The following is a 64565-nucleotide window of genomic DNA, read 5'->3' as shown; positions in this document are numbered from 1 at the left end:
GACTTTAACTTCTCACCTCAGTCCAAACAATGGGTGCCTATTGTCTGTTCATCTGCTGGGCTTTAAATGTAATATTGACAAGTTTTTTTACTAAGAGAGAAATGGAGTGACAGAGTGTACAAAAAATGTCTCCCTCTGACAAATGTAGAAAGGATTGTGGTGTTTAAATATTCAGTCGTACATAAAAACAAATGTGTGGATTCAGTTGAGTGACAGTGTAATTAACATGCAATGAAGCACAACTGCACACTGTACTTTATAAATGCTCACTGAAGATTCAGCATAATGACAGGTTCTTCTTTCTTCACAGAGAGTATCATATTAATCAATGCACAATTTGACATATTAGAGAAATTAGTGAGACTTCTACCTGAATCGGTAGTGGTATGTCACGGTGAGGAATTATGAATATTCTGCCTTTCCCAATTTGTTCCTGTAATTGAGCAGCAGTTTCAGTTTGCGAGCTCTGCAAACGTCTCCCTTTCTCGGCTTTGGCAAAACTAAATCCTGTTAAGTGTAAAGGAACGTCTGGGTAGCTTTCAGTAATAAACTTCTCTAACTGAGGAATTGTCCAGTTGCTATTAATGGATGATTTGCTTCCATATCTGTCTTGAGTCCCAGGCTGCTCATGTTTTGGAGGACCTGAAATCAGAGAGATAATTATTGTACAAGTACGTAATGAAATTCAATAAATGATCTGCATACTGGATGAATACATAATTAGTGCAATAATTTAAAACTGCTATGAAAACTGCATTGTGATGTCCTATTATGCACTGCTTACACAACAACTCATTTTACTTAACTGGAAGAATCTTAATCAAACTTTTATATCTCATCAGGAAGATGATGCTCTATATTGCCTGAAATTGGAAAATCTTAGTTTGTTAACAAGAATGTCCATTCCTTTAAGTGTTTTTTCAGTGAGCCTCCATATTCAATTAACACACATCAGACATTTTCTGCATGGCCAGATCTACACACACACAAACAGACACACACACATACATACAGACAGACATACATACATTTTTACTTGTCTATATAAGGTATATTTGCTCAACATTAGTTTTACAGGGATATGCAAATATGCAAGAAGTTAAAAGTAAGAGTTTTTTGGAGGGCGTAGGAACAAATCCACATTTGAAAGCAAGTAGGTTGTCTGAAGAAATTCCTTACATGACGAGTACAAACCTAAGCCATTTCTTGTAAGACGTGAAAGTTCTGAGGGAGGTGGAACGTACTCTTCATTATGTTTCTGAAAAAGGAAAAAAATTAAGTTTCATATATCGCATTTTGATCTTCCTTTGAAATTGAAATAAATGTTATCTGTGAAATATCTTTTTAGGAAAATAAATAATACTCTCGTACCTATCTGGAAATATATATTCTCTAACTGCAATTATTACTATTTAAATAGGACTTGCATCCACACATTGTATACATTGATTTATAGTTTAATTTAGAGTTTTTTTGTGCATATGTATTCTAGATTATACTTCAATTCAAGTCCTGTAGCATTGTAATAACAATAATGATGTACAGTATATGATTTCTGAACAGCCTCTTGATAGTCGCAGCAGTGATATGTGAAAGAAATAAGAAGAAAGTCAGACATTACTTCAGTGATTATATTCTACAACAAGCATTATCTCAAGATATTACTGAATGTACAGGAAATGTATTATTGCTTCTAATTTATGGTGAATGCATGTGTCATTAGAGAAAATATTTATTTTAAACTTTAAAAAAAAACATAACAATGAAAAAACAGAAGAAAAAAATATATGTTACTCCTGGTTTTACAGCCTTCACTCATAAACGTTTCTTTAAATGTAAAAAATACATGACTTATAATGTTGTTGACTAACTTTCGTTATAAGTTATTATGAGTTTAAATCAATAAAACAGTCATCTTTTATCAAGGAAAAGTAAACGGGTGAACATTTTAATGGCCTTCGCCAGCGGTGTCCATTTATGCACAAGTAAAGATCTTTGCCAGGTGAACACGTTTTCTTTTCTCTCTCCTAACAGTTGATGAATGTTCGTTAGGCTTAATAATCAAAACCAGTGAAAACATTTTATCAAGGAATACAACCAGCGCTGTATACGTGGGAGTAACCTGCATATATTTAAAAATACTAAAATAATACAAACCCCCTGATAAAGGTGCTCTCCGTGCACTTCTTCTAAATAAAGCTCTCGTTTGTCTCACACAAGAAGCTGCAAAGTCATCTGCTTCTGCTACTTCATCTTCAGCTTCTCGAACACACGACATGGCCGGGTTACAACACCCTGTAACTGTTCTCTTTCCGCTGACATCTGGTTAAATAATCACTGGTACAATTTTCTTTTGAATGCAGAACATAAAACACATAATACATAATAACTGGTTTCACATCATAACATAACAAGGTAAAAGATTTAAAACAGTTAATATTTGTCTTAACTGAGCATATGCCTCATATGTCAAATAAGCAATGGAAGAAATCAGAGTATTGTACGAGTAAATTACAAAAACTATCACAAGAAAGGGGATTTAATGGTACTTTTTGTTCCTATTGATTAATAGTGTAACCTTCCAAAAAATGTCTTACCGTTCGAGTTGCGGCGTCATGAAGTAATGTTTCAGGCTGCTTCATATGTACATTTATGTTTCGATTAAAACGTAAATACAGTACGTGCCACTTTATTTTAAGAAAACAGAGACAATTTTTGGTATTAAACGCGCACCAAATCGTAAAAGCTCACCTTGTATTTTATGACGATCCTGTAATTGCAAACTTGCGGTTTTGTACTATCAATAATATAAACGTGGGTTTCCTTTTCTGAACAGAATACTGCAGTAATCACGATCAACGACAATTTGTGTAAACTTTCTATTTACATTTTGTAATGCCAGTACTTTACATAAACTCTGAATAAGACAATACAAACTGAGGCCTAGATGTTTTAAGCTTTATTACAAATATTCAAAAACAGAACGCTAGCTAAATAAACATGAACCGTAAAGGACCCTCTGTCAACTTTAATGGGCAGAGGTATTATTAAAAAAAGAAAGTAATTTTATTACATTTTAAGATATCTCAAAATATCTTCTAGTCTGTTCGCAGATATCTGAAATACATTTCATGATATCTCAAAATCACTTCCTGTGCAATTCGAGATATCTTAAATTAGGCAGGAAGTTCCATTGAAAGTATAAGAAATTTTACAGGAAGTGATTTTGAGATATCTCTAAGGTTATTTAAGATATCTTGAAATGCGCAGGAAGTTATTTTAAGATATCTAATGTATTTGACATATCTTGAAGTACACGGGTGGTGCATGGTGGTGCCTTGCAGTTAGGAGACCCGGGTTCACTTCCCGGGTCCTCCCTGCGTGGAGCTTACATGTTCTCCCTATGTCTCCGTGGGGGTACCCCGGTTTCCTCCCACAGTCCAAAGACATGCAGGTTAGGTGGATTGGCGATTCTAAATTGGTCCTAGTGTGTGTTTCTGTGTGTCCTGCGGTAGGTTGGCACCCTGCCCGGGATTGGTTCCTGCCTTGTTGGCTGGGATTGGCTCCAGCAGATCCCCGTGACCCTGTGTTTGGATTCAGCGGGTTAGAAGATGGATGAAATACACAGGAAGTTATTTTAAGATATCTGAAAATGTATTTCAATTCTCTGTTTTTCATGTTGTTTTGTACTTTGGATGCCCGCAAATGTATTTTAAGATATCTTGAAATCTATTTGAGATATCTAAAAAGCATTTCCAGATATTTTAAAATTCATTTTGAGATATCTCTAAATGTTAATTTGGCTTGCCATAGAGGGTGACAATAATTGAGTCCAGTCCATGTCTGGAAGTCTGTGTGGATTGACATTGGATTGGATTGTTCCAAAGCAAACAAATGAAATAAATGTGTGAAGACCAAAGCATTTGGAACTGCAGCACTTTTCTGAGTGATATGTGCAGGGGTGCCAGTATTTTTTGATCATGTCTGTTCAAAGGCTGGCCCAGGCTATGGCATTGCCTCCTCCATGCTTCATAGATGATCGTTCGCTAACCCGTTCCCATAACTCTGGTAAAGGTCGTCTTTTTCGTTATCCATTCCTAAACCCCCCGTGGCTCCATTTTTGACAGTTCCAGCCTGGCCTTTCTGTTCTTGTTGCTCATGAGAGCTTTGTGTCTGGTGGCGTAGCTTCTGGGTTTCTTCTCTTTAGTTCTTCTTCGAATGGTGAATGCTGGTACTGTCACCCTCGCACCGTGTACACTTGTCTTTTTTTATTTCTTTGGCTGTTTTTCTTTTTTTGGATTTCTCTTGACAGCTCAAACGATGCTCCCCATCATCATCTGGGACTGCCTTCTCGGTGCAAATTCTGTGCACCTCCACTGATTTCTTTCTTTTTCAAAAAATATCCATACTGTTGATTTTAGAATGATATTTGCTTTAGTCTCCTTTTCAAAATGGCTCGCTTTCCTCTCATAGTCAATTCTCTGGTTTTCATGTTGTTTTGTACTTTGGACCCCCAAATGTAAACTCCGTGATTTCAACCAGCCCTTCCACCCCTGGAGTTCTTCTATGTGTTTAGAATTAAAAGGACTCCCCGAGTCATGAGAATCACTGAGGGACGAGACCCAACAAATGGCGTTACTATTGTTTATATATGAATATTGTTTGGTGACACTTTAGTTTAGGTACTCATGTACTCTTATGTAATTAGACCTTAAAGAGGCTTCTCTCTGTGATGATAATACAGGGTGAGTCAAAATTCTGTTAACACTAATGAATTATTTTAACTCGCCACACACACCTTCCAGGTCGATGGACCATTGCCATGGCCTCCACACTCCCCTGATTTGACACCCTGTGATTTCTGGTTATGAGGTATTGTGAAGGAGTGCGTGTGTACAGCATAGCAGGAAAGTTTGTGATACCAATGACCTGTAGGACAGAATACAGACTGTGGTATCCTCTATTCCTCACGAAATGTGTCTGGGATTTAAATGGTGGTGTTGCTCGTTGTGTGTTGAACATGATGGTGAACAGGCTGAGACATTCCTGTAAATCATCTTGTACATAGTGAAGTATGTTTTGTGAATAAATTGTTTCCGCCATTCAAATGTTAACAGAATTTTGACTCACCCTGTACATTTACAAAGCATCAGTAAAGTATTCATCTGTGCAATATGGCCTATTAAAATAACTTCACATGGACCTGCACGAAGTGGCTTAAGTGAGACCGATGTCTTGAGATACGGTGTACTTCATAATTAATATTATAATGAAAAGTAATTTTACCAGGAAACCAAACACGACACTGCGCAGAGGAGAATAACCACTTTACTGGAAAGCTAAAAGAACCCTTTGTTCAGGTCTTATTGCATTACTTCAGCACCTAACATGAATCCTTACCTGTTGTTTATATATATACTGTATATTGTCACACACGTGTGCATAGGAGGCAGCTGAAGGGCTTAGAGAGGACTGATTATACATCTGCCCGGGGGGGCGAGGTACGCTGACTCTCTTTCTAAGTTCCCTACAGGTCTTTCCCGGGAAATCCCACCAGGTTCCACCACCTCGAATCTGGACATGTCATTTCCGGTCCCGGCCCCAAGGACGACATCACATTCGGTCCCGGCCCCGAGGACGATGTCATTTCCGCCCAGCATCCTATAAAGCCTCCCACCTTTTCTCTGAGAGGCAGGTCTGTTTAGGACTCTGTCGAGTAAACTTGACTCACTTGAATCATTTGCTTTTGCAGCCAGGAAACCGCATTAAACGGGTGAATGCTCCAAACCTTGCCATGCCTCGTGTCTCTTCTTGTTACAATATATATACCCACGTGAAACACATGATCATAAAGGGTGCTGTTGAACAGCCATCATTTACTGCTTGGGCATCTCATCCCATGGTGTTGCTTTGCTGTTTAAGTCCATGGCCGAATTCTACACTTTAGGTCAATTTTATTTATTCATTTTTTGTTTTGTCAGTTTAATTCACTGTTGGTTTGTTGGGGTCTCAGACTTCAGTGTCATAATGTGAAAATCTGAGCTCCTTCTCCTTTGACTTGAATGTTCAGAAGCAGGTTAACCTCCATCTCAAAAAGCCCATCCACATTATCATTAGAAAAGGCTATTATAAACATTATATTACTTACATTGTGCCTGAAGAAGGGGGTCTGAGTTGCCTTTGGAAGCTTGCATATTGTAATCTTTCTTTTTAGCCAATTAAAGGGGTCATTTTGCTTGACTTCTCTTTGCACTCATAAAACCACAGGATTTAACAATGTTATGCTCTTCACAGATGTATTTCTTTAAATTGCAGTGGAACAATTAAAAAGATAAAATGACACAACCTCATTTTGCTTCACCTAAAAAATTGTAAATTGGACTTTGCAAAATGATCAACGCCTTTTTTAGAAATCGTAAGAAATATTTGGCTGTCAAGCAGGTGATTTGTCTTTTCTAGTCCCCTCAGGTGACTGCCAGAGCTGAAATGGCTGACTCTAATAGTGGAACAAATGACTGCAAATTACAACAATGAGAAGTGTGAGATATCAATTACAAATTCAAAAGTAAATGGGACAAAGGTAAGGGAGCAGCAGGTATGGCTGCATTCCTTCAAGGTGATTTGATAAAGTTGAGATATTAAGTATGACACTTCCATACTAATAAAAAACACAAAAAAAACAAAAAAACTTTAGTGAAATTCAAATTAAAGCCAGTTCATGTAAAATGTTACACTGCTCTGATTTTACCCCAGAAATCCTAAACTGGACTGGACAAATTAAGGGGCTTCTTTTAAAAGTTGTAATTAGCAGGTGATTTGTCTTTTATAGTCCCCTCAGGTGACCACTAGAGCTGAAAGGACTGATTCAAATGGAGGAACAAAGACCTGCAAAAGTAGAGCAATAAGAAGTGTGAGGGATCAGCATGAAATTACAAGCGCTTCAAGAAAGGCCCGTCTGTAAGCAGAACATCAGAAGAAAGCAACCATCCCATGATGTCGAGGAGCCACAGGCTTGATGAAGTTAACACAAGCAAGGGATGTGCAACCAGACATTTAATTTGCTAGAAGACTATCTGCTCTTATACTACTCTCCTGAAAAAATGGGGTACCGTTTAACATGTTGAGATGTCAGTGCCAGCTGGACTCTTCGTGTCATATCAATCAATCAATCAACATTTATTTATATAGCACATATTCATACAAAAAAAAATGTAGCTCAAAGTGCTTTACAAAATGAATAGAAAAATAGAAGACACAATAAAAAATAAACATAAGTCAACATTAATTAACATAGAATAAGAGTAAGGTCCGATGGCCAGGGTGGACAGAAAAACAAAAAAAAACTCCAAAGGCTGGAGAAAAGATAAAATCTGTAGGGGTTCCAGACCAAGAGACCACCCAGTCCCCTCTGAGCAATCTACCTAACATGAGTCAAACAGTCCTCTTTGTATTTAGGGTTTTCATGGAAGGGCCTGATGATGATGGTCACGTAGACTTCTGGCTTTCAGTCCATCAATGTTGGTGCACCATGATGCTTTGAGTAGGTGGTGGTGGCGCAGGCCGCCACCACAAAGAAACCGGAAAAAGAAACAGAAGAGAGAGTAGGGGTCAGTACGGATTTTGGAGCCACTGTGAAAAGTTATTATGAAGAATTGAACATACAGAGTATCAGTATTAAGTTAAAGTGAAGTTATAAAAAGGCCATGTTAAAGTAATGTGTTTTCATAGTCACACTTTGCACTCAAACCCCAAGTATCGTCAGAGTATGGCAGAAATGAGTGAATCGGCCCTGCTGTTCCAACGCCCTTGGAGGGGAACTGCATTTATAATCTGACATTGTCACCTCCTGCACAACCCCACCCCATATGACAGTAATGAGTTCAGACCATTCAGCCCGGCAAACCCTCAGTTCCAAGTAGTGCTCACTAAACAACAAAGCCCATCATCAAATTCAGTGAGTTAAACTTACTAGCAGATGAAGGCACCTCTTCCTCTTATCTCCCCTGATGGGAACCAAAATAAGCCGGATGGGACTCTGTGGGTGAATTCTCGAGCTCGAGGTCCTCTTCCTTAAACATGGTCTTCTCATCCTCGTCACAGGCCTCTTGTTTCTCGCCCATGTTTCACTCCTGCTGAACGCACACCAACAGCACATCACTGGAGTCCTCGTTGACTGACACGGTCGTCACCTCCTCATACTCCTCTTCTTTATTGGACACCCATCTCTCTTCCATGGCCACATCAGTGTCCTCCTCTCCATTGCAGTGCCCAGTTTGGACGAGCTGTCGCTGCAGTTTACTTCTGATGATGATGATGATGATGATGATGATGACCTGTGAAAGGACAAAGCAAAGCTGCTTAAACACATGGCTCCTCTCCATGGGAGTTTGATGGCCACATCTGGCATGGCATGGCTTTTCTATTTCAACTTTCACTCAAGCACATTGGTGACCGATAGTTTAAACTCGAGCACAAGGGCTTCCGCATGCTAAGCTTTTTCAAAGTTAGGCAGAGCAGCTCATTTCTCAATTGCTTCATACAAATAAGGAGAATCCACGCAGACCCTGGTGCCGCGACGACAGGACTGCCAGCTCAGTGCTGCCCATTAGCCTTGTGTTGAAATGTCTGCAATCAACTTATGAAACTCTGGAATAATTCAACTTGGGGGAAATGGCATTGCTGAAGTGGACACAGAGAGAGTGTGAGTGTGTGTGTGTGTGCAGGCATGTTTACCCTACAATGAGCGATTGGTCCAGCCATGTGCCAGATGCTGTCTGGGGTAGGCTCCAGCTTCCACACAGCCCTGCTTCAGATAAGTTGGTGAAGAAGATGGAAGTATCGTTGTTGTTATTGTTGTGCTTTTGGCAGAGATATTTTATATGAATAGATCAAAGAACGGAAGATACTGAGGACAGACAATTATTATTATTATTATGATTGGACAGCACAGTGGCTGTAATGCTGTATCTCAGTGAAGCATACGTGATGGATGCCTATAATGTCTGCTGTTCTCTCTTGATTGTGTGCTGTGCATGTGGAATATTCTCTGGGTCAGGTACTTCTACTCACTAATGATGGAGCTGGAGAGGAGAGATTAATATGGGCAAGGAGGAACTTCACTGGACGCTGTACACAAGGCAGTGATGAGGCGATAAACCTACAACAGATGCACATGAAAGGTACTATACTGCTGAAGCTTTCCAGGTAAGGAAGACTGACATTTTAAGGTGAGGTTAATTAGACTCAGTAGCCACAGTGCCATAGGGGTAGCGATTGGCATATGCAAATAAAATACAATTACACTGGAGTCTGTACAATGTGACTGTAAGGACCCTACAGACATATGATTGATTGACAGATAGATAGATAGATAGATAGATAGATAGATAGATAGATAGATAGATAGATAGATAGATAGATAGATAGATAGATAGATGTGAAAGGCACTCTATAATAGATAGTGTCACGCACGTGCGATTAGGGGGCTGCATAAGGACCTAAACTGTAGCGTGAAGGCGATGCCAGAAGGAATGGCGGGTACTAACCTCTCTCTTTTATTTCTGCAGAAAGAAAGATGCACCACCGCCATGAATCTGCCACATCTAGCTGATCACGCATCACCACTTCGCTTCATTCTGTCGACCTCTGATGACATCATCAATCCCAGCATCCATCTCGGTTGCTTCCCAGCATTCCTCTCTGTTTACTTCCGGTCCCTCACCATAAATGCTCCCCCACTCCACCATTTGGCAGTCTCTGTTAGATGAAACGATTGTGTACAAATCTACTTGGACTCTCTTTTACAGTATAAGGGGCCGGAAAACCCCAAACCTTGCTGAGTTGTCTGTCTTTTTTCTACAATAGATACATAGATATTAATTTTAGTATAGTAGGCAGGGTCACAAAATTACTTGAATGCATACTGCAGATAGATATATAGATAGACATGAAAGGCACTATATAATAGATTGATATATGAAAGGCTTTAAGGTCTCAATGCCAGCATTTCTTAAACTACATGTTTGTAATGTTTCGCCCCACGGATGTGTGGTAAAATTGCAAATATTGTTGTGAGTGATACAACGTCCTCTATTCACATCCCTTTTTCTGACAGCCCATAGTGTGCTGCTTGACGGCGCCAGTGCTGTACGAAGGGTTAACAGCTGCAGGTGGTTCAACAGCAATCTCTGTTGTTTCAGAATTAGTTATGCTACCAGTATAAGATTGGTCTAAACCTAAATAATCAACTAAGACCCCAATGTTAACATTTGCAGTGCACCATCTACTGGAATGTATTTTGTATTTTGCATTGCATTTATCATTCCAACAGATGGCTCATCACAAACATTTGTGGTAATAAAATGCATTCAATTTTTCATTCCAGCAGTTGGCATATCACAAACAATTATGGTAATGAAATGCAATGTATTTGTCACCACAAGCCACAAACATTTCTAGAAGTAAAATTCATTCCATTTATCATTCCAACAGATGGCACAGCACAAATATTAGTGATAAGAAAATGAATTGCATTTGTCATTCAAACATATGGTACAATAAAAGCATTTTTTAGTCCTAAAAAACATTGCTTTTGTCATTTCAAGACATGGTGCATTAAAACCATTTTTACAGTGGGTATAGAAAAGAATTCACCCCCTTTGAAATAGTCCAATTTTATTTACTTTACAGATTTAAACAAGAACTGAACAGAACAGCAATACAACTTCCCCAGCCCGGTGTTTAGGGTTGCTAGGCACACCTAGAAAACAACAAAATGTCACTCTGTGTCTTGTCGTTACCCGTTCTTCACACACTGCTGACTCTTTAGACTTTCTTTCTCTCTCCTCATCCGCACACTCCCTTCCTTCCTGTCTCCTCCTTCCCCCTCCGCAGGCACCTTCTGTCTTTCTATGTAGCTGTAAAAACTCAGAGCCTGCTGTAAACAGAGTAAAGAGATAACATTCATTACAGTACGTCACAATAGCGTCTTCAATTTCCATTTTTACTTCGCGACCCCCTTGTAGATATCTCGCCCCACAGGTTGAGCCACACTGCTGTAAGGCTAAAATAAATTGGCAACTGTGCCAGTAAGCAGCAGCGCGCAGCTTCACTGATGAGGGCCAAACTGCAGACAGCCTCGACACGGAGCTTCATGCTTGAAAGAAGAAAAAATGTTTTTAACAACTGATTAAATAAGCTAACTAATATGTTCTGCTGTAACTTTATTTATTATCATTAGGACATACAAAGACGCATCGGCATATAAACCTAAATGCTAATCTCACATATATCTGCATGTGCTCATATAAAAGCCTGCAAATGCACACAGCGGTGCTGTTCATTCTTGGCGCTCGGCTGCTCATTCGTCTGTGCAGTGAAACGTCCGTAACCTTCAATAATCAGCTCTTAACCCCAATATACAGTAGCTCAGACTAGGTAGATATCAGAATGCGTTTTATTTTAACGTTATTGTCCAAAGTATTACTGAGCCCTAATAAATCTAAATGCCATTAAGTGCTTATATGTTTGATGTGCCAGCCTAAGAGCCTGCCCAGTACTCACACTGGCAAAGGCCCTGCCTGCAGTTTGCTTGTCTTCTGTCAGTGAGCGACTCAGCACCGGCGTTCACAAAACAAGATCTGCCAGTGAAAAGGCTGGCAGGCCAGGACCCTTCTGCTGACATAAATGGTGTCCTTTTAAAGTTACCTCAGGACTACACTTTTCATAGCTAATAGCACTAAAACTAACAATAAAGCATATTTATCACTAATCAAAATTCTCAACATTATCCACCTTAATAAAAGGTAAAGTGTCTCTGTCTCTGTGTATCTGCATGTTAATTCGGTTCATATGTCTCACTCATTCCAACAGATGGCGCAACACAAACATTTGTAGTAATACAATTAATTTCATTTGTCACTCCAGCAAATGGTACATCATAAATACTAACACTGCTTTTAGGAATCCAACACCAAATGGTGTGTAACAGAGACATCGTGTTAAATTCGTCATTCTAACAGATGGCACATCTCAAACATTAACATGGCTTTTACAAATCCCATACTAAATTGTATATAACAGAAACATACAGAATTATTTGTCATTCCAACATTCTATACATTATATTACTACAAATTTTTGTAATGTGCCATCTGTTTATTAATACATGGCTTACATTCTAGTAGGTGTTGTTCTACTAATGATAAAACTGAGGTCCACGCTGATCACTTATATTTCATCCCAGATTATTAAATGACACATTCCTTTGACATTTCTATACTTTGTCTTTATTTCTTGAGTGACTGAAGTAAATATTAGGGCAACAGATGTTGGAAATGACTACTTTTTTGCCTTGGGTGTTATCAACGCTGAGAGGTTGTGCATGAACAATAATAATAATAATACTTTATATTTTTATTGTGCTTTTCTCACTACTCAAAGCTCTTCTACACAGTGAGTGGGGAGCCACTTCAACCACCACTAATGTGCAGCATCCACCTCTTGATGTGACGGCAGTCATTTTTGTGGCAGTACGTTTACCACACATGAGCTATTAGAAGGTGAAGTGGTGAAAGAAACAGTTAGCTAATGAGAGACAGGGGATGATTAGTGGGACACAATGACAAGGCCTTGGGGGGCAATTTAGCAAAGACATCTTTATGAAGGACACACAGGGATCTTTAATAACCACAGAGATGCAGGACTTCAGTTTTAGGTCTTATCTGAAGGACAGCACCATTTATACAGCACAATGTCCTCATCACTGCAGTGGGGCATTGGGATCCACATTCAGACCACCGGGTAAGCCCCCTATTGGCCTCACCAACACCTCTTAATGCAGACACCCAAGATGTACCTAGATGGTCTCAAGTCCAAGTACTGGCCAGGCCTGAATATGCTTAGGTTGAGGTAGATGACCTGATCTGAAGTGCATGTGGTGTGTCTGCTGGCTACAGAAGAGCAAGGGCGGCAGAAGAAAGACCCCCTTAGTTGGTAACTGGCATAAAACCAAATGTTATACGAGCCTTCATGTGTCTCAGAGACATCTGTACATTTGTTAGTGCTGGTGACAGCGAGTCCGTGTGGGGCACTGAGAAGTGATAGGCTGGAGGGGTCACTCTTATGTACTTAAATGGAATGAGTCTGAGGTGGGCTATTACAGAGGAACTCAGACTGACGATGGCTGAAGCCCAGCTGTTTGTATCACAGGATGAGTTCACCTGCTCGGTGTGTCTGGACACCCTGACTGACCCAGTTGGGGTCTTTACTGTCACCATCCCCTGTGGACATAATTTCTGTCTCAAGTGCCTCACGGCTCCTGTCTCACATCAACTGGGAAAGCTCTCAGAGCCAAGTGTGCAGCTGTCCTCAGTGCAGACACACCTTCACCACAAGGCCTGAGCTGAACAGAAACACTCTGCTGAATGAAGTCATCAAGAAATTAAAGAAGACAACACTCAGTTCTCCTCCTCCTCAGAATTATGCCGGCCCTGGAGAAGTTGAGTGTGACTTCTGTACTGGTAAGAAGTTCAGAGCGGTGAAGTCCTGTCTCACCTGCATGGCCTCCTACTGTCAGACTCACCTGCAGCTTCACTATGAAGGAGACGCTTGGAAACATCACAAACTGACTGATCCTGATAGAAATCTGAAGGAGAAACTCTGTGAGAAACATCAGAAAAGTCTGGAGATATTCTGTAAAACTGATGATTCCTGTATCTGTATGATGTGTGTGGTGTCTGGACATAATGGGCATAAAATGGTCGAGCTGGAGACGGAAAGAGAAGAGAAAGAGGTGAGTGGAGTTTAGTGTTTAATGGAAACTGTTTGAATTACTTTGAGTTAAGGAATTTGTACATTTAATGTGACAGAGAAATCTATTCATCTACAGTAAAACTCGATTATCTGTCACTTGATTAACTGTCAGGACTAAATAATAAAACCCAACCTTGTGCACGCCAGTGTCTCCCCATTACTACTGCGAGTTCAGCACATTGGAACAACAGAAATCCCAGTGTCCGTTACGTACCTTCACCTTTAATAGCGGTTTGTAGCTTTTCTCTTTTGTTATAATTAAACTAAACTACAATACATTGTTATGGCCTATCAACAAATGTGTGTGCTGTTTGAACTTATTAAACGTTTACGAAACAGCAACAGCTATTCAAGTATTGCTTCAATGACGGAGTAGGAAGGCCAACAGTGAACGATATAAAGTGGGATGCTGAAAAAATTGAAAAATGTGTTGAAAATGGAAACCAGTAATGGTAATGTTATTCTGTATTAATGTTAATGGTCTTCTGCATTGTAATTTTCTTTATATATTCTGTTATATCAGGTTGTGTTAATATATTGTGGCGTTCAGGCAGCTTGTGATGTTCAGTATGGGGGCAGAAAGGGCGGAAAGCTGTAAGTGATGGGACTGGCTGAGGGGCTTCTGCTCTGTGAGGGGCAGACAGGAGAAGTGAGGAGAGAAGGGAAGGTGTGGAGCAGGGAGTCAGGAGACAATAAGCAGGAGTGTTTGTGGTGTCAGAAATACACAACGAGTGGCAGGAGATCAACTGATCGGTAGGGAAAGCTTTCTTTGATTGTTTAGGAGGTGAGCTCTGTAAGCCAAATAACGGAGTATAAGACAGGACACCGCTTGTTAGAGAACAAAGACTTCATGTAAAACGCAGAAAAGTCCAGGGGCCTCATGCGTGCGCCAGCGTAGAATTCACACTATAACATGACGTAGGCACAAAAGCCGAAATGTACTTACACACAGAAAAAACTAGATGCAGGAATCTGTGCGAACTGAAACTTCAACGTTCTTCTGCTAAATAAATCCCAGTCAGCGTGAAAAGTTACGGACGTGCACGCGCCTGCTGTCCCACCCAAACTCTTCCAAGAATTACGCCTCTTTGAATATGCAAATCAATTTAAATAGCCCTTAAGATCAGCATGCTGTGACAAGACAATGGGAAAAGCATAGGGGAAAATAGAATTTCAGTGAAAACCAAGTGAAGGCAAAGGAAAAACTTACTATTTGTTGGTTTAAACAGTGGTATAATCAACAAAAGGAAGTTGATCGAGTGACAGACTGTCGGAGAAACTCGAAAGCTCAAGTCCCCTAAGTCGCATAGTGCCCGAAATAAGAAGTTGTCAGATATCCAATTTGCCGTGAAAAGGCGAGTTGTAGCCCACCGTCTGAGTGTCGCATGAAAACTTATTAGGGTACAGAGAAAAAAAAGGCACACAGTGGGGAAAAAAGCAGGAAATGTCAACTTTAATCTCGACAATTCCACTTTAATCAAGAAGTTTATTTTGTCATTAAAGTAGAACATCAAAAACTTCATCTTATAATTGTTTAATTTACTAGTTTCTCAAATTCCATCGTAACTAAAGTAGAACGTTAAATGTTTTGTTTTGTATTTGATCTTCTATGTGGTCTATGTGTGTGAATCACTACGTGCTTCTTAAACGGGCTTTCTCTTCCTCCGACAGGACACAGAATCCATTACATTCGTGATATTACAGCTCTCTGAATAATTAAAATACTGAGATGAATACGTGATATCTTTTTCATGATGATAGGATTTAAAGCACGTTATTAAACATGGGAACACGGTGGCGGTACTGTCTCTTTCAAACATACTAACACCCAATTCCTGTCCTTACTTTTCTTTCTCCAAATACCCAATCGCCACACAATCAGCTCTGTAATGGACGTTAAGCCATCTGTAAGCTTAGAATGAAGATTCTTCAAAACTTTTAAGGAACACTGAAATATCTTCATAGTACGTGTTTAATTATTCTATCCGTCTATCCTTCCAGCATACAGCAATTAATCAGGATCAATCTGTGAACTAGCTAGCGCTGTCGCACCGTGTGCTCACATGTTTAATTATTAACAATTAGGATTATTTAAATGAAGTTAGTTTTATCTGTATAATATAATCAACATATTTTGCTGCATTTCATCTTAAAAATTATATTGTCATCATATGTAAATATGCGCTATATAAATTGGCACAGGCTGTGTAATATTATAACTTTATCTCAAGTTTACAGTGAGGTGATTGTACTTATAAGTACAGACAGTTCTACAAGGAGCACTTGATTGAGTGAGTTTAGAGTTCTTGAGATGAAACTGTTTGTGAACCACGAGGTCCATACAGTAGAGCTCTGAAGCGGTTTGCAGTGTCTGAGGCAGCGTGTGCTTGATGCTGTGTCCTGATAATTAATCTTTCCGATCAGCTGCTGCTGTGATTCCCCACTCAGATACAGTTATATAAATACTCCGAGTGGTGCAGTGAGAGTGATATGGAAAAAGATGATCCGCTGTGGCAACTCCTAACGGGAGCAACTGAAAGAAGAAGAAGAAGAAGGTGCAGTGAGAGTAACAACGCTAAAGCAGTTACGGTATTTGGAATACAATGGCTATTCCCTGGACCATTATGTTGTTACAGGTTAATTACAATCAGTTGCATTAAACTAATAAACAATATGCGGTTAGTTTTATTATATTTATAATGCCGCGTCAGGAATGTACATCTAAGAAAGAAAGAGTAATGACACAGGAACAGTAGCACTGCGTTGATGCTGGGTGCCGCCAATCTGCAAAACCGAGCGGAGAACTTGCGTACGACAAGGTATGAGGTACTGTGTTAATGTGCATGGCTTTATGCCAAATTTAAGTTTTATACATCGCTATTTGAAGGTGGTAACGATCTTACTAAACATTTCTGTGTGTACGCACCGTTTATTCATGAGGCCCCAGGACCTCTGAGTTGTATTTGCTTATTAGGCTGGTCATTACAATATTATATAAATTAATTCATTTTGTTAATATAGTTTTTTACGACTGATCGCTACTCTAATCTACTGTATGTCATTTTCAAAGTAGCTGCTCTGTTATCCGTCTTTTCTCTTATCCGTCACAGCCTCGGTCCTGACCCCTGACTGATAATCGAGGTTTTACTGGACCTTATAAACCTGATGTTTCAAGATCAGAGCATTGGCTGCTGGAGTCCATCCTGGTCAGACTGGTGCAAGTCATGAAACAGCTCAGGATGAGATCCCCATGATGGCCCACAAACAACTGAGTTCTCTCCTCACAGCCAGCTGAGTTTCTTTCTGCTCTGATCAGTTTCTCTTTTGAGTTTCAAAGGCAGTGGGAGGCCATCTATAGCCTGCTGTCTAGAAATGTCCACTGGCAGGGGTGCGAGTGTCAAGTGGGCTACACGTAGAAATGTCTGACATTCAGACCCTCCTGAGGTGTTCTTAACAAGATGATGTTACAGTTGGCTGATGTAAGCGTAGTAAGTGAGCACACAATGTCATCCTAAACGTAATTCAATAGAAGGTCTGACACATCAATAGACACACTCTGTACTGCTGACACTTACACGCTGAGTGTGCTTAGCTGCACGTCTGCCTTTGTGGTGTTTGTCCATTTTTAAAGAATCAGAGTTTGCATTTGGCTGATCTCAGGGCTGTTTAAGAGACACATTATTGTCACATGTCAATCTGTATTGTACTCCAGAGTTAAGTCTACGATTCTTACAATAAGTTCAGCTCAGAAATGTCAATATATTATTCCTGTGTAGATTTTCTGTTTTTAATGATATAACTCATCAGGCTCTTCATTAGTGATTAGACATCATGTTATTTAGTGGAGCAGTAAGGACATTTTGAATGTCAAACCCCTGAGTGATAATCCCACCAAATGTATGATTATGACAAAGACTCTGAGCTTTCATATTTGGTAAAACCCTAACAAGTCCAGCAGGAGTGTAAAGAACTTACTAGAAGTGTAAGTCTGACCATCTAAGCCAAATTTCAAATCCCCCATCACTACTACACAACCTCAATGTACAGTAAGTTCAGATAGAGACACTTAACTTCAGTCCACCATTTGGTGTTTCTTCAAATAAAGGACTAGTGTCACATCGGCTCTGCCAGGTCACAGTAAGTGACACAAATGTGGCCGAGTCCTCGCTGGAATATTAAAGGAGCTCGGCTCACAGGTGAACACACGTTTAGAAACCAACATCTTAAACAGCAATGAAGTCTATGAAGTGGCCTGATATTTTTCAGTTTACTATGAATCAGGTCAGTAATATCGACATCTAATTTTTGATCTATTTGTGTTTTCTATTGTTTGGCTATCATTTGATTTGGATTGATTTACATAAATCAGTTCTTCAGATGTCCCTGAAAGCAGACATATAATTGTAGGACAGACTGGCACTGCTTGGTCAGAAGTCTTTCTCTTAAGCTGCCACCGCCTGCCCCTCTTTTATTGAGTCGTACCTTCAGCTCAGATGTCAGTTCACTTCACCAGGACTCTCCTTGACAGTTTTGGGTGCCATCTGATCAGTCTGATCAAACACAGCAAATGACACCCAGCGATGTCTCAGTATGTCACTCTTTATCACTTTGTGACTGAAGAAGGAGCCAAAACTCAACTTGATGGACAACACTTAGGAGGAATTAGCAGTAATGGAGTTGAACATGGGGCTCTCATTCAGTCCTCACTTGATAAAGGAAAGCAAGATGCACAAGTAAGAGAGACCACCTCTAAAATCTGTAGAATTACTGAAGGAGGACGTCAACCAGCAGCTGTACATTTTTTTGACACTAAAAGATAAGTAAGTGTGAAACCTCAAAGACTTGAAACTGCAGAACAATCAATCAATCAACATTTATTTATATAGCACATATTCATACAAAAAAATGTAGCTCAAAGTGCTTTACAAAATGAATATAGAAATAGAAGACACAATAAAAGATAAACATAAGTCAACATTAATTAACATAGAATAAGAGTAAGGTCCGATGGCCAGGGTGGACAGAAAAAACAAAAAAAAACTCCAAAGGCTGGAGAAAAAAATAAAATCTGTAGGGGTTCCAGACCAAGAGACCACCCAGTCCCCTCTGAGCAATCTACCTAACATAAGTCAAACAGTCTTCTTTGTATTTAGGGTTCTCATGGAAGGACCTGATGATGATGGTCACGTAGACTTCTGGCTTTCAGTCCATCAATGTTGGAGCATCATGATGCTTTGAGTAGGTGGTGGTGGTGCAGGCCGCCACCACAAAGAAACTGGAAAAAGAAACAGAAGAGAGAGTAGGCGTCAGTATGGATTTTGGAGCCACTGTGAATAATTATTATGAAGAATTGAACATACAGAGTATCAGGATTAAGTTAAAGTGAAGTTATAAAAAGGCCATGTTAAAGTAATGTGTTTTCAGCAGTGTTTTAAACTGCTCTACTGTATCAGCCTGGTGAGTTCCTATTGGCAGGCTATTCCAGATTTTAGGTGCATAACAGCAGAAGGCCGCCTCACCACTTCTTTTAAGTTTTGTTTTTGGAATTCTAAGGAGACACTCATTTGAGGATCTAAGGTTACGATTTGGAATATAAGGTGTCAGACATTCTGATATATAAGATGGAGCAGATTATTTAAGGCTTTATAAACCATAAGCAGTATTTTAAAGTCAATCCTGAATGACACAGGTAACCAGTGTAGTGACATCAAAACTGGAGAAATGTGTTGGGATTTTCTTTTCCCAGTTAGGATTCTAGCAGCTGCATTCTTGCAAATGATTTATATCTTTTTTGGGTAGTCCTGAGAGGAGTGCGTTACAGTAATCTAGTCTACTGAAAACAAAAGCGTGAATTAATTTCTCCATCTTTCAATGATATAAGAGGTCTAACTTTACTTATGTTTCTTAAATGAAAAAATGCTGTCCTAGTGGTCTGATGAATATGCGATTTAAAATTCAGATTACAGTCAACAGTTACCCCTAAATTTTTTACTTCCGTTTTAACTTTTAATCCTAGTGCATCAAGTTTATTTCTGATAACCTCACTGAATCCATTATTGCCAATTACTAAAATTTCAGTTTTCTCTTTATTTAGTTTGAGAAAATTACTATTCATCCATTCAGAAATACTAGTAAGACATTGTGTTAGAGTATCGAGAGAGTCGGAGTCATCAGGTGCTATTGATAAGTACAGCTGTGTGTCATCAGCATATCTGTGGTAGCTCACGTTGTAACCTGAAGATAATCTGACCTAACGGAAGCATGTAGATTGAGAATAACAGCGGACCAGGATAGAGCCTTGTGAACACCATATCGGATATCATGTGTCTTTGAGATTTGATTACCACAACTCACAAAGAATTTTCTCCCTGCCAGGTAGGATTCAAACCAATTTAAGACACTGCCAGAGAGGCCCACCCATTGACTAAGGCGATTTCTAAGAATATTATGATCAATGGTGTCAAATGCGGCACTCAGATCTAAGAGGATGAGAACAGATAAATGGCCTCTGTCTGCATTTACCAGCAAGTCATTTACTACTTTAATGAGTGCAGTTGCTGTGCTGTGATTTGTTCTGAAGCCTGACTGAAATTTATCAAGAATAGCAGGTTTATTGAGGTGGTCATTTAACTGCATAATGACTGCTTTCTTTAGAATTTTACTTAAGAAGGGCAGGTTAGAGATGGGTCTAAAATTTTCAAAGGCAGAGGGGTCAAGATTATTTTTCTTTAGCAGGGGTTTAACTACAGCAGTTTTAAGACAGTCTGGAAAGACCCCCGTATCTAATGACGAATTAACTATGTCCAGAATATTGTCAATTAGCACGCCTGATATTTATTTGAAAAACCTGGTTGGTATTGAGTCAAGGACGCAGGTGGAGGGTTTCAGTTGAGAGATTATACTATGTAATTCAGGTAAATCTACCCTGGTGAGAGCATTTAATTTGTTTATAACGGAGTAGCGGGGCTTTGGAGGTTCTGCAGTGTTAGGGAGATATACTATGTTATCTCTAATATCATTAATTTTTTGATTGAAAAATACAGCAATGTTCTCACAGGTTTCACTGGAAGTATTCTGGGGGCATTCCTTTGTGTTACCTGGTTTAACAGATGATCAATTGTTGAAAATAAGTCTCTGGGATTACTAGCATTGTTATTTATAATAAACAACTCACAGTCACAGAAGAAAAGTCCAAGAGAGAGAAAAGAATCTGTTAGAAGAAAGACAAACTGAAGCAAACTGAATGTTCTTAAATGTGTGACAGAGGAAGCTCTCCATGGACACAACAATCTGGACAAAGCGTCACCTCCACCTGAGTGACCAAAAACCAAGTCAGGAGTTCATCTGCTCGGAGTCTGAGAACTTCTGACTGTGACTTGGTAGTTAAGATAAAGCCATGGGGTGAATTCTGGGAGTTGACATCACCATAACTGTGTGAAGGAGAAGGCTTAGCTTCATAAATTCAGTAAGAAAGCTAATGTGGACTTGAATCAGTTCAGAGCAGCGTCTCACACACACAGAGGAGCTGTAAGGGAGTGTAGACAACCTGTGAGGAAAACCAAACTGCCACCACTGTGCTGACTCGAGAAACTTAATAAGTAACTAAGAACTGAAGCAGAACTGAGACGAGAAAATTTAAAAGTTGGTTCTGAATGAATGATGTTTCCTGGGATGTTTGTTGGATAAAAATTATGAGAAATAAAATCACAAGTTAAGTGCCTTTCTTAAAGTGCAAGAGAAAGAACCAACTAAGGAAACACAGACTCATGTTTAGTGTTGTCTGTTGATGTCTTCTGTCTGTGTACACTTGAATACGCATATCTTCAGTTGTCCTTATTTTATAAATACATTTTATTTTTCGACTGTGACTTGTCTCTGGTGGAGATTGCATGTTCTCATTGTGTTCATGTGGGTTTCCTCCTACAATCGACAGACATGCAGTTTAGGTGGACTGGGGCTTTGGAACATTAGCTCTACTGTGTGTGTATTCAACCTCGATTTTCTTATTTTTTATTGTCTTCTTAGGGTATCTGGAGTAGGGGGCTCTCAAAAAAATGGCCTGTTAAAGCCCACTGAAACACTCCTTGGGTGATTTTTGGATATACAAGAAAAGACAAATTGTGTTCTTTCCAGTGTGAGGTGCGCAGAGTGAAGAGTAAAGCAGACAGGCCTGTTCCTTGTGCTGCTCCAGTGTTCCTCACACAGTCCTTGAGTCTGCCTGACAGATAGTCCATCATCAGGACACCACAGTCTCACCCACCTGCACATCTCTGAGCTGACCCCTTAACAGGGATAGCTTGGTGGTCTTAAAGGCTCTGTTGAAACCAAAACACATGAACATAAGAAACATCTCTCTATTATAAGAGACTAGACGTGATCTTTCTGAAGACACTTTTTAGAAGTCCAGAGAGATGGATTTAAGATCCTCAAGATGGAGACTTTGGCCATTTCGAAAGTCAACAGAAATGAAAGTAAAGATCACATTCACACAGACAAACAGAAATTATTACTCAGGTAAATAACAGAAACAGTGAAAAGAGATTGAATATATTGTTTGGATTGAAACTTTAAGTCAGAGACTTGTAGATCGTCTAATTCATTTTGCCATCAGGGAAAAGTAGTGTTTCTTCCCAAATGAAGAGACCTCTCCGCAAGAATTAAAAGATTGGTGGTTTGGTGAAAGTGAAATCCACGTACGCGGTAACGCTTGGGTCACAGAGGGGCACAGATACACAGGAGATTTTAGAGACAAACGTTATTCAGACACTTCAAACAAACATAAGTCTTTTTAAGGAGTGAATCGAGCTCCGTGTGTAGTCGGAGGGGACAGTTCTGTCTCTCAATTAGAAGAATAGAAAATTTTTCTGTTCATAGGAGCGCATCTTGGGAGTGGGACCACCACAGGAGAAGAGAATGACAAGTAAGTGAGACAAAAGGACAGGTGCTGTACAATGTTTTAAATGTTCATAGCGTCACATGAACAAAACCTTGGGGTGAGTGAGCGAAGTGAGCAGGAGGCATAGCTCACTAGTTTTATTAAAAATAATTATCTATCACCTTAAGTTGCCTTCTTCCTGAATTCAACAGAATCGTTTGTGTATTTCGTTATCTTACTTGACTCAAGAAAATGACAATGGCAGACAATTCCTCACATGTCTGTATCAGTGATCAAATGGCCTTGTAGATCCTCTAATTACTGACATGACATGATTTAAGTCATCCTGGCCTTTCACCGGTTTCTTTACTTTACACTCCAGTTTGTTTTTATTATTTTTGGTGTTGTGTGAACTTCACATTTCCTATTTTGTTGATGTGATGTCTTCTAAATGTCAAGAACTAACTCACACATCAGTGTGCCTTCAAACTGTCTTCTGTATTTGACGTTCTCTTCAAGCCCAAACTCAATCTTACGTCAATTAAATTAATCCTTTCTTTTAATCTTTATTGTCATTCCTGTTTGTTAAATCAAATCTAAGTTGTGTCATGAAATGTCAAACAAATGTTTTGTTAAAATATCAGGACATAGAAAGAGAAGAAGAAATCACAAAGTGAACGTGAATTCTGATGTATGTCTTCTTGTGTGTCTAAGCAGAAACAGCTGGGGGCGACACTGAGTGACATCAAGAGGAAACTTGAGGAGAGAGAGAAGACACTGAAGGAGACGAGGAGGGCGGTGGAGGAGATGAAGGTGAGTAGAATAGGATGACAACACTTCATATCAAAGAGGGGAGAAATAAATGAGAACTTGAAGAGCTGCAGAGCTTCACTGGTGATGATGAGTAGGGTCACGAGAAGGGAGAGTTAGAGAAGACGTGTTGTGGTGTCCTTCATGGCCTTCACTGTTGACAGAATCCCAGGCGTTATTCAGTGGAGACTCAGACAGCATCACCCTAAAGTCCTCTGATATTCCATCAGCTGCTTAAAGGAGACTTAACTCTAGTGACAGAAACTCACACTGAAGGTCGACGCTGATGTTCTGAATTAGATCAGCGGGCACAACGTCCATTAATGAGTTGTTTTTATTTCTAAAATATCATTGCATACATTCAATTTGAACTAATACAACAAATGACTTTCCAAGTCAAATGAAAAAATAATAAAAAAAATCACAAAGTTAAAACAGAAATCTAAACAAACAAAAAAAATTAAAAACTACCAAACAGGATTTACGATGCAGCCACGAAAAAGAGAGAAGAGCCGAGAACTGGGCCAAAATTCCTGATAATTTAAATAGATAGATCAAAAAAAAAAAAAAAATAGTCAGACTTTCCTTTTCCCCTGCTATGGTTGCTTATTTTAAAGTTTTATTAATTAGATCTTGCCATATTTTAAAAAGGTTTTGAACAGATCTTCTAAGTGAGAATTTGTGTTTTTAAATGTCAAACATCAGTGACCCAGTGACTTATCACAGGTGGGCTGGTGGTCTTCAAGTTCAGTAGCACAAGTCCACGAGCTCACAATGTGGTAAAGGCAGTTACAGTCAATGTGTCCTCCTCCACTTTAGGCCCCTCTGGTAGCTCACCAACCACAACTGTTAGTGAGTTAGGAGTGATTGTGACCCCACGGCTGTCTGATAAAACATTCAAACATTTTGGACCTAAATGATGTTACTTTGTTTTCCTGCCAAAACATGTGGCACAGTTAGGCTGGATATCGTTTCCCACACTCGCAGGTTCGACTGTTCCCAATTTTAAATGAGATAAATGTGATCGATGAAAGAGTCGATATCAGATAATTGAATATTTCGCACATATGGAGCTGGAGTGTATTCTATGCATAACTGACTTCCACTCCTTTTCTGAGATATTCATTAAAAATTCCTTTTCCCACCGTATCCTAGGATCCTTAAAGGGGAGATTCTTTGAAATGTTTTAATATGTTTCTGAGATGCTGTCTGACTCCTCAAGACTAATCAGGAATTCTTCTGGAAAAGAAATTGGTGGTAGGTGTGGAAATTTGGGAAGGTTGGGTAGATTTTGTTGTCTGTAGCTTCTGTAAACTTAGCTAATAATAGTGGAGCTAACTTAGTTGAAAGTCTTTATAAAATTCCTCTGGTTGCCATCAGAGCCTGTTGTTTTCCCACTTTGGAGTGAGTCTACAGCATCCAGTAACTCTGAGAGTGTCAGAGGTTTGTCCAGTTCCTCTTCACTAATAGTGTCCAGCTGTTCTCTTTGTTTTACATCAAAGAACTCCTCAGACGGCGTCTTGTCTTCTTTAAGCTAAGTAGAATATGAAGACTTAAAGTACTTGCTAAATGTGTGAGTTATATTTTTTAGGCTTCATTACTTTATCTGTAGTTGTGCTGGTAATTTCTGTTATTGCATTGCAAACTTCCTGCTTATTGATTGCTGAGCTAAGATCTTATTAGCCTTCTCTCCATGTTCACCATAATGATGTTCTGATTTAAAGATGAGTTGTTCAGGTTCTTTTGTTATCACGAAATAAATTCTGATTTGAGAGCCTGTCTTTTCCTGTTAAATACCTCTTTTGGAAAGATGGGAAATTCTTGATTTTTTCTGGAGGTTGTAATGGCCTTCTCTTGTTCATTGTGGTTTTTCTGAGTTTTGTTAGACTCCAGAGCTTAAAGATCTCCACTGTTTGATTGAGTACAGAGATAACATAATGTACACCTCCAAATATTTTACTTCAGCTGTAACATTTTATCACAAAGGACTGTAAGGTTGTCCAGTGGTGGCATCTGCTGAATCTCAGATCCACTTTTCTCCATTCACTTTCCGTGTGGAGGTATCCCCTTCTTCGAGTATCTCAGTGGGTTTCTTCCAGTTATTCCAGATCTTCCACCACATCCTCACCTTTCAGTTTGGTTAATTGGCAGAAACCCAAATTTGCTTCCATTGTGATCACTAGTGTAGCTCTGACCCTGTAATGAGCTGGCAGACTGTTTATGGTAGCACACTCTCTGATGCCCAGTTCTGCCAGGATTCATTTATGTGAAAGTTCTCATTCAGCAAAGACAGAACTCTTCACAAACATTTCTGTGTCCAGACAGACCAAACTTATCCAAACTATTTTATTTAACATAGACTCACATTAAACAGACTAACAGCATCGAGTGTAGTAAAGTACTGGTCCAGACTAGTGGGGTGTGTCTATAGTTCAAAGAAAGTAGGTGGGTCACAATGTGTCACTCAACACTGTGTCGTCCAATCCAGACACAGAGGTGATAGCTGAAGAAGTACAAGTGAAGGAGAGTCAACCTCAGAGACTGACCTTCATTTCGGTTTATGTTTCTACGCTCGTCTGCTTTTGTTGTTTCCTCCTAGAATTCCTGCCTATTACTGATGCATGAAATCCCTCCTCTATACCCATGATGACTGTGACATTTTTCAGCCAGGATTCCTTCCAATAGATGTTGTTCAAAGTCTTGTTTTATGTCTTTTTGTTTATTTATTAATGTTAATGTTGATTTGGTTGAGTATGTGCTTTATTCTTTGTATTTGATTTTGTTTATAAGCTGCCTTTGTTATGTTCTATTTGGTTTGTGTGTGGCTCACCAAGAGGTGAGCCATCTGCCAATCACCACCTGGAGATTCCCTTCCACCCTATAAACCCTGAGGGTCTCCCACAGTTTCATTGTGAATGTCCTATGCAATTTTGTTAAGTTGCTGTATTCTCTTAGCTGTGCCTTATGCTTTTGTGATTTTCTGGATTTTTCTGCCAGTGCTTTGTTTTTCAGCCGCTGTCTTTGGATTCTATTTGGAAACTTTGTTTGTTTTGGATTGGCTTGTATGGCTCAAAAGAGTGTCTGTGTATTTGGAATACAACTTTATGATGAATAAATGCTTAATTATATAAAGATTCTATGAGAGCCATTTTCTATAATCTATCTATCTATCTATCTATCTATCTATCTATCTATCTATCTATCTATCTATCTATCTATCTCTATCTCTTATATGTGGCATATGCTGAACTTCTGATCACATTGTCACTAATGCTCCTCAGCTTTTTACCAAAGTCTTTAAATTTTTCTGCTGTACTGGTGGTCTGATCCATCCACTTGTAGTTGTTCACTTAGAACTGGACACATGTGACAATGACAACTGGATCCTTCCATCCCTACTCCAGCCAGGCGCCTATCCACCCAACCAGGGAGGTTTTCCACATGTGCATCAAAAGGAAAAACACCATATGAGACTCTCTGTATTTGGTGTAAAGCTTCTTCTAAATTCCCTAATAATAATTCTCATGCTATCATTTCTTCCTCATTCTAGTGGCTGATTATGAGTTGACCTTTTAGGTTTTCTCATTCTTGCCTTCTGTCGCAGAGTTATGTGAGTCACTATCCAGATGTGCAAAGTTCTGAAAACAGCAGAACACCTCCATTTTTGGGGTTGATGATCCTGGACAGCAGGCACCTTTTACCTCACATTTACTTCACACATAGTAACACACAGCCAGGTGTCATCATATAAGTACGAGTCATAGTTACAATAGAAAATTCATTAGTAATAATGCAAAGTTCATAAATGAAGTTGAAATACATAAGACATGGAAATAAAGACTCACAACTCTGAGCTTTACAATGAAAAAGAGATGAAAGAAGTTAAATATGCAAAGAGATCATGAAATTTAAAGGTAAACTGAATCCCCCTAACCAACACCAAGACCCTCTTGTTTGACATCTCCATCTCATAGGTCTGACACGGTGATGTCTGACTCCGCAAACTAGAAATTGTTTTATTTTAACACAATTACCATCTAACACACAAGTTAACTCCTCTTTACAAATTCTTCTTCTTCTTCTTCTTCTTCTTCTTCTTCTTCTTCTTCTTCTTCTTCTTTATTCCAGCTGTGTGTTGTCCTACTCCTCTCCTAACCTCAGGCTGAGCAGGAGATGTCATTTTTAAAGGCAGACTTTTATACAAACTGTCAGGTCAAATGGAGTCCTCACTAGACTGTAGAGGTGTCCTCAGCAGTTCCTGCCAGTGGCTCTCAAGATCCTTCACAAGGAAGCCTTTCATGACTGCGTATCTCATAAAGTCCTTCAGTTTCCTTAATAGCAGCATCAGCAGAGTGATGATATTACTTGGCATAATGGAGTGAAAATAGTGTATGGGAGTCAGACTGCAACTGACCTTCCTTCTGCAAATAAGGTACCACCAGTCACTCCAGCCAATTCAAACTGTCCTTCACAACATCAAAATAACAAAAAAATGTGCCTCATGATTGGTTATTCTTATCAGGTGACTCAATTCTAAATCTTTATCCTATTTATTCAGATGTCTGTAGTAAGAGAGGTGGATGAAAATGAGAAGAGCTTCACTTGTCTGATACGGTGCGTTGAGGAAGCCCACAGGAAAGTGACAGAGAGGATCAAAGAACAAGAAAAGAGAGAAACGGAGAAGGCTGAAGAAGTCATGGAGCAACTGGAGAAGGAGATTGAGGAGCTGAAGAGGAGAGAGGCTGAACTGAAGGAGCTTTCAGAGACCAAGGACCATCTCCACTTCCTGCAGGTGAGAGCGACACTTCACAGGGAGTCTGATCAGACTGGGGTGTGTGGGACCAGATAACATTTAGAGAGAAATTTAAAAGATCTGAGGAGTTTGTACAAGATGAAAAGAACATGCCATTCAGTCCAACACAGATCGTCTTTTCATATTTCCTTAACATTTCCAATATTCTTTTTACAAATATCTCAAAGTTGGTAACTTCAACTACATGACAAATCGATGACATCTAACAAAGGATGGTGCCAACTCTTCTGACAGTCCACTGTCTAATGTCTTTATCCTTAAACTGATGAAAATCAAATCCTTCATCATTTCCTCACAGCTCAAACCCCACAGTCCAGTCTCGTCTCTCGTCTCTCATCTTTCTCATGTGCTTTTCTCTCACACTCCACACAACAGTTCTGATGTAGACTGTGTTTCACAGACATTACGGAGATTCTCTTCTTCATTTACACTCCACATATGGTGGTCGATACGTAACTCAGCTTGCCGTAGCTTTCTCTCTTTTGTATGGTTGATGATGATGCTGATGTTGATGACAAATCAAAGGCTCCTAGGATTTCCTCACAAGTCACTTATGAGCTGCAGAACTCCAATTGTATAATCATATTAAAGAGCTTTCTCCCAACATGTGTTAGTCTTTATATTTAATTAATTTAAATAAGATTATCTCTGAACCATAAAAAGCTGAACGCCTTGTTTTGTGTGCCAAGTCAATTCTGGACCCACCTGCCCCCTCAGTCCCTTTATCTTGACTCTCCGCTCATGGAGTCCTGTGTGAAAAGCTCATTGATAGTTAAGGTTGATAATCTCTGATGCTCCACTACACTCCACCAAATATTCTCTCCTAAATAACCAACAAGTCAATGACAGGCATTCTCACCATCTAAACCTACGCTGACTGCCCACCACACTGATCCTTAATTCAGAACAGCCCGCTCTTATCAGCCTTACTTACTTTTTAATGTCTCCTTTCTGAAATCTCGTCCCCTCTTCTCTCCTGATGCAGACTTTCTCCTCTCACTGTGTCCTTCTTGCTGATGGAGACTCGATGAGCTTCACTGTCACCGCTGATTTCTCATCTGAGGGTCTCAGAAAGGAGCTGTCAGGTCTGACAAAGAGTGTGGAGAAGATCAGCCAGTGGGACATCATGAGAAGGAGTCCATCAGGTACAGCGTCTGGTGACATTGTGTTTGTTATTGAAGTTCATTAGGAGGACCGGAGTGACAATAAGAGGACACTGAAGAAGGCCTGCTCTTTAACATTTATCTGGCATCCTTTGCTGTTTATTATTTTTTACTATATAGTGCCTTTCACTTTGATTAGCTCAGTGATAACAAACTCTCTAAATAATCAGCTGTGTTTAATCAGATGTTTTAGAATTTTAACTTGAAATGTTATACTCTTTATTCTTTTTCCACATATTCTCTTAAAAAGTCCTTTTTCACTTAACTTTGGGATTCTTTTAATTTCCTTTGCTTTCCTCACCTTAAGATTAATGAACAGAAATGTGTTTTAAATGGCTAAGCCGGCTCAGAGCACAAATGAATTGTTTATTTGAGAACAGAGAAGACGTTAATGGACTCAAATTGAGCTTAGCGTCAGTGCTTTATAACATCAGAACATCTCAATCTGCTCCTGCTGTCTTCACTGTCCATTACATTCTGCTGGATGGAGTCCACGATAAAAGTTCACGTTCATCCATTTTCAGCTCTACTCCCCCTGGGCTCTCGTGTTTTATATTCCTGCTGTTGTTTGATCAGAAGTCGTGTCTCCCATCGACATTTAAAAGGAGTTTACACACGAAAAGCATTTTATTTGATTTTGGTGGTGAAGATAAGCAAATTGGAGGACTGCGTCAGAACTCTGAGTACTTGAGGACCACCTGAACATTTCAGTGAGTGCAGCCTCAGAGTAAAACACACTTTATAAATTATGAATTACATACGTTTACACATAAAGACAGCAATTTGTTTAAACACAAACTAAGGTCAAGCAGCCAAGGGCACAGGGTCCATCCTGGCCATCCACCACATTAGACATTTACTGTATGTGTGTATTGTGAAAATAAGCAGAGAGAGTGGGCACAAAGAGTTGGGGTACCACCTTGAAATACCCCGTTTAATGATGAAGATGAAATAAAAAGCACAAGGACGGAGCACAATGATGACGTCTGCTGCAATCAAAGGCTGTCAAGTTAAAGTCACTTGTGAGTCGGAGCTCCGTCTTCCTCAGTCACAGATCTGTAATGAACACCCACTTCTGGTGACATTTTATAGTGGTGTCACTGAAGAGGCGGAGCTTAATTAGTGGGCTGTGGAAGTGACGTCACTCGTCTTGGGACCTGTGAACTCATTGAAGTGATGACGTTAGCAGGAGCAGCACCCTCTCGACTCAGGGTGGGATTTCTTAACTAGATAGAGCCCTAAAGATGTGAAGAACTGTACCTGCTTGTCAATATGTATAAAGTACAGAATATTTATGACATTGTATGTCAGCACGAACACCAAGACTTGGAGTTCAAGGGACCTTCTGTAGACCTCCGTGAGCAAATTTTGGTGAGGCAAAGATCAGAGCCAAGGGATAAAGCCATTTGTAAATCTTTGAATGTTACCAGGAGCACAGCGGCCTCAAGAATTGGGGAATGGAAAATGTTTGGAAACACCAGGACACTTTCTAGAAATGGCCAGTCTGAGTAACTGGGAAGGAATGGCCTTGGCCAGGGAGGTGACCAAAAACCTAATGGTCACTACAACAGAACTTCAGAAGTCATCTGCTGAGATGAGAGAAACTGTAGGAAGGACGGCCATCTCAGCAATTCTCCACAAATCAAGCATTTATGGTGGAGTGGCCAAGGAGAAGATACCCTCAAGTAAAAGACAAATGACAGCCTTAGAACCTCAAGGGAAAGATTAAAAAATCTGATGAGACAAACATTGAACTATTTACACAGAAGACCAAGCAGGATGTCTGGAGAGGACCAGGCACTGCTCACCACCTGCCTAATGCCATCTCTACAGTGAAGATGGTGGTGACAGCATCAGAATATGGGGACAGAGTGACAGGTCAGAACTGAGGGGAGTGGAAGTGCAGTTAAATATAAAGAGGACCTTAAAGAAAACCTGTGACCTCAGACTGGGTGATGGATCAGTTACCTTAAGACTATAGCCAAGACAACTCTGGAGTGGCTTTGTGACAAGTCTGAGTGTCCTTCACTGACAAGACTGAGACCCCACAGAACAGGAGACATCTGAAGATGGCAGTTCACAGATGCCTACCTTGAAATCTGACACAGTTTGAGAGGATCTGCCAGGAAGAATGGGATCAACTGGCCAAATCCAGGAGTGTCAAAGCTTGAAATGAAACTGAGTCATGAAGACCACCAAAAGCGCTTCCATAAAGACCTGAATTAAGTGTCTGAATACTTCTAGGAAGGAGACGTTTCAGTTTTGATTTGTAATAAATGTGCAGACCTTCCTGAAGACCTGCGCTCACTTTGTCATTATGGGTTACTGACTGTAGACTGATGAGCACAAAAGGCACTGAACAAAATTCCCTGCTTTATGCTGAACCTCGGCAAGACACGCCCCACAAGACTACTGCGCATGCACAGCGTTTTGTTCCTGAATTGTAACGCGCTCACAGTCTCTTCCTGCTTGTTTGCGTTTTTCAAGTTACAGTTTGCTGTTACCTTTTGTAACTGTGTGTTGTGTGTTACTGACAAAGTAAGTCATTTCCTTTTTTTGCAGCGTTCACTGTAACTTAACATCTTAGTTAAAGTTGCAACTTATGTTGACGGTCAGTTCAAGTATAGAAAAGCGTTATTATGGTATGTTTGCTGTTTGCGAATGAACATATTGTTAAGTCTGTGCACTGTTGACCTTAGGGGAGAGATGCGCTGTATTTTACTTCGCACTAGGACGTTAATGTGTTGCTTCCTGCAGTATTAAACGTAAAGTTTTTTATTTTATTTTATTTTATTGTAAACGAATGTCGTCTTGTATGGAGGAATATTTTGGACAAAATAAAATAAATAAATACATGTGCTAATTAATAATAGTATAGTGAAATGTGAGAATAAATAAATGTGACACGAAATATCTTTTTTGTTGCTTTTTTATTTATTTATTTAATTTTGTCCGTAACATTCCTCCAAACCATCATGAAATACGACTTGAAATAAAACTGTCACTTTCACTCGTCAAAGTTGAGAGGTGGGCTCTAACACCCCCTCTAGTTATTGATTGGTGAATCGATAGCACAAGAATTAATTATAAAAATGCTTACTACTGCCGATGAAATGGATTCTGCCGAAGATATTGCGTATTTCAGAGAGAGAATTGAAGATTTATCGGAAGAAATTGAAATGTTGTTACAATGTTTGCCACTGATCAGAGTTGTAAAGTTGTTTGAAAAAGTAGCTGTGAATCTGCACCTGACTTTATACTCGTAAAACAAGGGTCAGATACTCAGTTCAAAATATTAGTTGGCGCTGCTTTGGGCATTCCATGTCAAAGTACCTAAACTAATAGAGCCGGTGCAGCTTACCGTATATCAAACTGGCTCATTCGCCTTGTGATCGTCTTCTCCGATACACCATATAGATCTGCAATCTGTCGTACTTTTAAACCGCATAACAGAAGGTGTTCTATTGACTCAACTGGAATGTCAAAGGATGGACGTCCAGAGCAGCGAACTGCGACACATGAACTGGAGTGCAGTCGAGTCCGGTCCACCAGTTCTTCGATATTTTCAAAAATAGTTTCATCTCTATTGGAGTCTAAAAGAGCCCACAACATTGTAATTTCTTCCGATAAATCTTCAGTTGTCTCTCTAAAATACGTAATATCTTCGGCAGAATCCATTTCATCGGCAGTAGTAAGAATTGTTCTAATTAATTCTTGTGCTATCGATAGACAGATCAATAACTAGAGGGGGTGTTAGAGCCCACCCTCTCAACTTTGACGAGTGAAAGTGACAGTTTTATTTCAAGTCGTATTTCATGATTGTTTGTAGGAATGTTACGGACAAAATTAAATAAATAAATAAATAAATAAATAAAAAAGCAACAAAAAACGTATTTCATGACATTTATTTATTGAGGCTCTCATTTCATGACACATTTATTTATTTATGCTCACGTTTCACAGTACTTTTATTTATTTGCGCATTTACTTATTTATTTAAATTTGTCCGAAATATTCCTCCATAGTCTTTGGCGTTACGCTGTTCCTTTTATTCTTGTTAATAGTGCCACCTACTGGTTTGATTAAACAATACGTAAAGATGAGTGATGTTTAACTTTGCTCTTCCTGAATACTGTGTAACTTTGACATTTAATTAGTTATGTTCATATATGTATTTCATTTGTATTTGTGCACTTATTGTATTTATTTATTTCTGTTTAGATACCACACATACACTTACGTACACAAATCTATCAAAGTACTTGAAGCGAGCTGGTGAAGGGTGTTATCTACTCTCTGGTGTAGCTGCGGTTCTTTCTAAATGAAGAATTAGGCCAGCAAGTGTACAATCAGCACAGTGACGTACAACTGTCTCTCACAGGCACATTAATCCATTTAAAATTAAATCAACAACACGGTAAAGTGTGCAGAAAGTGAGGGGGTCTCAATACTCTCTGACTCCCTGTATATTTATTATTAATATGAATATTCAGATCGACATTTGGCCTAATTTGCCAGCCCTTGTATATTTTATAAATGTTTTATTTGAACTCCTCTGCATTTGTAATCCATGTTTAAGAACTAAACTAAGATCCCACAATGCCGTCTTCTCAGTTTCCATTCTTCTTCTCTTTTCTTTTTATTTTCAGCTCATGAAGCTCCAGTTTTTGCCCTCCAGCCTCCTGAACCTCAGAGCAGAGACGACTTTTTAAAATGTGAGTTTGTGCTTTGACTGAATGGATCATCACAATAAAAATCATTGAAGTTTTAATAGAGCAGGACAGGCTTAGGATATGAAAGTCTGAGTGTTGTGTGACTGAGGGGCTGAGAGTGATGGGGGTCCTGTGACTGGTGCATTATGGGATAGAGCGGTTCAGGCAGAGAATCACCAAAGCTGTCTGTTGAACTCAAGGTGAAGACTACAAGACCTCCTCCACAGAGTTTCATGGTCCAGTGAGCACAGCTGCTAATATTCTCAAGATGTTTGAGGGTCCACAAGACTGAAGCCCACCTACCTGATGAGACCACCAGAGTAAAGCTGACCTCAGATTAAACAGAAGGAGAGTTTAAATGGAGGAGAAAATGCAGTGTGGTGTGGTAGTGAAGACTTTGGAGTTCAAACCCTGAGGTTGTGGGTTCAAATCCCACTACTGACACCACTGTGTGACCTCAGCAAGTCACTTCACCTGCTTGGGCTCTGATTGGACAAAGAAAAGACAAGGAAACAATGGAATCTGAGATGATGGGAGTCACCTTGGATAAGAATGACAGTCAAATAATAAAAAGAGATGACAGGAAAAACACTAAAGAATGAAAGAGAGACACAATGACAGATGGGAAAGGCGCTATATAATAGATAGATAGATTAAAAATAGTAAATACTGATTGCAGCTTTTATTGGAATAATTTATGTGGTTGTGAAGTGTGACAGTTGATTGATTTTAAATTAAAGATGTGGACTGTGACAATAAAACATGTCATTTAATAAAGCCAGCGGTCAGTGTTGACAGTCCATCAGAACTCTGACCTCAATGGTGACCTTATGTTGTTTATCATAATTTCTGATGACTGAGATGACTTTCAAATGACTGACTTGCCTGCCTTTCACTTTCTTGTCTGTTGTTGTCTTTTTATGATTTAATTTTTAATTCCCACAGATTCTGTCCAATCAGATGAGCTCTTTACTATTAGTGTCTCGTCAGCGCAGCTCCTGATTGGTTCTTGTTAATTCTCTGTGTTGTGCTCCGCCCCCAGTCCTATTACACACTCCCAGATTTCCTCACTCGTTTTCTTTTCTCTCCTTTCAGACTTCTGTCCCCTCACACTGGACATCAACACGGCAAACAGAAAACTCCATCTGTCTGAAAGGGAACAAGAAGGTGACACATGAGAGGACAGTGACTGAATATCCTGATCATCCTGACAGATTTGACCGCTGGCCTCAAGTTCTGTGCAGAGAGGCTCTGACTGGGACTCGCTGTTACTGGGAGGTGGAGTGCAGTGGAGACTTCATGTTGATTGGAGTCGCATATAAAGGACTGAGCAGGAAAGGAGAGGGAGTGGAGTGCAGCCTTGGATACAACGACAAGTCCTGGTGTTTGTGGTGTTTTCGTTCCCAGTACTCCGTGTGTAACAATGACCAGCAGACTGTAATCAGCGCCCCCTACAGCCCCACAATAGGTGTGTATCTGGACTGGCCTGCTGGCTCTCTGTCATTTTATAGCGTCTCACACACAATGACCCTCCTGCACAGGTTCAACACCTCCTTCACTGAGCCCCTCTATCCAGGGTTTTATGTTGATCGTCACTGCAGTGTGACAATCAGCCATCTGACACCATGTGACCACTGACCAGTACCCTCCACCGGTCACTTGATGTCCCCACACACTCAGGTGTCTTTGTGTTTGTAGTTTGAGGTCAAACTTAATTTTCCACTATAGGTGGGGGGGCAGCACCTCTGTGAGTGAATTTGTGGATGAGAATGCGGGGCGAGTGCGGCTGTCAGGGTCTCCATTATTATTGGGTCTGAGTAGCCAATCAGGTGTGAGTGTCATAGTGAGGGGCGGTGACACCTCAGACCTACAAATACCAGTCTGACCAGCAGGGGTCACTGTTGATTCACAGCCACATGTCCTTCAGGCTGACACCCCAACTGCTGTGTCCTCTGAGTGTCACTGAATGTCACCTGTCAGTCAGTCTATATAGCGCCTTTCAGTTGTGCTGCTCCAGCAGGACCACATGCCTGTCTCAGTATCAAGAGCCTCATTCCAGTGACTATTTAGGAGCACAAAGTGACAGAAGTGACAGGGGTGCTGGCCTCTGAACAGACATTGTCTGCCCCTCTATTAGTTACTCCGGTGGTCTGTCACCTCTGAATGAATTCACTGTGAATGTCTAAAGACGAGGACTCACCGCTCAGTCACATGTCGGCCATACTGATGGAGTTTGGTGTTTTACTGAGTCACTTGGTGTCACGTTAGACATTAAACTGCACCTCCTCCTTGTTGTTCCCACTGTCACCCAAACTCAAGGAGACGAGTCAGCTGACTGACTTCACCTTCACTGTCGGTGTTCAAAGTGACAATGAGATGTGACACTTGGGAGTACTTTTATCTTTCCACTGACACACACATTCCCAGGATTCATTTACAAGTACAATTCCGTCAGGACCCCTTAAGGAGCGGCATGTCACCTGACATCAGTGTGTGTGTTGTGAGTCAGACGAGTGTGTCACTTGTGTGTTTGTCAGTTTTCTTCTCCCTCTGATTTTCTCCTCTTTGACTCGTCACACGCTGATGGCCGTCCTGTCATCACAGATTGTATTCCTCGTTGATCAAATCCGTATCTCGATGTGCGACTGACGTCTGATTCTTTAAGCACTCGCTCATCAGACAGGTTGTCACCCGATGAGCTCTTCACTGCTGACCTAAGCCCGACTGCTCTCTTCTCTCTCCTGTCACCTCGGCCATTGCTTCAGTCCCCGCTATGTGACCTCATAAAGCCACTGGTCTGTCTGGTCACTCAGGTCCTCGTCACAGCTGCACACTGGCAGTCTTTCAAACTCTACAGGCTGACAGCCATGTTGTCCTGTCGTCTGATGTTTGTGTTGGTGGAGATCGTCTCCTGCTGACCTTGGAGGCTCGTAGAGTTCAGGATTAATGAAATGGAAATGTCAGTCAGCAGGGTGGGCAGGTGGGCACATTCAGGGCAAAATGTCACTTAAAAGTCAATGAGCACACTGGACACACTGATAATCAACTCCACATCAGCTGCTGTGGCCCTCATCATGTGCTGTCAACTCAGACGCTGGTCATGTGACTTGTACCTTAGTGACATTCCTGGGACTTTCAGGGCTGTGACATCAGCTGATTCTTCTGGAGCCAAACTGCTCCCTCTTGTGGCCTCTCTGCATATTAAACACACGAGAAGTTAGGATGTGAAGTGTTTGGTGAGATCTGAAAAATATTCAGAATATTGACATGACCTTGAAGGAGTGTTTTGTTTAATAATAATTAATGTGTAAAAGAATACTTATTTTAGATTAATCTTTAGTTAATTATGATTAGATGTTACATTCAAAAGAGATAAATGGCCTGTCAATGCTTCACAGTTTGTATATTTGAATTGCTTATTAATTTAAAAAGTTCAAAACACACAAAATAAAAATATGGACGACTGTTATTTGTCAAATCTGTTCATTTGGTAACTTTTGATTTGTAAATTCTTCTGATCATATCTCATATTCTGAATGTTCTGATGATATTAAGACTTCTTGTTTATGATTAATCCTCTTTAATAAAAGGACATGTGTCTGTGTGTCTGTCTGTGTATCTGTCCAGTCACTTTGTCTCTGTCTTTCCAACAGATGGCGCCTCACAAACATTAGCACAGCTTTTATGACTCCCATGCTAATCAATATCATCGAGTTACAGAGCCGCAGCACCAGACGTCACCTCTGATATCAGCCAGCAGTTTAATGACAGAATGTGTGTTAGTGTGAGTGTGATTAGTGGGCACCATACCAGCCTGTAAACCTCCCAGCTGGCACACAACTGCTAAACCCTAAATTCTCCAGTATATGCTAACAAGGTAGCAAATCATGTAATTATGAGATGATAAATCATCATCATCATCATCATAATAATAATAATAATAATAATAATAATAATAATAATAATAATAATAATAATAATAATCAAGTGCCAGTGACCTCCTATTATTATTAACAGACTTGCATTTAATTTTGTTCTGCTTCTTTAGCAACGTGAGACTCGCAGTCAGATTAAAAGGATTTAATTAACAAATTTTGGGGATTGTGTTAAGTAGTGAGAAGTCAAGTAAAATTACACCTTTTATTGGCTAAGTAAGAAAATTACAATATGCAAGCTTTTGAGGCAACTCAGGCCCCTTCGTCAGGCAAGATGTAATCAACAAAAAAATTATCGCAGATATTTAAACGCGATGTTGGCGATTATTCGGCAGCTCAAGTTTTTACAGATTTGCGCCACTCGTCCAGCTCAAGGTCTTCTTGCTCAGCCGACTTTCTCTTCCCAAGCCATCCCATAATAGTCACAGACACTCCCTCTGTAGATGTCGCTCTCTCCTCTGTGTTTCCATCACTGATGATCTCCTTGATCGTTTAATCGCTCCTTAAATCTCCCGAGTGTGCGCACATAACCGTGGACTGTCTCAGCCCGTCTTGTGTTAATGACGGACACTTTGAGATCGCAGCACCGACTGAGCCTCGACTGTAAGCAGACGGCTATTCACGTGAGGCTCACTCCGCTAAGTCTCAGTGTGACACGCGCGTTTCACGGAGTGCCCGACTGGTTTAGTCCGGTGCTGCACTTTGAGATCAGCGGGAACGCGCACTGCAGTGAAGTGGGGGTGAAGGCGGAGCGAAGGTTTGGTCCGCACGTTGAACGGCACCTTCAGGTTATTACAATTGACCGGGCAGGTTATGAGATCGCAGGTGACTTTGACTTCAGTTTGACAGACTCGAATACAAACACGCGTCATCAACTTTTACATGACCATTTACCATTTACATGAGACGAAGATCGGAGAATCTGCGCAGACCCCCCAAGAGTTCATGTCGTTGTGCTCACCGCCGCCTCCTGCTGTGCAGGTCTGACATCTGAGCAGTGAAGCGCCAACTTGTGGCGGAGCTCCTCGTGGCCAGTCGGCCTGCTGAACCTGACACCCCTCGTGCGGCTCTCTTGTGTTCTCCTTGCCTGCGTTTACATGGCGGAGGTGCGCTTCTGCCATCTCGTGGCCAGGCCTAGTACTGCAATTGCATTTTATAAACGGGAAAAGTATAAAAAGCCGCATGTCGTTTCGAGTAGTCTGACATCATGAGTATCTTTCATAAAATAAGTAAAAGAAAGAGGCTACATATGCTGCCTTGCTCTCTGTGTTGGCTGGGATTGGCTCCAGCAGACCCCCGTGACCCTGTTTTCTGATATAGCAGTTTCGAGAATAACTGACTGACTGAGGACGCAACATAAAATAAGGATTGAGTGGTAAACAGGCAAGGCAGGAACAGAACAATAAATAAACATGAGACTAAAGCAAAAATGACAGCAATTTTTTTTGAGTTTTAATATACCTTTTATTAAACAATCAACAATCAATAGAAAATACAAAAATCAACAAACCATCAAAAAAAGAACATCCTATGTAACCTATGAATGAGTTTTTTACTGTAGTTTCATAATAATTAATTCACAAAACAAAAACACACTCCTCATTAACAATTTTACAAATTGCTTTCATTACACACCACTGTTCTACAAATGTTTGCATATTGTTGGTCATCCTATAAAACTTGAACTCTAATAAAATTCTTATTTTTTATTGTGCCTTAAAAAACCACCAAGTCAGACTGCCTGTCATTCTTATTTTGTTTGTTTTTTTTTCCCTCCTGGTGATATAAATGGCAGGCTTAGCCTGACCCAATAAATAATTTGCTAATCTGCTAACATTCATTTTTGCTCTCACATTATCAAAACCACATATAAAAACCGGATTGGTAAAATAAACACTAAAAACACGGCCAAGTACAGAGCAAAATCTTCAGTGTTGTTTAGTGTTGTTATTTCAGAGTTCATTTTAACAAATGTTGATTCTGGTGTTGATTTGAGAATATCAGCACTCGGAGTGTTACACAGTGTTTGTACTCAGTGTTATTTAGGGGAGCAGGAATACATTAGACCACCAAAGAGGGGATTTGAGTTCCGGCAGAGCAGCAGCACTTCTTTAATTGTGGCCATTACTGAAAAATGATGGATTGTCAATCGTTAAATTGTTATAATAACAAGCATATTGCAATTTTATGCTTATATATATATTGTGGCATCCGGCCGGGGCTGGAGCATGGCCGGGACGCCCAGGACGACCGGAGGAGGGCTTGTGCCTCCTCCAGACCGCGAGGGGCCGTCTGCCCTAGTTATGTTGGGGGCCTCGGGTAAAGGGCTTGGAAGCCCAGCCCTGTAGGGACCCATGGCCACCACCAGGCGGCGCCCCGGTGCCTGTAGAAGTCTGGAGCCCAGCACTTCCGCCACACCAGGAAGTGCTGGGCAGAAGAAGACAGGGGACACCCGGAGGGCTTCCGGGTGCGCAGCCGGCATTTCCGCCACACTGGTGCATGTCTTCAGAGGAATGCCGGGAAGCAGCTGGAGTCCATCCGGGTTCCTATTTAAGGGGCCGCCTCCCTCCAGTCATTGGTGGATGTCGGGTGGAAGAGGACGGAGCTGGAGAGAGGATTGGAAAGAAAACACTTTGAATGAGGAGGTGTGTCCAAACTTTTGGCCTGTACTATATATATATATATGTATGTATGTATATGTACTGTATATATAATTATATATATATATATATATATATATATATATATATACATATATATATATACATATAGATATATAGATAAGTGTATATATAAATATATATATATGAATATATAAATCTATATGTATATATACATATATACTGTATATATATATACATGGCTGATCTTCTATTCTTTTCTCTCAGGGATGAATATTTCTCTAAAACACTCAGTTTTCTAAAAGCACACAAAGCACTGATTCTGACCTAAATTAACACAAGACGTCTGTGGCTGTATGCAGTGTGCTGTCACCGCGTGTTAGCTCTCTCCAACTGTGGCGACTAACATCTATTTTCTGAAAGGCACATAAACAATGGTGTCACACATAGATCAACATAAAACATCTGTTGCTTGTTCGCTTCCCGGGTCCTCCATGTGTGGAGAGCGCTTTGAGTAGTGAGAAAGGCGCTATATAAATGTAAAAGAATTAATTAAAAGAATGAAGTCACCGTGAGACGCAATCTGGATTGTACTGAGCCCCTCGTGTGCCTCATGTGCACAAAAGTCGACATCTGCCCTAAAACGCTCCCCTTCCTCGCCATCTTCCACTTAACGTCTTAACTCTTCTCCGTACAGGTAAAGTGAAGTTACATTTTCGTCCGTATTGTATTTATGTATCTTTCTGTGTATGATTGTCTGCATTTTCATTGTTCTAGTATACAATTTTATGCATCAAGTGCGGTTATAAAGGTTTAAATAAGCAGTCATGGGGTTCGGGAGCGGATGAATCCATTTTACATGATTTGATATGATGGAGAAAATGGTTTCAGTTTTTAAACAAATCGGTTTCTGAACAGCCTTTAGGTATGAATTTATAATCGACATCCGAGGTTCCACTGTATTTCCTTATTTATTTCTACGTGAAGTAAACTAATTTTGTACCCATTTACTTATTTCAATGCCGCCGACAAGATATGATACACACCTTGAAATTTAATTATTATTCATAGATTTATTTATCTGCGTATTTATTTAATTTTTACTATAATATTCCTCCATATTAGATATATTTCTGTTCTTAAATAAATATTGTATGTAGCGACACCACAGCTGAACTCTGTAATGGCAGTTTCAGTTGCTTTAGCCAATATATTACGCTGTTGTACCGAGATTGTTAACCAACTGCTCTCTCAAAGCTGACACTGAAGTTCTTTCATGAGGTCTCGTCGTGCTGGTGAAGGTGAATTACCGTCAGGTGAAGAAATACATCAAAGTGCAAGATGGGTTCACATTTGAGGAGTTTCTAAACGAAGGTAAATTTAAATTTAATTATGTCTGTTTCAGCTGATTTGAAAAGTTACTTTATTAACATTTATAATCAAATTTATCTTGTTTTAGTAAAAATAAAAATGTGGGCTTACAGCAAAGGCTGCACTTCAAGTCTTTGATGAGACAAATACTAACGTGGAGGAAGATATTTTCAAGAGTTGGTTCAGAGCAACCCACAGATATGCTTCACAATAAAATGTCCTCCACAAGGGTTTTTTGCTGAGCTGGATGTTTCTGGTGGTGTGTAATTTCTTTATGAAATGCTCAAATTTCATTTATAAAATATTTGAAAATTAATCAGTACTAGCAAAATACAGCCTTAAGTACTGCCTTAAATTTTTTATTAATAAGAAAATTAAACCTTTTTAAACTGAGGGCAAATATGCCAATAATTATTTGTTAAGGATCTCATTGTATACCACATTGTCAGTTCGGCCCTCCGGTTGTAATATGACCAAGCTGTGCGCTAAGCTTACTCTTGAGCGTGTAACGTACAGTTGGCCATGTGAACAGTAATCTTGTTTCAAATCTCACAGCTTGGATTGCTGCTGTCATAATCGGTTTGAATTTCATGGTTTGTTTCAATTACGACAGTATTTGTAGGACTTGTTGTGTTGAAGAGACATTCGGAATCTGTCAAGCGTTGTAAGTATAAAACTGGTTTCATTGATAACTTCACATCCAGCTTTTGAGAGTTCAAACATTCATAAACATCAAAGTGTCCACTACTGAAATTGTCACCTGTGAATCTAAGATGTTTAAGAGGCATTGGCGGTTGTCGAAAGGTGTAAAATATTTGGCCATTTCGGTACACTTGAAAGAGACAACCGAACAATTCAGTGGCAGCCATCAACTCACATGCAGAACCATAGGTGAAGGGCTTAAGTATTTCACTCTTCTAGTGCTCCTGTGTAGTCTAATTATCTCCTGTACCGTCATCAGTCCACACCTTGAACCTGTCCCAGTCATTCAATACATAAGACACAATGTTCCTCCGGATATCAAGAGTGAGCCTGATATGGCCGTGCAATATGTAACAAAGAGCATGGAAAAGGCAGGTGGTATCTCCGGGCATGGAAACCACTCGCTAAGTGACAGTTCTTTGATCGATGGTGATCACCTCGATAGAAATGTTAATGGGGGTTGGAATGATAAAGGAAATGGGTACCTGAACAATGTAAACTAAGTCTAAAATACCTATACAATAGCTATAATTGTAATAAACAAACAATAAAACAGCAGAGAAGCCGTGGATTAAATAAAACGGCTGTAGTTATCAGCAGGGAGACGTGAATCCCGTGGCGAGGCAAGGAAGGGAATATAGAGACTGGAGCGACGGACAACCTCATATAGGCAGGCAGCCAACAACGTGGGAGGCTTTGGGATGGGGTCCTAACACCGCCTCACATGATGACTGAGCTGCAAGCTATGGACGTATATATGTATGTAAGTAGGATTCACTTAGCGTTGGGAACCCACGTACCAAATTTTTTGAAGATGGTCCCATAAGTAAAAAAGAACGTTGGAAAGTTAAATATGGTGGCTGACAGTGGCGTCATACCACCGAAATAAGTACGTACATTGGTTTCGGTTAGCGCAGGAAAGCCGCCTACCAGATTTCGTGAAGATGGGGCCATGAATAAGAAAGTTCAACATGGCGGACGTTGTTGACCGTTATGACCGTTACACGTCAAATATCGAAATGAAACCTGCTTAACTTTTGTAAGTAAGCTGTAAGGAATGAGCCTGCCAAATTTCAGCCTTCTACCTACACGGGAAGTTGGAGAATTAGTGACATTGGAAAATTCAATATGGCGTCCGACAGTGGCATTGTTTAATAAAACAAGCATTTTGAAAAGTCTTGATTCCTGTGTTTTTTTAAATCTGGTGTATAATGTGTGTACATTAAACTTTCCATTAATGAGACATTAGCTTCTAAATAAAATGAGGTGCACCAACTTAATATCCATCCGTCTGTTATCCAACCCGCTACATCCTAACTACAGGGTCATGGGGGTCTGCTGGAGCCAATCCCAGCCAACACAGGGCACAAGGCAGGGAAACAAACCCTGGGCAGGGCGCCAGCCCACCGCGCAGGGCACACACACACACACAGACACACACACACACACACACACACACACACACACATACACACCTCTACACACACACACACACACACACACACACACACAGACACACACACACACACACACAGACTCTCACACACACTCACACACACATACACACACACACACACACACACACACACACACACACACACACACACACACACACACACACACACACACACACACACACACACACACACACACACACCAACACACACACACACACACACACACCACATACACATACACACACACACACACACATACTTGTAAAGTCTACATAATGAGGACACATGACTGGATCATGATTTGTGGGGACAGCACATTCTGAAGACTGCTAGGTCTAGCCTGTTAAATTACATATATTAAAGCTTTATTCTAGGTATGCTGAGCATTTTAAATTCCCTAAATAAAATTCATGGACAAATTGACTTTTTACCGACTTATGAGGACATGTTCAGGTATTTATGTAAAGCTAGGACAATGGAATACACACAATCACTCAGAATCGACCACTGTATGGGGACAACTTGCATATTGGGGACACTGATTTACATATGCATTTTGTCAGATATAAACACACTATAGTAAATAATTGTTCCTTTACAGATATGTGAGCATGCTTTTTGATTTCTTAGAAATGTATATTAAACATGCAGTTTAAAATTATCCTTTAAATTATAGGTAAAAATTTGTTCCAAATATCTGAAACCATTTCCCATAATTATTTTATTTTTCCTTTTGAATCTGTGCAAGATTATAGTTCAATTTACTTCTGACATTTTCATACAGTATGTATTTGTTATCTTATATTTTCTCAAACTTATGGCCTGGTTAATTTTATATAATTATATGGCTATTTAAGTACTGCCCACCACTCATGCCAGTGAAGTTGAAATAAAACAAAAAAAATTCCTTTGTCTCAACAGTTCTGTGATTATGCACACATCCAATGTGTTTGTTTGTACTTACTGCAAATTCAAATTATTGAACATTTATTCCATAGTAACATTTTTTAATTCCTAATTCAGTTTATTTTTGCTGCCTTTCCTAACTTTATCAACTCTGAATAAACAAGGTACAAAATAGGCTTAAAAGTTTTCTTTCACTTTTACCACATGTATAATATCGTAATGACCAAACAGCCAAGTGTTCAGTAGCTCTAATAGAAAATGAAACTGCAGTCATCATTTTAAACCATAACAAAGTTATTGAAAAACCAATCGAAACTGTGAATCTAGAGAATACTACAAAAACACACTGTAATTAACTATGGAAAGGTGGCTCTGTTTTTAATTTCAATATCACATTTAATACGATTTCAGCACTATAGCCTCCATACCAATTCTAGATGTCAATTTTAATCCCATATTCTGTTCTTTTATTTTTTGCTTCACTAACATAAAATGATACACCTTCAGCCCATCCCACCAGGGTGAATTTCACAATTGTTTAAATTTCAAGGTCAAGGTAAATAGAAGAAAAGAATAAAGGATAGCTGTCCATAATATAAAGCTCACGTAAGATAACAAAATGAAATTTGTGAAAAACCATCTTTTACACCAATCAGTTACAACATTCATTAATTAAACCCTTCTTATTTGCAATGGTGATGGACAGGTTGACAGACGAGATTAGACAGGAGTCCTCATGGACTATGATGTTTGCTGATGACATTGCGGTCTGTAGTGATAGTAGGGAGCAGGATGAGGAGAGGACCTGGAGAGGTGGAGATATGAGAGGAGAGGAATGAAGGTCAGCAGGACCACCAAGACAGAATACATGTGTGTGAATGAGAGGGAGGTCAGTGGAATGGTGAGGATGACGGAGTAGAGTTGGTGAAGGTGGATGAGTTTAAATACTTGGGATCAACAGTACAGAGTAATGGGGAGTGTGGAAGAGAGGTTAAGAAGAGAGTGAAGGCAGATTCTCTGTCCCAGTCATCTATCCATCCCAACGTAGCCCTTGTCAGAGTTTCTCAGATCCTTACGCTTGCCCTCTTTTGCTGTTTCTACCACATCACCTTCAAGAACTGACTGTTCATTTGCTGCCTAGTGTATCACATCCCTTGATAATTTCTCCCATCCCTTCACCTCTCAGTAGCTTTAATAGCTTTTGATTGGTGTATTTGTTGAACAAGCACGTGCTATTAAATGAAGATTAAAAATCAAGTCAGTACTGTAAACAACCACCACTTTCAATTCAGTCATAATATTCAGACAATTAATTTGAAACTAAAAATAATATAATGCACTTTTTTTTTTTACTGTTTTCAAAAGATGATCACTCTCATTAATCTCATTGATTAAGCCACAAATTTGCACAAATAAATAAACCATGGCTCTGTCTGAAAAATCTCCCTATTTGAGAGATGTTTACTGAGGCCAAAAGAAACATTAGCACGATCATGTTATACTTGTGAAGCACTTCAATAGTGTGCGAATAAGAAATTAACTTAATTGTAGATTGCCAGATATTATTCAGTTCAACACCTGTTAGGTCTTTAGCAATTTTAAATGAAAATTTGAATACAATACTTGTTCTGAATGTAACATCTCCAATTCATTGACTATCATTAATCAACAAACAAACAAGCACAGCACAAGAGACACAAACCTGTCCATATTATTAATGTTTACACCTAGAATTTCTACTATGAATCAGCATTGAATTCTTTAAGAAATATTGCCCTCAGTGACGTCTGTTTTATGAATCTTAAACTCAAGTCCTCATCAAGAAGTTAATATAAAAGAAGCTTGAAGCTAACAAAACACAAAAATGCAGATGGCATTGTTGATCTTCTGGCATATAAAGGACCATTTTAAGCGTGGTCCATCAGGCCACATTGACACTTTGTGCAAATGTACAGCTATCTACTAAAACTTTTGACAGTTGATTTTCACAAAGCTCTGAAACAGGACATGGGAGAATATAACAAAAGATACATCTTATTGCATTCATAACCCCCCACAAGTTGAGTTCAACTGAAATAAAGATTCATTCAACAGATAAACTGTAGTTAAATATAAACTGTGAATTTTATGCCACACAGAATTCTCTAGTTTTACACACAAAAGCTAAATCTACCTTATAAACTCTCTTGCCCTTGCCAACAACTGGACACCAGCACTGAACAGTTCTGTCCAAGACATTATTGACATTAGCAGTGGAATGTGTATGTTAAACAAAATAAAAGTCTTGGAGAACGTTTTAAATTTTATTTTATTAAATAAATCAGTCTCACAAAAAACACTACATAAACATCTTAACATATAAACTGAGGAAGCATGTTGTAAAACATTGAGTAAATTTAATTTACATTATTTACATTATTTGAGAGTTAGAAGAAATGATACCACTGTAATAAGACTGGTACATCAGATCAGAGGCTTGTACTGTATGCAGTCTAACCAACATGTTCACAGTGATTTTCTTTACAAATGACAGGTAATCTGTTCAATGAATAAAATGAAAATGTCATACTAATTTATTTATATCTATATTAATATATTAGCTTTATATTTTAACATATGAGACAGATGAACCAGCCAGGAGGCCTGTATGGATAAGTAGCCTGGAGCGACTGGAATCCCTGCTGGGATAGATTGTATTCCCTTTACTAACTGGAAAGCCTTCATGGCTGAATGGTGCGCACATTCCGCCCAGGATGGTTGCTGCTTCACTTTCGGTCAGGAGGACTTAAGGGAAGGATACAGGAGACTACCTCTCTGGGCTGTGTGCCCCTAGCACCAGGTGGTGACATCCATCTGTAGGGACTCCCACGTGTGCACTTGTAGGGCTGCCCAAGAATCGTAGTCCCGATTGGCAGCCCTGCTATGATTTTGGCAGCCGCCATGGAGAGCTACTCAGGAAGGACATACCTATTCTACAGACGGAACATCCTTACAGCAGTCAATATTATAGCAGAGATGCCCATCAGGTACTACAACTCCCAAGCAGTCCCATAGATGCACACATGGGATGGCCCTAAAGAGGGATGTATCCACTTGGGACTTCGGGGTAGCACACTGCATTGAGAGACAGACTCCTCCACCCTTCCACTAAGTCCTACTGACCTGGAATGGAAGCAGAAACTACCCTGGCCAGGGTGTGCCTCCATCCACACCATCCATCCATGAAGGCCTCCTGCCCAGATAATGGAACATCATCTATCCCAGTAAAGATTCAAATTACTCCAGGCTGCTCAAACATACAAGCCTCACCAATCAGGTAGGAGACCCACACCCATCCTGGCTGGGATGCTAGCCCATCTGCAGCATCTGTTACTTTTTGTGTATATATATATATATATATATATATATATATATATATATATATATATATATATATATATATATATATATATATATATATATATATATATATATATATATATATATATATATATATATATATATACATATATATATATATATATATATATATATATATATATACACATATATATATATATATATATAAATAAAATAAAACTTTTATAAATTAACCTTTTTTAATGAGAAAAATAAAATGCACCTTCATCCTGGCTAAGGTTCACTGTTACTACTTGGCTTTGAAGAATAGCCTTCCATGCATACAGTATTCCATTGTGAAACATCTCTACATTGACAACTCCAGTGTACTAATTATGAAAAAGTAATTAAAACATTAATCCAAAGCATCTAATTAAACGTTCATTTATCAATGTAAGCAAAAAAGCAACTGATGAATATTAAAAATTACAATATTTACTGGCTTCTGTACACATTATATTTGAGTTACATCACCTCTTAGTAACAAATATTAAAACTGAGCACCCAGACTCAAGTTCACAATATTCTTTCAGCCAGAACATTGCTCACATTATACTAAATATGCAATAAACATACATAACTGAACCTAAAACAATGTCATCATAACAAAGCCAAATCTAAGTGTAAAACAGCACGATGACCTTGAAGCTAATTTGTTTTGGAATTACCTCCCATTTCAGATATTTGACACTTGCTTGATCCAGAAATATTTAGATTTCACTATTTCAAGACATCTTAGCTTCAGCTGTAATTGCTCAAATATATTTGTAATTGATCTGAATTAATGAGTACTGCAATATTTGTAAACGTGTGATCAAATTGTATGTTATGAAGAAGCAATTTAATTTAAAATTAATGTGTACGGAATCAGTAAATATTGCAGGTTTTCTGTATTATAAGTTTGCAGTATGAAATAATTACTCTGATTCACTACTGGTAATTCTTTTAAATCAGTAACCCAACACCAGTGCTTTCTACCCTGAGTAAAGCTACCAAGGCCCAAGTCTCCTGGTGGCACCACACAAGTTAGAGTCACTGTCCTTGATTGAAATAGCCTGTAAATAACCGTGTGTATATCTTTATGTAAGTGCATATAAACGTATGAAATACAAATTATTAAAGAGCAAACAAGTAACTGGCTTTGTGGAACTGTTGCTTTCAAATACCATGAAAAGACCTAATGTAAACTGATTAAATTATTTCCCATAACTAAACTTTAAATGAACAGCATTGATAATGGAAACACTTGTTTTAAACCTTTCTCTTCAGTGAGGTAATTCGGTTTTTTATATAGAATTTCACACCCAGCCAATCTCTATTTTTGAGAGCTTGTGGTTCATTTTGGATGCAGGCCTCACACTCTCTCTTTCCTGGCACTTTACATATATTTATAAATTTGGCCAAATGTTTTTCCACTGCTCTTCTTTCTTCTTCTTTCCACATTGTCCTCTTCACTCGTTTACGACCTAAAAATTGCACCACAAAATTCCAATTAGCAGAACATAAACTTCTGTATAGCTTAGTTAAAAAAATAATCTTTATTGTAGCACTGATGTGTACTCACCTTGGCAAACACTGTTAACTTTTGTTTCCTGAACTTCGCCATGTGCTCGTTTCATCTGCTTTACTTGCATTTCTAAACACAACATAACCAATTATGTTACAAAATTTCAAGAATTATTTAACCTAATCAATTAAACAAAATTTTGTCAAATTATTTTAGAAATAGTTAGAAAGCCATAAACTTTAACACCAATGGATTTACAAAGTAAGGTAAAATGTACAATAGCTTACCTGCATCACCTTCATGATCACTCAATTCTTCCTCACTTTCTGATGTTTCATTTTCAATCACTACTTTTTCTACAGTAAAAAAAGATCTTTTAATAAAAGTCAAAGAAAAAAATAGGAGCTACTTTTAAATACATCACTATACACGATAGTCAAATACAAAACTGAACTTTGAATACTAAGAAGGAAAGTAAATGCTTACAAAAATAAAACTGGCTCAGGAATTCTGGTAGAGATGTCTACTAGTTAGGAATGTAATTATGAACATATTCATGTTTGAATAGTTTGGTATTTCTATCTATCTATCTAAATATTGTTCACTTCAAGTGGACCAGGGCCATTAGATTAGGTTAATTTCAGAGTATGTCTGTCTTTATTGAAAAAGTGGGTTTCTACAGTACACTAAATTATCAGCATGTGAGGCATACTTCAAAATCATACATTTTGGAACATTTTTGTATACCCAAAGTGGAGGTGGAAAGGAGGAGGTGCCCTTGTCATGTCAAACATGACACATCTGCCAAAATTCATAACTATTTTTACATTTACAGCTGTTGTCTTTGCTATGCAGTATGCCAAGTTTGGCTATGCATATGTATACACTAAGGCAGATAGAGAGAAAGAAAATGGTCATTACCAGTTGGATCAATGGTGATATCCTCCAGATTTTTTCCTTTAAACTCTCCAAGGCGCCCAGTTTCAAGAGCTAAGAGAATTTTGCTGATCTTAGCCAACTGCAAAGTGCCTTCTGGGAGACGATAGTATTGCCTGTGTACTCTAATGTCATGCCCAAGGAAATCAGCCAGTTGATCCAATTCTGTATCGTTCAAGTTAAGAACTTTTGACAGAGTTGCCACGTGTTTTCGGAGTTTGGTTGATGAAAGTGTTTTAGGACTTTTTGCTCCACATTCTTTGGCAAAAAGTCGAATACAATCAGATCCACGAAAATGAGATAGAGCCGAAGGTCTTGCAAACATATAGTTGTTGTCACATGGCACACCACATACTTCTCTTTTTTCTGCAAGCAACTTCATTGCTCTGTGCATTGCTGGGGACAGCAGTATAGGAACCTTCCTTCCACGCTTGCCTTTAATTTCAATTCTGATAAAGTGATGGCAAAGCTTTTGCTCTAGTTCTGAAAGAGCAAGAGCAACATCTCCATGCAAATCTGATACATCTCTTAACAAAAAGGTATTTAGAAGCATTCTGGAAACTTCTCCTTCTCTTCTGCGATTAAACAAAATAATTTGTGTTAAAGTGACTTTTGCAAGGTTTGCCCAGTTTCTTGCAGAGGCCTCAGCTAGAAGATTTTTGTAATTTTCTTCTTGTTTGTCATCAAGATACAAATGCATTTTTTTCACATCTTCGGTAAAAGGCAAAAGCTGAGGTGCATTCCACTTTGACTCTCTCAAACATCTTAGGGCTACAGATGAAATTAGCTCATTCCACTGGGTTTCATAAATTTTTGGAAGCTTTGAGCATTTTTTTCCATCATTTCATTTCCTTCTACCATTGCCTGGGCTTCCACTATATTGGCTATTTTCTGAAGGCTGTGGCCAAGCTTCAGTGCTAATGAAGGAGTTTTCATTGTGCCACTCTCCTGGTTGTACCCAGCAACACATTTCACTGCTGTTACTACATGTGGAAAGTTACATGGAATTATGAAGTCTCTCATATTTTGCAATGGTGTTATTTGTCTTGCACATAACAACAAACGACCAAGCTCTCTAAGCTTCTGACGAATGTATTCATTTTTAGATATGTCTGAACCGAGCCTGTTAAAGAGATGTCGTGCTATTTGTAAAATGCAGGGATCCTTCTTGACTACAAGTGAAATGTTGTCTTGTATCATTTCACTCATTAGCTTCCAAAGGCCACTGTCAACACCAGGAGGCACAGGTTCAGCAAATGCACACAAAGACTGGACCCTATTTTTTCCAGGTTTTGGTTGGTCATGTTTTCTAAGCTTGCAATGTTTCATGTGTCGCCAAAGATTGTTTCTTAAATAAAAACCCTGACAATTTAAACAATGCATAAAATCGTTAGATGGCAAACAATTTCTAGGTTGTCTTGAGGTACGAGCATTCCTTTCCCCATTTTAAAACTTCCACATTGTGAGCAAAATTGCCTCTGTTTGAAGAAGATCTATTTGAAGTCTTCTTTCTTTTGATTTTCTTGGAAACTGGAGAGCTTTAGCAACTTCAGTCTCATTGCGATGAATTTGTTCAATATGCCTGGCAATTTTTGCATAGGACTTACCACAGAAAAGGCAAAAATGTTTTTTGTCATATACTCTTCTTCCACCGGTTTTTACAGAAACTGCCTTTACAGATACTGGATCATATTCTTTAATTTCAGAGTCTGAAACACTGGAATCAGGTACAGTTCTATCACACGTGGAACATGACGCAGAGGATTTCTCATCTTTATCTATTTTGTCATTCATGTGTGCTGATAAGCAGTCACTACTGCAGTCTGGACTACTCTCTTCTGATGACTTAGGAATGTAGTCATCATCGCTGTGGTTCATACTGGAATCTGATGACTCAGAACAGTTTTGAAGCATCTCCTCGCTCACCTATTAAAAACATAAGAAAGCCATCTAGAAACAAATCCCTATACTGCATACTGATTAACAGGTGTTGAAAACTACATTATTTGATTAATGATTGCTTTGTTTTATATTTATTATTAATAATGTATATACATGAGCAATTGCTTAATATTTCAAAACCCACTATCAAATACTCACTGTTATTTTTATAGTGAAAATATTGAATTATAAAGTTTATGCCATTGAGGTATAACTTACAATAACACTGTCAGAGCGCTTAAGTTTTGGCACAGTACAGTCAAGCTCTCTCTTTTCTAAAGAAACTGGTTCAGTGTCAGATCCACTGTTGTCTTCAGTCTGTAAAAATATAATTGGGTGTCATATTCGTTTGACACACATTACGATGTGTTAGTATTATTACTGTTGTTATTAGCAATAGTAGCAATATTCCTACTATTGCTATCATTGTTGCTTTTTACTTTTACACTTTGCAAAGGCCAGTTACAATCAAATACTTTCTGCTCAAATAAGTGTTAAGTGTCGTTATAGGCAATTACAGGGATAACAGAATACCAGATTTTACATTATGCTGTACATAATGTAAATTAAATGAGATTATGCTTAATACATTTTTCAGGCCAAATCTTGAATATTGAATATGGAGACAAGACAACAGTTCATTAGGTCTTAAGAATAAGTGCAACACATACAGGAGAGTCAACTTTTCTTCATTAACTATAATTATTAGAACTAGCATTTATAGCAGTTGATTTTTATTATGGCGACCTAAATGAATTTGAGTGAGGTAGAAGTACTGAAGCACCACCAACAATCCTAGTGAGAACTTGCATATACTTCAGTTCACATTCACTGTGGGGACATAGAGTAAGGGGTGAGCAGGAGTTAATCTATCTTTTATGTAGCTATACTTGTGGGGTCTGACACATATTTCAGGTCACAAACACTGTGTGGACCTAAACTAAGTGGGTGGACAGTGGCACAAGAAACCCCATCATCACTAACTAACCTAGTGGGGACTCACACACATTTCAAGTCACAACCATTGTGTGGACCTAAAGCAAGTGGGGGATGGTAGCACAAGTAACCCCATCTTCAATAACTGCCCTTATGGGGACTTTCACACATTCCAGGTCATTTTCATTAAGGGGACCTCAGTGAAGTAAAAAGATATTTTAGGATTTAAAACACAAGACGCTGTCCTTGTGGGAACTCACACACATTCCATGTCACAAACACTGTGTGGACCTAAACTAAGTGGGTAGACAGTGGCACAAGAAACCCCATCATCACTAAGTAACCTAGTGGGGACTCACACACATTTCAAATCACGACCATTGTGTGGACCTAAAGCAAGTGGGGGATGGTAGAACAAGTAACCCCATCTTCAATAACTGCCCTTATGGGGACTCTCACACATTCCAGGTCATTTTCATTAAGGGGACCTCAGTGAAGTAAAAAGATATTTTAGGATTTAAAACACAAGACGCTGTCCTTGTGGGAACTCACACACATTTCATGTCACAAACACTGTGTGGACCTAAACTAAGTGGGTAGACAGTGGCACAAGAAACCCCATCATCACTAAGTAACCTAGTGGGGACTCACACACATTTCAAATCACGACCATTGTGTGGACCTAAAGCAAGTGGGGGATGGTAGCACAAGTAACCCCATCTTCAATAACTGCCCTTATGGGGACTCTCACACATTCCAGGTCATTTTCATTAAGGGGACCTCAGTGAAGTAAAAAGATATTTTAGGATTTAAAACACAAGACGCTGTCCTTGTGGGAACTCACACACATTTCATGTCACAAACACTGTGTGGACCTAAACTAAGTGGGTAGACAGTGGCACAAGAAACCCCATCATCACTAAGTAACCTAGTGGGGACTCACACACATTTCAAGTCACAACCATTGTGTGGACCTAAAGCAAGTGGGGGATGGTAGCACAAGTAACCCCATCTTCAATAACTGCCCTTATGGGGACTCTAATACATTCCAGGTCATTTTCATTAAGGGGACCTCAGTGAAGTAAAAAGATATTTTAGGATTTAAAACACAAGACGCTGTCCTTGTGGGAACTCACACACATTCCATGTCACAAACACTGTGTGGACCTAAACTAAGTGGGTAGACAGTGGCACAAGAAACCCCATCATCACTAAGTAACCTAGTGGGGACTCACACACATTTCAAGTCACAACAATTGTGTAGACCTAAAGCAAGTGGGGGATGGTAGCACAAGTAACCCCATCTTCACTAACTGCCCTTATGGGGACTCTCACACATACTTCAGGTCATTTTCATTAGGGGGACCTCAGTGAAGTAGGGTGGGCAGTAAGAAATGCATAACAATGACACAGTTCCTGTGAGGATTCAGATATATTTCAGATCACTCTCATCATGTGAACATAAAGCAAGTGAGGAATGTAGTTAACTGATCTTATGTGTAATGACTATATAATTTTTAAACAAAACAGCTTTGTGAAATAAACTGTAGCAGATTAAAATTTAAAAGCAAAATAAGACATCTTGCCATTAAAAGATATATACTGTGTATTTCTAGTTATATTTGCAAATTAAGTAAAAAAACTGTACCTGCTCATTAGTAATAACTGCTTCTTTCTCTTGAGGTTCAGAAGTCTTTTCAGCTAAGCTATGACTGAGGGTCTTCTCTCTTCCATCAGGGTTCTGAGAAGGCAAAAATAATTAAATGATTAGTGAAAAAAATGGATAATATATAACATTTTACCATTAAGTGATGTAAAGTATTTGTCTAATAATAAACGTTTAAGGCTATAAAGAATTGTACCTGTTCATCAATAGCAAGAGTGCCTTTTACTTGTGCCAGTGTAGGCTGTTGAGCCAAGATCTGGCTTTGGGCAACATCCCTTTCCCCAGTGCCCTAAAAACAGAATATTGATCAAATGCATAATAAAGGCAGGTATGCTGTTATCACTTTCCAGTCTTACATGCAATAATAATACTTCTAATACTAAAATGAACTTACTGGTTTCCCACTTGATGAAAGATGTTAAAACCTTTGTTGGATTTTTAAAATATATTTTGTCATAAATACTGTATGAATGCCCAAAGTAAACCTTTGATAGGACTTGACCGTTCCTTATAATACCTAATTCTCATTCAAAGATACTGTGATTCAAAAATTGCACTCTGAATCAGCAGTAGTCACATTTCTATATGCACTATATGGTATGTACATGAAATGTTATTTCATATGGGTTAATTTATATTTTACATAATCCAAAAAGTAGCCTATTACAATGAATATGTTTAACTTCAAAAAAGCCTAAATTGTTCATATAAAAATTAAGTAACTTTTCAGTTACTTGAATAGTTTCTGGGTTTCTAGGTCTTGTAGATGGTTGTACATTTTGCATGATTTACATGATATCACAAAACGATAGCCATACTTTTTCTTCCTCTTTAAACAACATTTATTCTTTTGGTGTGTGCACTTAATTTTTCTCTCTGTCACATGTTTCATTCAGAATTGTTTATGTGCTACAAAAGTTGGAAACAAGTTTCACTAAGTCATACACTGTGTATGTTTTCTGAAAATTTATAGTGCAAATATCAAAATTATGCTAATGAATACTAATATGTTCTTGTTTAGGAAAATCTTTACAATGAGTCTGCAATTAACGATTTTACCATATATTTATTCTTTCCTCTCTTAGTTTCCTATAATTAAGTGTACACCATCCATTTTCATACCTTTAATTGAAATTGTGGCACTATATTTGTGTTTCTTAAATTTATTATCATATAAAAATATATTTCCACTTCCAATCACACAGCTTTATTATCTAAAAATAGTGCAATAAAGTATATAGACTCAGGCAATGTAACAAATTGCAATGCATGTATACTGTGTACTATTGGTACTTCTTTAATAATATCTTAATTCAGTTTTTCCCAAACTCGGCCCTGGGGACCCCCTGTGACTGCAGGTTTTGTTCCAACCACACTCCTAATAAGTGATAACACTGAGCTCATTTAATTAGCTGGTATTTTTTTTTTTTATTCGACATTTCGAAAAGCAAAGCAGCATGATTTTTACATTTAAAAATATTTCTGCTTTTATGATATATTTAAATGCTTAACTCTCTTTTGTTGATTTCATTATACTTTGCCCTTTATCTGTGCAGTTTTTCCTCCTTCGTTGTATCTTAATAATGACAATTTAAAATGAGCAGAGCAGACACCCAGGCAAACAACACGGAATAATCAAAGGCTGCAACTACTTTAAAGTCAGACCTACTAATTAGTATAATTATTAAATAGTGGATAAATAAAACAATTAGAACACCTGGAAAAGTAGAATGAAAATCACGATGAAAACACTGTTAAAAAGAAAAAATACATTATTCCTATATAACTGCTTGGTACATTTTAATATTTTTTTTTAGCAAACTTATTTTTCTAATTTCTGTATTGTTCCCTAAACACAGAACTTGGGAAATATCAGTTCACTTAATTAGTCCAGGAGTTTAATTAAAACAGAAGCTGCAGCCACGGGGGTCCCCAGGACCGAGTTTGGGAAAAACTGTCTTAATTTATTAAAATAAAATGCCTGTATAGATTAATAATGTAGATTTAGTTACCTTGTCATTTGTCTGTAATGGTGATGACACAATAGTGGCTTTTTCTTTTCCCTGCATACAAACACAAAAATAATTACTTCACAGGTGACAACAACCTAAACTAATCCTAAATACATAAATAAAGACTACAGTTCTTACCTGTTTTCTCCAAGGCCATGGTCCATCTCCATAGCTGTATGTGATTTCTTCACCAGGAAGAATATCTCTTAAAGCAAACAGGCAGAGGTGTGGCATTCCATCTACTGCCAGTTTCTTGATTTTGCAGTTTGGACTTTTGTGGTTGTCATTTATCATTCTTCCAACAGAGCCATCATCTTTGGCTCCATCAATGCTGTAACAGCAGTGCAGTTTAAATACATACATAAAGATTACACACAGCCAATTTGCCTCATGTATTAGAATGAGTAGTGTTCCGTGGAAATAATCGTGTAGCACATCTGGGTCTGAGCCTGAGAGGGCAAGCTCCTCACTTACGTGGAAAGGACTACCTTGAGAAACTGACATAAAAGCAGCTCCGCGATCGCTATGTTGCAGACAGAGCACTTGAAGCACTTCAGACACGTTTCCAGGCTGCTACAGTCCATCTGCCCGAGTGTGCGGCCGCTACCGTGTCTCACAGGGCAGGTGGACAGTGGGCATATGAACTGCCTCTAAGGCAGAGAAGGGCGGACAGAGAGTCGAAGCAGGTGGCTGATTCCATTAAATAAAGTGCTTACTAACTGCGGTGTCTGAGAACGCGGATCTCGGAGCTGCTTCTCCAGGAGTCCCGCCACTTCAGACAGCATATCTGCATTACACGTACGCGATCAGGTCATTATTATACCGGTTTTTTTATGTTAAAGCAAATTTGTTGTATATATCATAAAGTATTTTATTAAGCATTTATTTTTTATTCGGAGACAGGGAAACCTGATTATACTGTCTGGTAGTATTACTTTTTTCTGCCGTTTACTTTCATTCTGACGTTTTGTTAACTATTGCAATATTAACTTCGGAACAGACCGTAGTACACTTTCACCATAAATTTGAAAAATAAATACAGCTCACCACCAGCTTTTCCTATTCCATTTAAAGTCGAAAAGAAAGACAGCAGCGGCAGGATGGTACACTCGCCTCCTCCTCTCGCTTTCAGCTCCGTTTATTAGTTGACCGCGGTACTCGGCCACAAAGTCACCCTTTTCCAATGCATCCACCGCAAAACTCCACGTCCTGCGAACGACCGAGTATGTGAAACGTGCTTCGCTAATATAAATGCGATGTTAATAATTTAAGAAAATAAATTGGTTATAAACAACTTACCTTTCTCTGAACTGATACATTTAATTTCCAAACCGCATTTGTCCGAAGATGACCTCACATACCGAATAGCCTCGCTTTCCGGATTTATTCGTTGTCTTCTCATTTTCAACATATGTCTCTCTCTCTCTTTCTCTATGTATATATACACATATATGTACACATATACATGTAAACTCCCGAATATAAACACGCATAATTTGTGTTTTAAAATTAAATGCATAATAAAGCTGGCATATAAAAATAGTCAAGCAGGGTCTTCTTAAAAACCAACAAACACAACATACCCTGACAAACTTTTATTCAAACAAAGCTTTAAATAGATAAAAACGTCATCTTCATTGGCTAATAATAATAATAACAACGATTAACTACTTACTCTAGCATAACATTTATTAAAACACTGTTTACCTTTTTTAACAGTTTGTGATTTATCCTTTCGGGCTTTCAATCTTTCCTCCATATGCACGCACCTAATGGGAACATCCGGTGTTGCTGCCATGTGACCAAAAGTGTGCTTAACCCTGCAGTACTGCAAAGTGTCTGTAGGGGGTTTTAAAAACTGTGAGCATCCAGCCCCAAAACACACTGCAGTACCGCAAAGTGTCTGTAGGGGGTTTTACACACTGTGAGCATCCAGCGGCAAAACACACACACAAATTTTACTCATTGAAATATGAATTTTGGGGTCATGGTAGATTTTGATGGTACACACCTTAGGAAGCAATTTTGCATTAATTATAATGGGCAGAATTATGGGGACCTCATTTTTGGTCCCCACTTGGTCAGAGGTCCTCACTGTGTTGGTGTGCAGTCAGGCGTATGTCCCCATTCAGATAGCAATGCAAACACACACACACACACACACAGACACACACACACACAGACACACACACACACCAGAGACAATTTAGAATCACCAATGCACTTCACCTGCATGTCTTTGGACTGTGGGAGGAAACTGAAGTTCCAGGAGGAAACCCACGCAGACACAGCCAACTTCATATGGCATCTCAAATAATAGGATATCCTAACAGTCATTGAGTGTAAACATATTGCCACTCCACACTTGGCATGTGTTGAAATCAACACCTTAAGAGTTACTTTTTAATACCAGCAGAGTGTCTTGAGAATTTAGTTTACACCAAGTAGATGTTCACCACACTTCTGGTGTTATAAATTAACTCTTACAGTGTTGATTTCAATACCTGAAAGTGTCAAACAATATAACACGACACAAAGCGTACATTGAACTCGATTTGGTGTGGACCTAAATAAACTCTGAAGAAGTGTTACAATGAACTCTGTAGGTCTGAATTTAACACTTTGGATTTTGCTGTGTATAAAATTATTGAGGAACCCTGGTTTAATTATTAGTTCATTGTGTGTGATAAGAATGATCTGATCCTTAAGATTTATAGGTGTTGAGATACTATGCATGCCATTTACAGAAACAAAATGTTAAGAGCTCTTGTTTGTCAAAGTCTCTTAATGTTTCAAAGTGGTTCATTGCTTTTTAGGAGGATTCTTTCTGAAGCAGTTACATGAAGCAGAAAGTCATCTCTAAGAACGTTACTGTGAATGGTGGAGGTATTAAATACAATAGAAAGCAATGCTGACCTACAGAATCTTGGAGGTATTCATCTATTTAGCTGACACATAGGAGACAATACTCTTCATGTAACTGTAAAGATTTCTTGTGCTTTATGATAACGATAGAGAGGTATACAAGGTACAAGAGCATCCTCACCCTTAAACCACTCAGTGAAGGCACAGTTCCAAAAACAAGAAAAAAGATCTTTGGTTAATCCGCCCAAATCCTGCCCTTCTTCTCCAATAAAACACACCTGAAGCTTTCTGTTGAGGAGTTCTGTTGTTCCATAAATTCGCTGCACGTCATTCATGTTTCCCTGTTTATTTCGATAATGATTTCTTCCTCTATTAATCCTTCAAGCTCTGAAAAACCTCATAAAATACAACATGTTTTTATAAAGAAAGTGAAACAAATGAACTGTGGAACATATAGAGTAGTATGAAATGTGAGGGGCTGATCAAAATGTGAGAGCGACAGACATTTCTGAGTCTATAGGAGGGACAGAAAAAGAGGATGTCTGGCTGGAAAATACAAACGTGACCCCTTGAATTGTCAATGGACTGATTCTTAAGAGAAAGTGTTGGAGCAAAAGTAAGGACCTTCAGACATCACAATTATGTGAAGGGTTGTTTTGACCAAATTTGAGGCTTAATTGACTGTTGGCTGTAATTTCTAGAAATCAAAGAGATGCATTTCCTTTTCTAAAAATGTAGTCCAATGTACAGAACTTAATTTGTAAATTATAATAGTTTGGCTAGATTTATGCATGAAGGTGACTGAATTACCTGAGTAAATCTTACTTCTGTCAAGATGGAGTCGTTTTTCATCCAATTGAGATACTTTAATCTGAACCTGACAAAAACAAAAATAAAAATAATAACGATAAAATCTGTAAGGCTAACAAAATAAGTTCACAAGCACACACCTCGTTTTCCAGAGTCCTTCCTGTTTCTCTAGACATTCACACATATTTCTGCTCTCCTCCTATTAAATAATTTGCTCTAAATTCTGAATGTTTAAAACATTAAATATTTACCGTTGGAGTATCAGTGTTTATATCAGCAAAAGGAGATTCTGGAGGACTTGGGACATTTGACTCTTCATGCAGTCTGGATAATCTCAACTGCAAAAGCAAGTGATTGGAAAATGTTAATTTATTTAGGGATTAATTAACTTTAGTTTAAATAAAACTAATTGAAGATAAAATAATACATGCATCAGTAAGAGTCCACGAATATTATACTCTTAAAATATGTTTAAAATGATATTTACCTCTGATGTGCTATTTTCATGTTCTGCACTTCCTAGAAAGTTCTCAACATCACCAATCAAAATCTATAAAATGAACAGCAGAAGAGCATATGAAGAGCATAAAAACACGATTGACAAAGTTCAAGTGATGCACAGAACACATAAGTGACCAGATAAATCTGACCTGAGCACAACTGACAAATATATTTATAGCAATGTGGTTAATTATATGTAAAATATCAAATAAAAACACTGACATAAACTAGTGTCCTATTCTGAGTTTTCTGTCTTGATCCGCTGCTCCTCAGACAGGCTCTATGGCTCCACCACTACAATATGAACTGAGCAGGTGTGTCTGCATTTCAACTTATTAAGTGTTAAGAAAAACTGGAAAAAACGTAGGTGGTGTTCTGAAACATCTGGCCAATAGTGTGTACATATATATATATATATAGTGTTGAGCTATGAACAGTAATACTGCATGTATAGAAACACTGTTACTGTATCTGATACTTCAGAACTAAGTTAAAGTATTATTTCTCATGTCACGTAGCCATTGTCTATCCCAGCAGTAATGACAACAATGCTGAAAACAGACGTCGATGAGATGCCAGTCCATTACAGAAACATTTACTCAGCCATTCAAATACAAAACCAATTTGATTGATTGATTTAGCAGACTGTCTATAGACTGTGAGAGGACAACATGCATCCACACAGGGACTAACAATGTCTGCAGGCAATGCAACTTGCCATAACTAAATAATGTCAATGATTGTAACAGATCTCTTTACAGACTGAAGAGCAGTGTGGTGCGGAGGTTTGTGTGCTTCCTCAACACTGAGCTCCAAAGCCCATTACCGGACCTGCACATATTCTTTGTATTTCCATTTTGTCAATAAGCTCCTGTTTCCTTTGACATCTCAAGTGCCTCATTTTTAGTTTTATCAGAAACTCTAAACTGGTTTGGTATTGGTGACTGTGGGAGAGTCTGACTGGCATACTGATTAGGGTTTGCTCCCTTCTTGTACCTCATGCTGCCATAAGCAGTTTCAATAAATGGACAGATTAATGTAGTAAAGAATTTTACAAAATTACATACCTGGCTCTCTACTTCTGGTTGAGGTTCTCTTGTGTTTTCCAGCCTATCTACTTGTGGCTCCTGTGACAATGTGGCCTGCACTCCCTATTTAATAAATCAGGTAAAGTAATAGTCTATAAAACTGAATAAATAATTACAAAACAAATCATACTCATTTTTAACACTAAAATATCAATGTTATTTCTTTTATAAAGGATTTCTCTTTCTACTGAATATAATCAATAGTGGTGTCCTTAATAAGTAATGAACCTCATTTACTAACATTTAACAGAATGTTTTAATATAACAGCATCACAAACAATAAGAAATAAATACCTGATAACTTACTTCTGCATGCACTTGACTGTGAATTTCTGGTCTAAATTCTGACTCTTGTTGTGCCGTGTGTATCTGCTCCATCTTGAAAAGGAAATGTAGAAAGGATTGTGGTGTTTAAATATTCAGTCGTACATAAAAACAAATGTGTGGATTCAGTTGAGTGACAGAGTAATTAACATGCAATGAAGCACAACTGCACACTGTACTTTATAAATGCTCACTGAAGATTCAGCATAATGACAGGTTCTTCTTTCTTCACAGAGAGTATCATATTAATCAATGAACAATTTGACATATTAGTGAGATTTCTACCTGAATCGGTAGTGGTATGTCACGGTGAGGAATTATGAATATTCTTCCTTTCCCAATTTGTTCCTGTAATTGAGCAGCAGTTTCAGTTTGCGAGCTCTGCAAACGTCTCCCTTTCTCGGCTTTGGCAAAACTAAATCCTGTTAAGTGTAAAGGAACGTCTGGGTAGCTTTCAGTAATAAACTTCTCTGACTGAGGAATTGTCCAGTTCCTATTAATGGATGATTTGCTTCCATATCTGTCTTGAGTCCCAGGCTGCTCATGTTTTGGAGGACCTGAAATCAGAGAGATAATTATTGTACAAGTACGTAATGAAATTCAATAAGTGATCTGCATACTGGATGAATACATAATTAGTGCAATAATTTAAAACTGCTATGAAAACTGCATTGTGATGTCCTATTATGCACTGCTTACACAACAACTTATTTTACTTAACTAGAAGAATCTTAATCAAACTTTTATATCTCATCAGGAAGATGATGCTCTATATTGCCTGAAATTGGAAAATCTTAGTTTGTTAACAAGAATTTCCATTTCAGTGTGCCTTCATATTCAATTAACACACATCAGACATTTCCTGCATGGCCAGATCTACACACACACTGACACACAGACACACACACATACATACATACATACAGACAGACATACACACATACATACATACATTTTTACTTGTCTATATAAGGTATATTTGCTCAACATTAGTTTTGCAGGAATATGCAAATATGTAAGAAGTTAAATATAAGAGTTTTTGGGAGGCGGTAGGAACAAATCCACATTTGAAAGCAAGTAGGTTGTCTGAAGAAATTCCTTACATGGCGAGTACAAACCTAAGCCATTTCTTGTAAGACGTGAAAGTTCTGAGGGAGGTGAAACGTACTCTTCATTATGTTTCTGAAGAAGGAAAATATTAAGTTTCCATATATCGCATTTTCATCTTCCTTTTTTCTTGTTGCAGTATCTGGGGAAAACAAAAATTGAAATAAATGTAATCTGTGAAGTATCTTTTTAGGTAAATCTATATATATAATTTTGATTTGGGTCTTGATCTTTTTGTCCGTGAATGAATTAGAAGAAGAAGCACTAGATGGCAGTAGAGAGACAGCTAAAACATA

At 38.8% G+C, this 64565-nt stretch overlaps 2 protein-coding genes across 2 annotated transcripts; one reads left to right on the top strand and one right to left on the bottom strand.

The window, feature by feature from the left end:
- The first annotated feature begins 12850 nt into the window (after positions 1-12850).
- Positions 12851-35415, top strand: LOC120519976 (tripartite motif-containing protein 16-like). Its single transcript, XM_039742686.1, has 7 exons — positions 12851-12876; positions 13306-13792; positions 23405-23500; positions 28056-28289; positions 29296-29455; positions 34123-34188; positions 35281-35415. The coding sequence occupies exons 1-7, from the start codon at positions 12851-12853 to the stop codon at positions 35361-35363; spliced, it is 1152 nt and encodes a 383-aa protein (XP_039598620.1). The 3' UTR covers positions 35364-35415.
- Positions 35416-48799: 13384 nt separating this feature from the next.
- Positions 48800-58764, bottom strand: LOC120519975. The gene is made up of 10 exons (XM_039742685.1): positions 58622-58764; positions 57713-57905; positions 57575-57625; positions 55759-55851; positions 55545-55637; positions 53180-53278; positions 52627-52945; positions 50371-50439; positions 50141-50212; positions 48800-50042 (listed from the first exon to the last, which is right to left on the bottom strand). Exons 2-10 carry the CDS (start codon positions 57866-57868, stop codon positions 49828-49830), a joined length of 1167 nt encoding a protein of 388 aa, XP_039598619.1. The 5' UTR covers positions 57869-57905; positions 58622-58764; the 3' UTR covers positions 48800-49827.
- Between the last annotated feature and the right edge of the window lie 5801 nt (positions 58765-64565).

This window comes from Polypterus senegalus, unplaced genomic scaffold, assembly GCF_016835505.1.
Source record: "Polypterus senegalus isolate Bchr_013 unplaced genomic scaffold, ASM1683550v1 scaffold_223, whole genome shotgun sequence".
In the NCBI taxonomy this organism is placed as follows: domain Eukaryota; kingdom Metazoa; phylum Chordata; class Cladistia; order Polypteriformes; family Polypteridae; genus Polypterus; species Polypterus senegalus.
This window is presented reverse-complemented; position numbering and strand designations above follow the sequence as displayed.

Bases quoted from the DNA above. Each gene is read 5' to 3' on its own strand.
- LOC120519976 (XM_039742686.1), top strand. From the start codon at position 12,851: ATGTACCTAGATGGTCTCAAGTCCAA. The intron at 13,793-23,404 runs GTGAGTGGAGTT...GTGTCTAAGCAG, and splicing joins CGGAAAGAGAAGAGAAAGAG to AAACAGCTGGGGGCGACACT. The intron at 23,501-28,055 runs GTGAGTAGAATA...CTATTTATTCAG, and splicing joins GGGCGGTGGAGGAGATGAAG to ATGTCTGTAGTAAGAGAGGT.
- LOC120519975 (XM_039742685.1), bottom strand. From the start codon at position 57,868: ATGATAAATGACAACCACAAAAGTCCAAACTGCAAAATCAAGAAACTG. The intron at 55,638-55,758 runs GTACAATTCTTT...TTGCCTTCTCAG, and splicing joins CTCTTGCTATTGATGAACAG to AACCCTGATGGAAGAGAGAA. The intron at 53,279-55,544 runs GTACAGTTTTTT...ATATTTTTACAG, and splicing joins CAGTTATTACTAATGAGCAG to ACTGAAGACAACAGTGGATC.